Source organism: Phyllobates terribilis, unplaced genomic scaffold (assembly GCF_046119375.1).
Source record: "Phyllobates terribilis strain yellow unplaced genomic scaffold, ASM4611937v1 Scaffold_60__1_contigs__length_8166268, whole genome shotgun sequence".
NCBI lineage: Eukaryota > Metazoa > Chordata > Amphibia > Anura > Dendrobatidae > Phyllobates > Phyllobates terribilis.
The window spans coordinates 198,070-267,500 of NW_027362820.1; the positions used below are offsets into that span (position 1 = coordinate 198,070).

Sequence of the window (69,431 nt, forward strand, 5' to 3'; positions counted from 1 at the left end):
AGAGTCATCACCCAAAACATGCAACTAGAGGTGTACCTGTAGAGGAGATGATCCTGGCAAAATGTAATTGTAGCATGGAAACTGACTAAGAGAAGTAAGAAACATCAGAAATAGACAATCCAAGAGAGGTTATAGCAATTGGAGGCTAAATAGAGACGAAAAAATAGTTGTGGACAAAACCCGGTTCAAACATAAATCTAATCAATCAGATCATAAGGACGTCCCCCTACACTTGTCCTGCAATACAGCAGTCAGTTTCCTCAATTAAAACAATCGATTATAGTAATTTATCCATTTTGATAGAGGACCCAGATATAGCTAAAATAATCAAAGGTGGGTGTAGTAGTATCCAGAAAAGCACCATCTTTGGATCGAGCCTCTCCCCTAGATTTTTGACAACTACACAAGCTGCTTCCTCTAGTTTTCTACACTTAAAGGGTTTTTTCAAGTGTGGAACAACATCCGGCAAAACATGCAAATACTCCCACAAATGTCAGAATTTTACTGACTGAAGTAACAAAAACACCGATCAGATCAAAACGTCTCTTAATTATAACACGAGCAGTGTAATATACAAGATGGAGGCACGGCCGGCAATCTACAATATGTCGGCAGCACAAAACGCCGGTTACAGGCTGGAATCAGAGAACGTATTAATGATATCGAGAACAAAGGTGCAAATAGAAACATATCACAAATCTCCAAACATTTTATACAGGAACATCAAAGTCATCTCAGCACATTAATCATTTATGCAATTGATAAAACACATAAACCCCTTAGAGGTGGTGATACGGAGAAGATACTGAGAACCAGATAGGCTTGGTGGTCTGTCAGCGAAGCACCGGGGTACCGCATGGTGTAAATCTGAGAAGGGACATCATGCTTTTCTATTACATCTCCATCTCCACCCTGCTCTTCCTCTCACACTTCTTATCGGCATTTGCTGTTTCTCCATCTCTTGATCACCAGGATTAGAGCCTCCATTAGTCTCTCCATCTGCCTTGAAACACTGCGGCCTTGGATCTTTATATACGGAAAAACTCCGTTCTTTATGGGGGGCTGTATACAAGTTTACTGAAAAGACGGCCCGTAAATCCCCGCTGTGACTAGTCTGTCTCCCCCCGAATGATCTGTTCTCCTTCCGCAGCATATGGCTGACACGCCAGCTTGTCTCCACCTTAGATACCCAGCGATTGTTAGCGTGCGGCTTCCACACATGTTCTTCTAATAGGAGATTTTTCTTATCTCGCTAATTTTGAATCATTGTGTAAACCTGTTCTGTATGCATTGCAGTCTATTGTTAGATTACCGGTCTTGTGTATTTTGATGCCATATAGTGAGTAAATGTCGTCACTAAGAATTCTTATAAAACACAAAAAAAAACAGAAAATATATAAAAATGTACTATATTATCGTAATTGTGCTCCTCTTTATGCTTGTACACACAGTCACTGAGTATTTCAATCAAATTTATGTAGCATGCGTTAGAATAATAAATCAATACCAAATTTGGCATTTTATTTAGCTTAAGTTGAAATTATTTAAGCTAATGTATAATAATATGGAGTCACATATTGTACATAAGGGTTTATCATCTCTCCATAGCTAATATGAGATCACATATACTCACAATAGATTGGCAGCAGGTTTATACGTCTGTATTTATATACGATTAGTTCTATGTATAGCTGCCTCACTTAAAGCGCACTTGTCAGCAGGATTGTGCAAACTAAAGTACATACACAGTCAGGTGGGCGACATTACACTGATTGACATGATACCTTTGTTGATGAAATCCATCCAGTGGTTCTTGTGTAATCTTTATATTCATTTCTGAGATAATGATATGCTCGTGCTCTGGGGCGGGCATTTGGGGAGGGGCTTTATCTTGGTGCTCTACTTGTGTATTCCTTTGTCTGCTTTCTGATAGGTCACTGTGCGTTCAGTGACCTGCCCCCTATTTTAAATAATGCAAATGCAATTGCGTATATGAAAGTCTGACATTTATATGCATGAAAACGGTGCCCGCGCAATAGCATCTCCCATTTGCCGATAGATGCTACTGCGCAAACGCGGCCGGCGGTGCCATATTGTTGGAGGAAAAAAAGAATTGCCTGCAGCAATATGGCGCCCGCGCAGTATCACATACTAGAAGTAGATTAGAAAAACTCCAGCACCTTCTCCGTATCCATCACAAGAGATGTGAAGTTAAAACGTCCATTTTATTAGTTCCATTAAAAAAGCGCCATATGTAAGGCAGACCGTACGTGTTTCCAACCAAACAGGGGTTCTTAATCATAGGTTACATTGCTGTAGTTAAAAGACACATATATATATATATAAATATATATATATAAATATATACAGTATATGGACTGAAAACAAAAGAGAAAATAGGGTTGAGACCAATCTCTTCCCTTTCATTGGGAATAGGATGAAGACTGTTTAGTTTTCTGACCTTACTAGCCCCGCCTCTTTTGTAATCCGCTACCGGGTGCATCGCTCATTCTCCATCTCCTGTGTCACGCTCGGTGGGTGCGCATGCGCAGCCGGCGGCGCTCGTGGACTTCTGGTCAGGCGCACCTAGGAGGGCGAAGCGTTCCACGCTTGCGTTCCAAGAGCCGGAACCGGAAGTCTCTTCAGTAGTTACGAGATGCCAGACGGCGTTCATGCGCCCAATACACCGAGCGTCACATGTACATATCAGTGCGATTTGATAGGGCACGGGCTCTATTTAAGGAGCCAGTTAAGCTACAGTGGTTAACGCCCCCTGGAAGAAGCATGGTGAAATGCCGTCGTCGGGGAGCAGCACCAGGATCACTGGGTCACTTTCTCTCTCCTCTGGCTGTAAGTAATTGACATTATGACAACTGGGGATATAGTGGTTGGGTCTCAGCACAATATTATTATCTGAATGTCCCTTTGATATAGCTATATTGGGGCAATAAGCCCATGCTGCTGCACTGACACTTTATAGGACATTTGCACTTTATACACTCTGGTCATCATGTATCAAAAAACTGGATTGTTGATATCTGTATATCTATTAGGGTAACATGCCCATGCTGCTGGCACTGACACATTATAGGGCATTTGTACTTTATACCCTCTGGCCAGTAAGCAATAAAAGCTGGATTGCTGATATCTATATATTCATTGAGGGAATAAATATCTTAACCCTACCCTCAATCCTACAAGAGCCTTTGGATTGAGTCCCATATACATAATCCTGGACAGCTGAAAATGTTCCTGATTAACTTTTTAATCATTGTTTTGTTCTATGGAAAAAAACTTTTTTCTTTTAATATATGACTTAATAAAAACTGTAATTTTTTAAATTTCATTGTGTCTAGACTCCATTATACCCCTTAGTATTGCCTATAGGGGTGACGTGTGTTTTATGTGGGAATTGTTATTTATTAACTAATCTCTGATTTAAGGGCATGAAAATTCAAATTTCGCCAAATTTCTGATTTTTTCACAAAGTAACGCAAGTCACATCGAAGAAATTTTACCACTATCATGAAGTACAATATGTCACAAAAAACTCAGAATCAGTGAGATCCGTTGAAGCGTTCCAGAGTAATTACTTCATAAAGTGACAGTGGTCAGAATTGTAAAAATTGGCCTTCTCATTAACGTGCAAACCACATTCGGGGGTGAAGGGGTTAACACAACAAAAATAAAAATTGAACGAAGCGAATAATATATATCAAAACAAAGGAAAGTATCTACGTATCAGACAATTGTCTAGTACCAATAAGATGGTGACATATCTATGCTAGGATATGAATGGCAGACCATTTGGGAATAATCAGAAACACCAAACATGAGTTTGGTCAAAAACCTTTATTTCACCAGCAATTGGTTACATGGTGGCACTGCAGAAGCGGGTGCCCACACTACATAAAATACAGTGATTGTATAATACACAAACAGTTATATATGTACAGTAGGTGATATCCAGAAGTCTATTGATCCTATTCTGAACATTATTGGAGAGTTTGGTGAATGGTCAGGCCTGTCCATTAATTGGGATAAGTCGGTTATTCTACCATTTGATGATATCCCTAATTCAAGCATATTAGAACCTACACGAATACAAACGGTTGAGAAATTCTAATACCGAGTATAAGTATAATGATAAGATCTCAGGATTACATTGTACTGAATCTATATCTTCTTCTGGAGAAGTATAAAAAGAAGATAGATATGTGGTGGAGATTACCATTATCAGCTGTAGGAAGAGGGAACTTATTAAAAATGATATTGATGCCCCAACTCTTATACATTCTGCATAATGCCCCGATTTGGATCCATAATTCCCATTTTCAAAAAATTCATAGGAAGTTTCGTTCTCTTATATGGAAAAAGAAATCGGCTAGGATAAAATGTGAATATCTACAAAGTGACAAGGAATCTGGTGTTTTGGCGATTCCTAATGCACTAATATACAGTGGGGAAAAAAGTATTTAGTCAGCCACCAATTGTGCAAGTTCTCCCACTTAAAAAGATGAGAGAGGTCTGTAATTGACATCATAGTTAGACCTCAACTATGAGAGACAAAATGAGAAAAGAAATCCTGAAAATCACATTGTCTGATTTGGAAAGAATTGTTTTTCAAATTTTGGTGGAATATAAGTATTTGGTCAGTTACAAACCAGCAAGATTTCTGGCTCTCACAGACCTGTAACTTCTTCAAGAGGCTCCTCTGTCCTCCACTCATTACCTGTAGTACTGGCACCTGTTTGAACTTGTTATCAGTATAAAAAACACCTGTCCGCAACCTCAAACAGTCACACTCCAAACTCCACTATGGTGAAGACCAAAGAGCTGTCGAAGGACACCAGAAACAAAATTGTAGCCCTGCACCAGACTGGGAAGACTGAATCTTCAATAGGCAAGCAGCTTGATGTGAAGAAATCAACTGTGGGAGCAATAATTAGAAAATGGAAGACGTACAAGACCACTGATAATCTCCATCGATCTGGGGCTCCACACAAGATTTCACCCCGTTGGGTCAAAATGATCTCAAGAAAGGTGAGCAAAAATCCCAGAACCACACAGGGGGACCTAGTGAATGACCTGCAGAGAGCTGGGACCAACGTTACACAGGCTACCATCAGTAACACACTACGCCGCCAGGGACTCAGATCCTGCAGTGCCAGACGTGTCCTTCTGCTTAAGCTATTACATGTCCGGGCCCATCTGAAGTTTGCTAAAGAGCATTTGGATGATCCAGAAGAGTATCGGGAGAATGTCATATGGTCAGATGAAACCAAAGTAGAACTGTTTGGTAGAAACACAACTCGGCGTGTTTGAAGGAGAAAGAATGCTGAGTTGCATCCAAAGAACATACCTACTATGAAGCATGGGGGTGGCAACATCATGCTTTGGGGCTGTGTCTCTGCCAAGGGACCAGGACGACTGATCCGTGTACATGAAAGAATGAATGGGCTCATGTATCGTGAAATTTTGAGTGCAAACCTCCTTCCATCAGCAAGGGCATTGAAGATGAAACTTGACTGGGTCTTTCAGCATGACAATGATCCAAAGCACACCGCCAGGGCAATGAAGGAGTGGCTTCGTAAGAAGCATTTCAAGGTCCTGGAATTGTCTAGTGTCTCCAGATCTAAACACTATAAAAAACCTTTGGAGGGAGTTGAAAGTCTGTGTTGCCCAGCGACAGCCCCAAAACATCACTGCTCTAGAGGAGATCTGCATGGAGGAATGGGCCTACATACCAGCAACAGTGTGTGCCAACCTTGTGAAGACTTACAGAAAACATTTGACCTCTGGCATTGCCAACAAAGGATATATAACAAAGTATTGAGATGAACTTTTGTAATTGACCAAATACTTATTTTCCACCAAAATATGAAAAAAAAATTCTTTCCAAATCAGACAATGTGATTTTCAGGATTTGTTTTCTCATTTTGTCTCTCATAGCTGAGGTCGACCTATGATGTCAATTACAGGACTCTCTCATCTTTTTAAGTGGGAGAACCTGCACAATTGGTGGCTGACTAAATACTTTCTTGCCCCACTGTATTATATGGCAGCGCAATTGCAACATTTGGGTGGGTGGCATAGCGCTGCAAACCCAAATAGTATTAAGCGGTTAATTACCTCAGGAACACCGTGGAATATTCCTATTCATATAGTGGAACTGAATGACCTCGCACACAAGAAATCACTATACCCTACACTTGCTCTACTCTACAAGGTCTGGGATAGGGGTAAAGATATAATGGAAATAGGAGACTGCAATGAATCTACACCTATATGGTTTAATAATAAATATGCAGAGGTCTATAAATTAGAGGGATTCCGGAGTTGGGAGGATAAAGGAATATATACGATATAAAACATATATACGATATAAAACATATTATCTGAAGGAATACTTAAGTCCTTTGATCAATTAAAGGGGGAATTTGGGTTGACAAATAAACAATTCTATAAATCTCTACAGTTTCGGCATTCATTTAATGCACAATCAAGATGGACGCTCTTTTGGGTAGAAAATAATACTTTTGTTAATTTGCTTTTAGAGAAGGGAAATCCTAAGGGTCGTATTTCTGATATTTACTGAGTCCTTCTTGATAATTATTTAAAAATATTTCCTTCTCCAGCTAGACAAAAATGGATGGAGATAAAGGTCCAATTTCTGAGGATCAATGGGGAGCGGTATTAGAACTGGTTCCCCAATTATCTTTATATGAGGCGCAGAGATTTTCCCAGATCATATTAATACATAGGAAATATAAGACGTCTAGATTCCTATGTAACATAGGATACCGGACTGCCGCTGAATGTCCAAGATGTAACATGGATGCTGCGGGCCTATTACATACGCTATGGGAATGCCGGGAGTCAGGTAAATACTGGAAAGGAGTTCTGTCTATTATAAAGAGGGTATATAAAATAGATATTCAACCAGACCCCAAAGAATGCCTATTAGGTATATTAGAAGATGATATGGAATTTGACCCAATTTCAATAGGGATTTCACATATTTTATTTCAAGCTAGGAAACATATTGCATCCAAATGGATTAACCCCTCACCTCCAGAAATGAGTGAACTCAAAAATAGGATAAATAACATTATCACATTAGAAAAAGGGGTATATAAAAAACAAAACTGAATGAATAAATTAGAGAAAATATAGGGCTTATGGTTGGATACACCTGGAATGCCATCAAGGGGGTTATTGTTGGAGAGACAATGACTTATGGGGGAGGGGGGTATTGGCGAGGTCTAATGTTTCATTGTAATGTGTATTGGAATTCCTTAACATGTGGTATGGGTAATATAGCCCACCTATATGTGTATAGGATTATAATGTTTATTACAATATTATGGTTATATAAAAGATTTCAAGAATGTAGAATGTTAATTGTAAGATATAGTAACTGCAAGTTATCAGACGGTAATGGGCAAGCTGAAAGTATATATAGGAGAGATGCATGTATGTGATCCCTATGGTATGTTATTTTATTATTGTATGTACTGGTTTATTGTTTTGTAACAAAAAAACTAATGAAAAAATCTCAATAAAAATGTCTTAAAAAAAAAAAGAATAGGAAAAAGGCTTCTCACTTGTGTGAATTCTCTGGTGGTTATTAAGATGCGCTTTCTGGTTAAAACATTTCCCACATTCTGAACATGAAAAAGGCTTCTCCCCTGTGTGAGTTCTCTGGTGCTTAACCAAAGCTGATTTCTGGTTAAAACATTTCCCACATTCTGAACATGAAAAGGGCTTCTCCCCTGTGTGGGTTCTCTGGTGGTTATCAAGAATCACTTTACAATTAAAACATTTCCCACATTCTGAACATGAAAAAGGCTTCTCCCCTGTGTGGGTTCTCTGGTGGTTATTAAGATGCGCTTTCTGGTTAAAACATTTCCCACATTCTGAACATGAAAAAGGCTTTTCCCCTGTGTGAGTTCTCTTGTGGTTATCAAGAATCATTTTACAATTAAAACATTTTTCACATTCTGAACATGAAAAAGGCTTCTCCCCTGTGTGTGTTCTCTTGTGGTTATCAAGAATCATTTTACGATTAAAACATTTTCCACATTCTGAACATGAAAAAGGCTTCTCCCCTGTGTGAGTTCTCTGGTGATTAATCAAATCTGATTTCTGGTTAAAACATTTCCCACATTCTGAACATGAAAAGGGCTTCTCCCCTGTGTGGGTTCTCTTGTGTTTATCAAGAATCATTTTACGATTAAAACATTTTCCACATTCTGAACATGAAAAAGGCGATTAATCAAATCTGATTTCTGGTTAAAACATTTCCCACATTCTGAACATGAAAAAGGCTTCTCCCCTGTGTGAGTTCTCTTGTGGTTATCAAGAATCATTTTATGATTAAAACATTTTCCACATTCTGAACATGAAAAAGGCTTCTCCCCTGTGTGAGTTCTCTGGTGCTTAATCAAATCTGATTTCTGGTTAAAACATTTCCCACATTCTGAACAGGAAAAGGACTTCAACCCTGTGTGGGTTCTCTGGTGGCTATTAAGATGCGCTTTTTGGTTAAAACATTTTTCACATTCTGAACATGAAAAAGGCTTCTCCCCTATGTGAAGTCTCTGGTGCTTCACAAAATCTGATTTCTTGTTAAAACATCTCCCACATTTGGAACAAAAAAATCTATTGTCCACTGTGTGAATTTTTTGATGTTTAAGAATAGACTTTTCGAGGGTAAAACTATTTCCATTTTCTGAAAGTGAAAATGACTTCTTTCCTTTATGAGCAGTTCGTTTTTTAATGCTTATTTTTTTATTTTGACATTCCTTAGTAGTCAGTAATGAATCAGAAGACAGAACCTGTTTCAAAGGATCAGATGACAGATCTTTGCTGTGAAGGGATGATGGTATATCTGGAGTAATGGCATTCACTTCAATTGTATCCTGTGGGATCTCAAGATCATCCGATTTAAAAATCTCCTGTCCCTCTAATCTCCTGGTATAGTCATCTACCAAGAAAAAAACAATTATTAATTTTGAATAAAATATCCTTGAATTTATATTTTTGAACATTTCTACTTAAAATGTCTGTAGAAATGACAAGTTATTGACAGAATGACAGTTCACAGTCTAATTGAAAACCTCATAGAATAAACCAGTGGAGCATAGTGTTCAACTGTTTGTTCATTCAGCCTCCAAAATATGGAATAAGAAGCCATCAAAAAAGGTTATGTAGGTGAAAATTATACCAATAAAAGCTTCTACTCATCAATAAACCGATCCAGCAATCTCCGCTCTCCTAAAATCAAATCTCCCCTCCGCTACTGAGCCTTGCAGTGCGCCAAAACCACATTTAGCCTCCATGTATTTGGCATTACTATAGTGAGTGTAGCATCGGCGTCTCTGCCCCCTGCCAGGCAGAGACGCCGTCCCTCTCACCTCCTCGCTCCCTGCGCTCCCCGCCCGGCGTCCTCCAGCGCTCCTCTTCCTGCTGCTGCTGGCGCGCGCTGCTTCCCGGGCACTGTGCTTAGGGCGCGCGCTCCCTCTCTCTTAAAGGGGCCGCGCGCGCCGTCCTAAGGAGTTCCCGGCCAATAGCCGGAGGTCCTCCCATATATAAAAATGGAGGTGCCTGAGCAATAGTTGTTGCACAGTGTTCTTACCTCTGCTTCAGCCCTAAGGTCCCGCTGCAAGCCTGACTACTAGTCCTGCCCGCCAGCCTGACTCCCAGTCCTGTCCGCCAGCCTGACTACTCTCCAGCCCGACAGGCTGTCTTCCCTTCAGTCCGCCAGTCTGTCTATGGGCTCTGCCAGCCCACTTACCTGGAAGCACCTGCCTGTTACCTGCCGTGCCTGCCAGCCCGCTTACCTGGAAGCACCTGCCTGTTACCTGCCAGCCCGCTTACCTGGAAGCACCTGCCTGTTACCTGCCGTGCCTGCCAGCCCGCTTACCTGGAAGCACCTGCCTGTCACCTGCCTGTTACCTGCAGGCCTCCGCCGTCACTTGCCGTGACCACCTGACAGCCTACCTAGAGACTCCTGCCAGCACTTGCCGTGCCTACCTGACAGCCTACCTAGAGACTCCTGCCAGCACTTGCCGTGCCTACCTGACAGCCTACCTGGAGGTTTCTGCTTGTTATCTGCCGTACCTACCTGGAGGTTCCTGCTTGTCACCTGCCTTGTCTGCCAGTCCATCTACCTGGATCACTCGTCAGCCTGCCTGCTGCTCCCATCTGCAATACTCCCTACTATCTGTACCGTGGGAGTCACCAGCTCCCATACAAGGTCGTCCCCAGAGTAACACCTGGTCCCTCTGCTCGGACCCTTCCTGGTCACGGAGTCGATTGAGCCGCCGTACAACCATGGTCGCTTCGAGCTGATACCTAGTTACGCCCCTCTGGGTCCCTCCTTGTACCGCAGCACAGAGGTTCCACCTCCCGGACCCGTAACAGTTTGCTCGGGCCATAGAACCCAGTGGCCCCCAAGCCCCCTCGCTTACTGACCTGTACCAGGAGGTCTCTCGTCAGAGAGACCAACAGGAAACCATCCTGAACTATCTGCGGAATGTCAACTCCCATCTGGACACGCTGTCTGTCCCACCTGTGTCCGCCTCAAGTCGTGCGACTCCCGCTTCGGCAGCACCGCTGCTCACCAATACCACGGCATCCAGCCCAGGTCCCCGGCTTTCTGCGCCTCCTCGTTTTGGAGGTGACCTCGTCTCATGTCGGGGCTTTCTGAACCAGTGTACGCTGCACTTTGAACTTTTGGCACATCAATTTCCCTCCGACCGGGCCAAGCTGGCATTCATCATGTCTCACCTCACCGGGGAAGCACTGGCATGGCTCAACCCCCTATGGGAGAGAGGGGATTCCCTGGTGTCTGATCTTCTGGCTTTCCTCTCTGCCTTCCGGAAGGTCTTTGATGAGCCCGGACGAAAATTTCTACTGCCTCCTCATTGCTCCGTCTCCGCCAAGAGAGTCTCACCGTGGCCCAGTATGCCATACGCTTCCGTACCCTTGCTTCTGAGCTGACCTGGGGCAACGAAGCCCTGGTGTCCACCTTCTGGGAGGGTTTTTCCGGTCGGATTAAGGACGAGTTAGCCGGCCGGGACATTCCTACCACCTTGGATGATCTGGTGTCACTTGCTACTCGGATCGACATCCGTTTCCTGGAACGTGCTAAAGAGACTACCCGGGAGAGAAAATTTCCTCGCCTTGCTCCTACTTTCCAGAGACCTGCCTCTCAACCAGCTACTCCACGGGCACGCTCGCCCGAACCTATGCAGATCGACCCGACCAAGATGGTCAAATCTCACCAAGAGTCACGCCAAGCAGAGGGGAGCTGTTTCTATTGTGGCAGTAAGGAGCACTTCATCCGTTCCTGCCCGGAGAAGCTGGGAAATTCCAGTGTCTAGGACCGCTCGGAGAGGTCGTCCTAGGCAAAAGTAAACCCTCTCCGTCCATGACTTTGTCTGTCTCTATCTCCTGGGCAGAGAACCGTTACTTTGAAATTGCTCACCTGGATTCTGGAGCCGCTGGAAACCTCATTTCCCAGTCCTTGGTAGAGAGATATCGGATTCCCACCAAACCTCTGGCTGAACCATTGGCAGTCGCCTCCGTGGATGGAAGACTCCTTCCGGTGACCATCCTGCTTGTCACAGAACCTATAACCCTGCAGGTGGTAATGCTGCATTCTGAGAGGATCTCCTTCCATGTGCTCATGTGCTATCCGGACTCTCTCACTCCCTATTGCTAGGTCTACCCTGGCTTCAGAGACATGAACCCGTGCTGAACTGGCAATCCGGTGAAGTACTCTGGTGAGGGCAGGATTGCCATAGGACCTGCCTGGTTCCGGTTCGCCCGGCTCGTCCTCCACCTACCCCGGCTAATTTGCCCGGTCTACCGGCACCTTACTGGCCCTATGCAGATGTCTTCGATAAAAAGGAAGCAGAGACACTGCCACCTCATAGGCCATATGATTTCCCGATCGACCTGGTACCCGGTGCCACTCCACCCCGTGGGAGTATTTAACCGTTGTCGTCGGCCAAAACCTGGGCCATGTCGGAGTACATCGAGGAGAATCTGGCCAGGGGATTCATCCAGAAATCTACCTCCCCGGCTGGAGACGGATTCTTCTTCGTCAAGAAGAAAGATGGTTCATTATGCCCCTGTATTGACTATAGAGGACTCAACCAAATCACGGTCAAAAACAAATACCCCCTGCCGCTCATCTCCGAGTTGTTTGACCGTCTTAAGGGAGTTAGGATCTTTACCAAGCTAGATCTACGTGGGGCATATAACCTGGTCCGGATCCGTCAAGGAGACGAGTGGAAGACGGCATTCAATACCCGGGATGGTCACTATGAATACAGTGTGATGCCCTTCGATCTCTGCAATGCTCCCGCCGTCTTCCAAGAATTGGTCAACAACATCTGGACCTAGACGATATCTTGGTCTTCTCTCCGGATCTTCCCACACACTGGAGGGATGTTCGTCAGGTCCTGCTTAGGCTCAGGCAGAATCACCTCTATGCAAAATTTGAGAAGTGCCTCTTCGAGCAAACCTCTCTTCCATTCCTGGGCTATGTTATCTCCCAGACAGGCTTACGAATGGATCCCGAGAAACTCTGCTGTCCTAAAGTGGCCCCGTCCGGAGGTGTTGAAGGCAATTCAGCGATTCCTGGGCTTCGCCAACTATTATCGTCTCTTCATCCCGCACTTCTCTTCCCGGACTGCTCCCATCTCTGCGCTCACCTGTAAGGGAGCAAATCCCAAGGAATGGCCGCCCGAAGCTGAGGAGGCCTTCCTTTCCTTAAAACAAGCCTTCTCCTCTGCCCCAGTGCTGCACCATCCGGACTGCAACAAACAGTTCTTCCTGAAGGTTGATGCTTCCTCCTCCGGAGCCGGAGCGGTGCTCACCCAAAAATCTTTATCCGGGAGAATGGTAACCTGCGGCTTCTTCTCCAAACTCTTCTTCCTCGTCTGAGCGCAACTACTCCATAGGAGACCAAGAACTGTTGGCCGTTAAATTGGCGCTGGAGCAGTGGCGTTACCTGCTTGAAGGGGCTCTATACCCAGTGATCATCTATACGGATCACAAAAACCTGGCATATCTCCAGAATGCCCAAAGACTCAATCCGCGTCAGGCCCGGTGGTCTTTGTTCTTCGCCCGCTTCAACTTTATCCTACATTACCGCTCAGCGGGCAAGAATGTCAAAGCCGACGCCTTGTCCCGATCCTTCCTGTCCTCCAATCAAGAGGAGGAGCCTATGCACATCATCGACCCCTCCAAAGTGATGACTGTGGCCCCCTTGGATCTGACTCGTCTTCCACCCGGTAAGACGTTTGTAGCGGTTCCAGATCGTGAGAAGGTTCTTCACTGGGGTCATTCATCTAAACTAGCCTGCCATGCTAGCCAAAAGAAGACCTTCCTGCTTATTACCCGGCATTACTGGTGGCCTACCCTGCACAAGGATGTGGCAGACTTCGTCTCGGCCTGTTCGTCCTGTGCCCGCAACAAAGTTCCCAGACATCTTCCAGCCGGTCGCCTCCTGCCTTTTCCTGTACCTGCTGCCTCATGGCAGCACATTGCCATGGACTTTATTACCGATATCCCTGTTTCTGCCGGTTGTACAGTCATTTGGGTGGTCGCTGACCGCTTTTCTAAAATGGCCCACTTCAGCCCTCTGCCTGGTTTCCCGTCTGCATTAGAGCTGGCTAAGGATTTCATCCTTCATATCTTCTGTCTTTATGGCCTACCCCTCCACATTGTGTCGGATCGAGGGGTTCAGTTCACCTCACGCTTCTGGAGAGCTACGTGTAAGCTGCTGGATGTCACCCGGGATTTCTCCTCCGCCTACCATCCACAGTCCAATGGCCAAGTAGAGCGTATCAACCAAATCCTTACCAGCTACCTCCGGCACTTTGTTAATGCTCACCATACCGATTGGGTGGAGCTCCTACCATGGGCCGAGTTCTCCTACAACAACCATGAGAGCGAATCTACTTCTAAATCCCCGTTCTTTGTGGTCTACGGTCAACTTCCCCGGATTCCGTTTCCCATCTCCTCCTCGGTGGACAACCCTGCCGCGGAGTCTCTAGTCAGCAAATTCTCCACCATTTGGGAAAATACTAGATCCGCACTTCTTCAGAAACATGCTGACAAGAGACGTCTGGATCCTCCTCAATTCCGTCCAGGAGATAAAGTCTGGCTCTTCCAAACATGTCCGGCTCAAAACACCCTCCTATAAGTTGGGTCCTCGGTTCATCGGTCCATTTGAAGTCCTCAAACAAATCAACCCAGTGGCCTACAAGTTAAAACTCCCGGCCACCTTGCAGATTCCCAACTCCTTCCACGTATCTCTCCTCAAACCAGTTGTGTTTAATTCTTTTTCCAACAATCCAGGTACTCCCCCTGCTCCGGTTTCCGCTGAGGACGTTTTTGAGGTAGAGAACATTCTGGCCACCAAGAGGGTAAGAGGAAAAACCTTTTTTCTGGTGGATTGGAAGAGGTTTGGCCCAGAGGAGAGAACTTGGGAACCCAGGGAGAACATTCATGCCCCGCTTCTCCTTTAAAAATTTCTTTCTGGCCAAAAAAGAGGGGGCGTAAAGGGGGGGGGGGTACTGTAGCATCGGCGTCTCTGCCCCCTGCCAGGCAGAGAGGCCATCCCTCTCACCTCCTCGCTGTTACCTGCCGTGCCTGCCAGCCCGCTTACTTGGAAGCACCTGCCTGTTACCTGCCGTGCCTACCTGGAGGCCTCCGCCGTCACTTGCCGTGACCACCTGACAGCCTACCTAGAGACTACTGCCAGCACTTGCCGTGCCTACCTGACAGCCTACCTAGAGACTCCTGCCAGCACTTGCCGTGCCTACCTGACAGCCTACCTGGAGGCTTCTACTTGTTATCTGCCGTACCTACCTGGAGGTTCCTGCTTGTCGTCACCTGACTCGTCTGCCAGTCCATCTACCTGGAGCACTCGTCAGCCTGCCTGCTGCACCCATCTGCAATACTGGTCAGTCCCTACTATCTGTACCATGGGAGTCACCTGCTCCCATACAAGGTCGTCCCCAGAGTAGCACCTGGTCCCTCAGCTCGGACCCTTCCTGGTCACGGAGTCGATTGAGCCGCCGTATGACCTTGGTCGCTTCGAGCTGATACCTAGTTACGCCCCTCTGGGTCCCTTCTTGCACCGCAGCACAGAGGTTCCACCTCCCGGACCCGTAACAGTGAGAAGAACCCACTTAATTTACAGTGTGTGGGTCTCCTGGAGCACAATCTGGGCACTATGTGTTGGGTATTAAAATACTCTCCAACATCCATTGTATGCTAATTTCCAGAAGGGGCCCGTGGAGTCAAAATAATTGCTACTCCTATAGATTAATTCACTGAGGGTTATAATTTCCAAAATGGAGTCACTTTATGGTGATTTCTATTGCTCTGGTTTTCTGCCATTTTGTCATATTAAGGTTTCTGTAAATGGTGGGTCCCATCTCCCCGGAGATCTGCTCCTGTGACGTCTGCTTCTGTCACCAGTAGCAGCCTTATTCATTCTGCAAGCGGCGCTGGTGATGGAGGAGACGTCAGAACCATAAGCTCTGGGCGGTACAGGTTCTGTCCAGCCAGTAAGATTAGGGTGCCTGGGACCTGTAGATATGTTACATCCTCAATAAAAACGTATGTAAGAGGGGAGAGCTCCAACACTAAACCAGAGTTGCACTCATTTATGGTGGACCATTGGAGCTACTATGAGTCCTGAGCAGAAGAGTATAGAAAGTATTAGTGCCCCCATTTCAGGAGAGATTGTGCAGTAATCTGAATTCCTTAGGACTGAAAACATAATGGAATTTATGACGTGGAGTGAATCCATGAAACCAGGGCTCGATCCATGCCAACCCATCTCCTGCAGGCGGGAATAAATGTATATTACAGCCATCAGCCACGCACAGCTTAGAGATATATCATGGCACAGGTGTAATGTTTTTTTCTGTAGTTTATCACAATCCTGTTTGAAGTTGTTGGTTTTAAAAGAAATTGAAAAGTCAGGATAAAGGGAAACTCTGTTGTTATTGTACAGAAATTCACACTTGGCCTCACTGCACATTTAATGTTGTCGATCATAAAAGTGAAGTTTGGCCAGAAAGACTGGACCTGGTCTTGTAGGGACCATATGAGGACATTCAGCAGCACAGAAGGGAGAGAAGGTAGATTCATCCAATAAGATATCAGGGATCTAGGAAGCCAACAGCATCATTACCCTCCGCTTTCTCTTACAGCCCATCATAATATTTTTCTTCAAGTAATTTTCCAGCTTGTCAGCACATTCTACATACGCTGTCATTTGGCTTTGTAGTTTACAGATCTGAGCAGGTAATGGTCAGTGTCTTCTAATCCCAGGTGGTAGGTGGATCCTCCAGATTGTAAGTTCTACAGAAAAGGTCTTTCACAATTACAAAATGTAATGTGAACATTTTTGGATGGAGGAAAATGTTGTGGTCTAGAGGTAAAATTGTGATCACTAGTGTTGAGCGAGCATGCTCGACACTGCTTGGTACTCGCCCGAGCATCTCACTACTCGGGATGTTCGGTGAGCACCAAGTATTTCCGGGTTACTCGGGCGGGAGCTCGGGTCTCCGCCCTGCATGTTTGGCGCTCTTTACAGAGCCAATGAACATGCAGGGATCGCCAGCCAGTCACTGTAATGCCGCAGCCATGTTGGTTGTGGGCATTACATTGATTGGCTGGCCGCACAGCGTCACCTCGAGTATTTAAAACCAGGCGCCGCCATCTTGGACACAGACGGCCGGAATCAGCTAGTGTAGGGAAAGTGCTGCTGAGCTAGGGAGTGATTTATAGTGCGAAATAGGTAGTGTAGGGTCTCTAAAGCCTGCCAAATCAAACAAACAGTCCTTCTCAGGACTAATATCCATCCCAGATATCAGGCAGGCAGGCTGTATAGGAGACGCAGTGGTTATACCAGCAAACGCTGCACTACAGTCCTGTGTGCTGCTCCTGTTGCTGAAATTGCTGGACTTAGCTCCAGGTCTCGGGGGCCAGGAAAAATCCTTTTTTTTTCATTTAAATCCTCTTTTTTTTTTTTTCCTCCTTCACACTGTACAAATACCAGTCTTATTAACCCCCCCGCCCCCCCCATAAAAAAGTGTCTGTGTAGCATTGGCATCTCTGCTCCCTGCCAGGAAGAGACGCCGTCCCTCTCACCTCCCCGCGCGGCGTCCTCCTGCGCTCCTCTTCCTGCTGCTGCCGGCGCACGCAGCTTCCCGGGCACTGTGCTTAAAGCACGCACGCGCTCCCTCTCTCTTAGAGGGGCCGCGCGCGCTGCCTAAGGAGTCCCCGGTCAATAGCCGAGGGTCCTCCCATATATAAGGCACCTCCTCCAAAATGGAGGTGCCCGAGCAAAAGTTGATGCACAGCATACTTACCTCTGCTTCAGCCCTCAGGTCCAGTTGCCAGCCTGACTACTGTTCCAGTCCGCCAGTCTGACTACTCTCCAGCCCGACAGTCTGCCTTCCGTTCTACCCGCCAGTCTGTCTATGGGCAAGTCCGCCTGCTTACCAGGAAGCACCTGCCAGTTACCTGCCTGCTGCCTGCCAGCCCGCTCACCTGGGAGCACTCGTCTGTTACCTGCCTGTTACCTGATAGCCTACCTGGAGGCTCCTGCTGTCACTTGCCATGTCCACCCACCTGCTAACCTAGAGACTTCAGCCTGCTTGGCCATCACTTACCGTAGCCTACCTGGAGGCTCATGCTGTCACTTGCCGTGACCACGTGCCTGTTACCTAGAGACTTCTACCTGCCCTGCCGTCATGTGCCGTGACCACCTGTCAACTATTCAGAGACTTCTGCCTGCCTGTTGTGTTCATCCGCTATACCGGTCAGTCCCAGCCTGCTGACCCGTGGGAGCCACCTGCTCTCTTACAAGGTCGTCCCCAGAGTAGCACCTGGTCCCTCTGCTCGGTCCCTCCCTGGTCACGGAGTCGTTAGCCGCCGTACGACCAGGGGCGGTCTGAATTGATACTTAGTTACGCCCCTCTGGGTCCCTCCTTGCACCGCGGCACAGAGGTTCCACCACCCGGATCCGTAACAGTCTGTGACAGTTCAGACACAAATATATCTGTTTAAAAGAGTCTGGTGTAGGCCAGAGAAATAGAAGTGTGGTTTTGCAGTTCCACGGTTCAAACCTCTGTGTTATCCACTTTTGGGCCATTTTTACCTAAAAAAAACAGTTTGAGTGTATACACCAGTAAATTATAACTGTGGTTTTGCCGTTCCACGGTAAAAATCTCTATTATCCAGCTTTTGGTATTTTTTCCGTAAAGAAAAACAGTTATAGATTCTCCCTGATTGTTCAGACACAAATATATCTGTTTAAAATAGTCTGGTGTAGGCCAGAGAAATAGAAGTGTGGTTTTGCAGTTCCACGGGTCAGATCTCTTTATTATCCTGCTTTTGGCATTTTTTGCCATAAAGAAAAACAGTAATAGTGCTTCCTGATTGTTCAGACACAAATATATCTGTTTAAAAGAGTTTGGTATAGGCCTGAGAACTAGAAGTGTGGTTTTGCAGTTCCACGGGTAAAATCTCTGTATTATCCTGCTTTTGGCATTTTTTGCCGTAAAGAAAAACAGTAATAGTGTCTCCTGATTGTTCAGACACAAATATATCTGTTTAAAAGAGTCTGGTATACACCAGTAAATTATAACTGTGGTTTTGCCGTTCCAAGGTAAAAAATCTATATTATCCAGCTTTTGGTATTTTTTCCGTAAAGAAAAACAGTAATAGTGTCTCCTGATTGTTCAGACACAAATATATCTGTTTAAAAGAGTTTGGTGTAGGCCCGAGAAATAGAACTGTGGTTTTCCTCTTCCACGGTTCCAATCTACTTTTTATTACCCTTTTTCCATTCATAGTGCGAGTGTAAGCTATTTTACTTCATTTACAATGGACAAGGCGCGTGGCAAGGGACGTGGAACTGGACGTTCTGGTGATGGTGCGTGCAGAGGACGGGGCCGTGGCCAAGGTGAAAATGTGCCACAGCCAACAGCTACATCTTCTCACTCCCAGTTCTTGACCGAATTACTAGGGAAGCACAGAACAACACCAGTATTTCGACCTGATCAGTGTGAACAGGTTATTAATTGGATAGCAGATAATACTTCCAGTTACCTGGGCACCACCACCTCCGGTCTGTCTTCCACACAGTCAAATCTTAGTAGCCGTGACTCTCGACCCCATACTCCTCCTTACCCTGATGCTCCTTCCTCCCACCATGCCAAGTGTCATCACACAGCAACTGATCCTACACTTGGACACTCTGAAGAGCTGTTCACTGGTCCATTTCCAGATTTGTGGCCCTCGCCTGCTCCGCTTGAAGTGGTGGAAGAGGAGATCCCATGTAGCGATGCCCAAATATTTGAACAGCCACTGCCACAGGAAGTCGACGCTGGCAATTTGTCACAAGAGGTGGACGATGACGAGACACAATTGCCAGGAAGTGAGGAGGAGGATTGTGGTTCGCAAGTGGAAGAGGAGGAGGTGGTGTATGATCTAGTAACTGACCCAACGTGGCAGGAGGACATGCAGAGTGAGGCCAGCAGCACACAGGGTGAGGGAGGCAGAGTACCCCAACAGGCAGGAAGAAGCAGTGTGGTGGCCGCACACAGAGGGCAGGCAACAGTTCCCCGTAACACCAACACGAGGGACGTTGCCAGTACAACCTGTAGGTCTTCCAGAGTCTTGAATTTTTTTAAAGACTCTGCTGATAACCCCAAAAAGGCCATTTGTACCACCTGCCATGCCAGCATCAGCAGGGGTGACAAAACTACCAGCCTGACCACCACCAGCATGATCAGGCACATGGCAGCAAAGCACCCGACTTTGTGGGGCGAACCCCACAACCAATGTCAGCGGGTATCACCACTGCTTCTTCCACTGTTGTGCGTGCAATAGAACCCCCTGTTGTGTGTGCAAGGCAATCCCCTGTCCATACTGCATGCAAAGATGCCCCCTACTCTCAGTCTTCACTTGTTACGGCAGTTTCTCAAGAAACAGCATGTAATGCACACGCCCGGACTGACTGGCATGTGCGTGTTTAGTGATTCCACTGTGCCATGAACCGGAGAGTGCCTGGAGGGGCGTAACTAAGTATCTGCCCGATCCGACCAAGGTCGCACGACGGCATACGACGCCAGTGCACCAGGGAGGAAAAGAGCAGAGGGACCAGGTGCTACTCCAGGTCAGACTCCGGACACGGCTGTTGACCCACCCCGGGGAATACAGGAACAGGCAGACTAGAGCGCAGGCTGGGTAGGGTCCAGTACAGACTGGGAGACAAATTCGAAACCGCAGATGCGGTGGACAGGGCTGAGCAAAGCAAAACCACAGACGCGGTGGACAGGGCTGAGCAAAGCGAAACGGCAGACGCGGTGGACAGGGCTGAGCAAAGCGAAACCGCAGACGCGGTGGACAGGGCAGAGCAAAGCGAAACCGCAGACGCGGTGGACAGGGCAGAGCAAAGCGAAACCGCAGACGCGGTGGACAGAGCTGAGCAGGCAAGAACCGCCGAAGCGGCAAGCAAGGCAGAGCGGAGGGGACAGGGCTCTGTTCTCACGGAACAGACTGAAAGGGAAAGGCAGAACTAGGTACACACAGGATACTTGCAATGAAGTAGGGAGTGGACTCCAAACTCACAAACGAGAGTACAGAGACAACGAGTAGGAGATAGGTACGGGATCAGATTCTGCAAGAAAAGGGAAGGTACGGACATAGAGAAAAACAGATAACAGGCTAGGAGAGTATACAGACAAGAACAGGCAAGATACAGGAACAGGTCTAGGTATGCGGCCCCTAGAAGGCGGAAAGAACAGGCTAGGAGCGTGTTCACACTGGCCTGGAAATACTGTTATGTTCTGCTACCAGAGCTAAGGAAAGAGAGGAGATCTGTCCCTACGATTGAACTCAGCTGAATCCCTACGATGTAACAGGGGACCTGATCCTGCGATCAGACCTGCTAAAGTCCTAAGCTAGTCTGTACGGAGACCTATAGATGTGGGGAAGGAATCCCTACAAGTACTAAGGACTGGGAGGAATATGGGACACCTCCTAACAGAAATAGTAGCAGACAGACGAACAAACAAAATATATAGAACATAGAGGTCAGTAGACCAAGCAAACTAACAGAGCAAGACACAGAGCACAGGCTAGCTAGAAAGTAGATATACAATGAAGTCCAGCAAAGCCAGAAGGGCGGAGCAGGCTTAAATAGGCCAACAAGGTCATGTGACCAGCAAAGGAAAAAAAAGCTAAGAGCAAGGTTCTAACAGTACCCCCCCTTCTAAGAGGATCCTCCGGATCCCCTAGGACCAGGCTTATCAGGAAATCTCCTGTGAAACGCTCTGATAAGTCTGGACGCGGAAACATCATCCGACCTCACCCAAGAGTTATCCTCGGGTCCGAAACCTTTCCAGGCCACAAGATACTGCAAACTACCTCTATACAGTCTAGAGTTAAGGATGCGAGAAATTTCATATTCCCCGTCCTCCACCACCGGAGGAACAGAGGCAGAGGCGTCACAATCCGATACAACAGCTTTTTTCAACAGAGAGACATGAAATACCGGATTAATTCTCCAGGAGGTAGGAACCTCCAACCTAACAGCAGATTGGTTGACAACCTGAAGCACCTTAAAGGGCCCTACAAACTTGGGACCCAATTTCTTAGAAGGAATCCTCAACCGCAGATTCCTAGAGGACAACCAAACCATGTCACCAACAGCGAACAAAACCTCCTGTCGTTTCCTATCAAAGTAGTCCTTAGATTTTCTGTTGGCCTCCTGAAGATTACCACGCACATCCGTCCAAACTCTCTCCAAATCACCGGAAAAATTCTCCTCCTCAGGCACGGCAGATCCCAACTTGGAGAACGACCCAAACGACGGATGTCTCCCAGAACAACAAAAAAAAGGCGAACAACCAGCAGAAGAAGATGTATGATTGTTCAGAGCAAATTCAGCAAGTGGCAGAAACTCAGACCACCCCTCTTGATTGTCTGTCACAAAACAACGCAAGAACTGCTCAACATCCTGGTTTTTCCTTTCTGTCTGGCCATTAGATTCAGGATGATATCCGGACGAGAACGATAAATGAACTCCCAACCTGTCACAAAAGGCACGCCAAAAACGAGCCACAAACTGAGGACCCCTATCAGAAACAATGTCAGTAGGAATGCCATGAAGTCTGACAATTTCCTTGACAAAGGCCTTAGCGAGAGTTTTAGCGCAGGGCAGTTTGACAAAGGGAACCAAGTGACACATCTTGCTAAAACGGTCCACGACCACCCAGATGACAGTAAAACCCTCAGAGGGGGGAAGGTCAGTTATAAAGTCCATAGCCAAATGTGTCCAAGGAGCACTGGGAACCTCCAAAGGACAAAGCAACCCCCCAGCAGGAGTATGTGAGGACTTAGATCTAGCACATATAGTACATTGACGCACCCACTTAATAACTTCCTTCTGCCATCCAGGCCACCAAAAACTGCGACCCACCAGTCTCTTGGTCTCAGAGATTCCGGGATGACCTGCCAACCGAGATTCGTGACACTCAACAAACAAATCTCTCCTAAAGGTCCCAGGCACAAACAACCTCCCATGAGGAGTGTTAGAAGGGGCATTCTCCTGTGCTTTAAGAATCTCATTTTCCAAAACGGAGTCCAAAGCAGCTATCACAACACCTTCTTGTAAAATGTTCTCCTCTTTCTCAGAACCGACTATGGGAGAAAAACTGCGAGACAAGGCATCCGCCTTAACATTCTTAGTACCAGGGATGTAAGTAACGGAGAAATTAAACCGCGAGAAAAACAGTGCCCACCTAGCCTGACGGGCATTCAGGCGCTTGGCAGCATCAAGATATATCAGATTTTTATGATCCGTAAGAACCTGAACGGGAAATTCCGCACCTTCCAAGAAGTGGCGCCAGTGTTCAAATGCGAGTTTAATAGCCAATAATTCCCGATTACCAATATCGTAATTCAGTTCAGTCTCCGAAAATTTTTTTGAAAAAAAGGCACAGGGATGTAATCCATCCCCGTTATCCTGAGACAATACTGCGCCAACCCCCACAGAGGAAGCATCAACCTCAACCAAAAACGGCCTAGTAACATCAGGCTGCATAAGGATGGGAGCAGAGGTGAACCTCTCCTTTGTAGTGCCGGCGTCCCTGCCCTCTGCTAGGCAGGGACGCTGCTCCCCTCACCGCTCTGCTCCGTGCCCGGCATCCTCCCCCCGCTCTGCTGTCAGCGCGCGCTCCGTCCCGGCGTCCTCCTCCTGCTCTGCTCTCAGCGCGCGCTCCTTCCCGGCCCCTGTGCTTAGGGCGCGCGCGCGCGCACTCCCCTCCTCTTAAAGGGGCCGCGCGCGCCGCCCTAAAGAGTCCCCGGCCAATGGCCGGAGGACTTCATCATATATAAGGCACCTCCTCCAAAATGGAGGTGCCCGAGCAATGTTGTTTGCACCTGTGTCTCACCTGTGCTTCAGCCCTCAGGTCCCGTTGCCAGTTACCTGCCAGTTACCTGCCAGTTACCTGCCACTTACCTGCCTGATTCCTGCCTGAATACTTGTTACCTGTCTGCCAGTCTGAGGTCCGACGGTCTGCCTTACTACTCCTGTCAGTCTGTCTAAAGGACCAGCCTGCCCGCTCACCTGGGAGCGCATATCAGCTACCTGCCTGCTTGCCTGAGGTCCGACGGTCTGCCTTACTACTCCGGTCAGTCTGTCTATGGACCAGCTTGCCCGCTCACCTGGGAGCGCTTCTCCGTTACCTGCCTGCTTGCCAGCCCGGAGGCTCCGTTGTCACGTGCTGTGACCACCAGCTATCTCAGAGACTCTTGCCCGCTCACCTGGGAGCGCATCTCCGTTACCTGCCTGCTTGCCAGCCCGGAGGTCCCGTTGTCACGTGCGGTGACCACCAGCTATTCCAGAGACTCTTGCCCGCTCACCTGGGAGCGCTTCTCCGTTACCTGCCTGCCTGCCAGCCCGGAGGCTCCGCCGTCACGTGCCGTGACCACCTGCTATTCCAGAGACTCTCGCTTGCTCACCTGGGAGCACACATCTACCATCTGCCTGCTAGCCTACCCGGAGGCTCTGCCATCACAGGTCGTACCTACCCCTTACCCAGAGACTGCCCTGATCACTTGCCGTAACTCCCTGTCCGTTCACCCAGAGACTGCCACCCGCTCCCTTACAAGGGCCGCCCCCTTGTATAGTAGCTCAGAGGTTCCGCCTCCCGGACCCGTTACAGTTTGCTCGGGCCATGGAACCCGGTGGCACCCAAGCTCCCTCGCTCACGGACCTGTGTCATGAACTGTCCCGTCAAAGGTCCCAACAGGAGTCCATCCTGGGTCACCTGCGGAATGTCAATACTCGCCTGGACACTCTGACTGCACCACCTGCAACCACTGCCAGTACCATGACTCGCAACCCGGCAGCTCCGCTACCCACTAATACCATGGTAACCTATCCCGGTCCCCGGCTGTCTGCACCTCCTCGCTTCGGAGGCGACTCCGCCCAGGCTCGGGGCTTCATAAATCAGTGCACCCTGCACTTTGAACTTTTGTCCCATCAGTTTAATTCCGACCGGGCCAAAATTGCCTTTATCATGTCCCATCTCACCGGGGAGGCCCTGGCCTGGCTAAATCCTCTATGGGAGAGAGGAGACCCCCTGGTGTCCAACTTGCCTGCTTTTCTCTCGGCTTTCCGGAAAGTCTTCGACGAACCCGGACGGAAGACCTCATCCGCATCCTCTCTGCTACGCCTCCGTCAGGAGGGTCTCACCGTGGGCCAATATGCCATACGGTTCCGCACCCTTGCCTCGGAGCTGGCCTGGGATAACGACGCTCTGGTATCCGTCTTCTGGGAGGGTCTGTCCGGTCGTATTAAAGATGAACTTGCTGGTCGGGACATTCCTACCTCTCTCGATGATCTAATAACCCTTGCCACCCGGATTGACCTACGGTTCCAGGAGCGTGCCAAAGAGGTCACCCGTGAGAGAAGGATTCCACGTTTAGCTCCTACTTTCCAGAAACCCGTCATTCCCTCCGTCTCTCCCCAGGTACACTCTCCTGAGCCTATGCAGGTCGACCAGACCAAGATGGTCAAAACCCGTCAGGACTCACGCCGTGCCGAGGGGAGCTGCTTCTACTGTGGCAGTAAGGAGCACCGGATCCGTGCCTGCCCGGAGAGGTCGGGAAACGCCTGTGTCTAGGTTCGCTCAGAGAGGTCCACCTAGACAAGAATAAATCCTCTCCATCCCTGCTGTTGTCAGTTTCGATCATCTACGGGGAGAACCGTTATTTCGAACTAGCCCAACTTGACTCTGGAGCAGCCGGGAACCTTATTTCACAGTCCCTGGTTGAGAAATACCGCATCCCCACCAAACCTCTGGCTGTACCCTTGTCTGTCGCTGCCGTGGATGGGGGCCTCTTACCTCGCCCCATTCAACTCATCACCGAATCCATTACCCTGCAGGTGGGAATGCTGCATTCTGAAAGTATCTCCTTTCATGTTCTGCCTGGACTCTCTCACGCCCTCTTGCTAGGTCTGCCCTGGCTCCAGAGACATGCACCCGTGCTAGACTGGCAAACCGGAGAGGTCCTTCGCTGGGGACAAGACTGTCATAAAACCTGCCTGGTTCCCGTCCATCCCGTCCGTCCCTCTCCTACCCCAGCTAATCTACCTGGACTTCCGATTCCTTATTGGTCTTATGCAGATGTCTTTAATAAAAAGGAGGCAGAGACATTACCACCACATAGACCATACGACTGTCCCATCGATCTGCTACCCGGTACTACTCCTCCCCGTGGGCGTATCTATCCTTTATCCGCTGCTGAGACCCGGTCAATGTCCGAATATATTGAGGAGAATCTGGCCAGAGGATTCATCCGGAAATCTACCTCCCCGGCGGGAGCAGGCTTCTTTTTCGTCAAAAAGAAGGACGGCTCTCTCCGTCCCTGTATAGACTATAGAGGCCTAAACCTGATCACGGTGAAGAATAAGTACCCCCTTCCGCTCATTCCAGAATTATTTGATCGTCTGAGGGGGGCTAGGATCTTCACCAAACTGGACCTTCGTGGGGCGTACAACCTGGTTCGTATTCGTCAGGGGGATGAATGGAAGACGGCATTCAACACCCGGGACGGCCACTATGAATACCTGGTAATGCCCTTTGGTCTCTGTAACGCTCCTGCCGTCTTTGAAGAGTTGGTCAATGACATCTTCCGGGACCTTCTCTACTCCTGCGTAGTGGTGTACCTGGACGACATCTTGGTCTTCTCTCCGGATCTCCAGACTCACCGGAGGGACGTTCGTCAGGTCCTGCTCAGGCTAAGGCAGAACCATCTCTACGCTAAATTTGAGAAGTGCCTCTTTGAGCAGACCTCGCTTCCGTTTCTGGGCTACATTATCTCTCAGACCGGCCTACAAATGGATCCTGAGAAACTGTCTGCCATCGAGAAATGGCCCCGACCGGAGGGGTTGAAGGCCATTCAGCGATTCCTGGGCTTCGCCAACTACTACCGCCTCTTCATACCACACTTCTCTTCCCGGACGGTCCCAATTTCTGCGCTCACCCGTAAAGGTACTAGTCCCAAAGAATGGCCACCCGAAGCAGAGGAGGCCTTTCTTTCCCTTAAACAGGCCTTCTCTTCCGCCCCGGTGCTGCATCGCCCAGATGGCAACAAGCAGTTCTTCCTGGAAGTTGACGCCTCCTCCTCTGGAGCCGGAGCGGTACTTACTCAAAAATCATCTTCCGGGAGGATGATAACTTGTGGCTTCTTCTCAAAACTCTTCTCCTCCTCTGAGCGCAACTATTCCATAGGAGACCTAGAGTTATTGGCCATCAAACTGGCATTGGAGGAGTGGCGTTACCTGCTCGAGGGGGCTCTTCACCCGGTAATAATTTACACTGACCACAAGAACTTGGCTTACCTCCAGCATGCCCAGAGACTTAACCCGCGCCAAGCCCGGTGGTCCTTGTTTTTTCCTCGTTTTGATTTTGTCCTTCATTTTCGCCCAGCTGACAAAAACGTCAAGGCGGACGCCTTGTCTCGATCCTTTCTGGTGTCTGATCTCGAGGAGGATCCGAAACACATCATCGATCCCGCCAGAGTAATGCAGGTGGCTCCCGTGAGTCTAAATCGTCTCCCTCCCGGTAAGACGTTCGTACCAGTACCTGATCGGGAGAAGATCCTACACTGGGGTCATTCGTCTAAACTAGCTGGCCACGCCGGTCAGAAAAAGACCCTCCAGCTTATTTCCCGGCACTACTGGTGGCCTAACCTGCACAAGGATGTAATAGACTTTGTTTCTGCCTGTGTGTCCTGCGCCCGCAACAAAGTTCCGAGACACCTGCCGGCCGGCCGCCTCCTACCTCTGCCAGTACCTGCTGCCCCCTGGCAGCATATAGCGATGGACTTCATAACTGATCTGCCCGTCTCTGCCGGTTGTACGGTCATTTGGGTGGTCGCTGACCGCTTTTCCAAGATGGCTCACTTCATTCCACTGCCAGGTCTTCCGTCTGCACCCGAGCTAGCTAAAGACTTTATCCGCCACATCTTCCGTCTTCATGGCCTGCCCCGTCACATCGTGTCGGATCGAGGAGTACAGTTCACTTCCCGTTTCTGGAGAGCCACTTGTAAATTGCTGGACGTCACCCTGGACTTCTCCTCCGCTTACCACCCACAGTCTAATGGTCAAGTGGAGCGGATCAATCAGAACCTGACCAGTTACCTCCGGCACTTCGTTAATGCCCACCATTCTGACTGGGTGGATCTCCTGCCATGGGCCGAATTCTCGTACAACAATCACGAGAGCGAGTCTTCCTCCAAATCCCCGTTTTTTGTAGTCTACGGTCAGCATCCTCGGATCCCGTTTCCCGTCTCCACCTCAGTGGACAATCCGGCTGCGGAATCTCTTGTTAACAAATTTTCCTCCATATGGGAGAGTACCCGCTCCGCACTCCTTCTGTCATCCGAGCGTATGAAAAGACACGCTGACAAAAAACGTCTGGACCCTCCTCAATTCCGCCCTGGGGATAAAGTCTGGCTCTCGTCCAAATATGTCCGGCTCAAGATCCCTTCCTATAAGTTAGGGCCTCGGTTCATCGGCCCACTGGAGGTCATCAGTCAGATCAACCCGGTGGCCTATAAATTGAAACTCCCGGCCAACTTACGGATCCCTAACTCCTTCCATGTGTCTCTCCTCAAACCTGTGGTGCTTAACTCTTTTTCCAAGTCTACAGGTACGCCTCCTGCTCCGGTTTCTGCTGAGGACGAGTTTGAGGTAGAGAACATTCTTGCCACCAAAAGGGTAAGAGGAAAGACCTTTTTCCTGGTAGATTGGAAGGGGTTTGGTCCTGAGGAGAGAACGTGGGAGCCCCGGGAGAACATCCATGCCCCTCTCATCCTAGCTAAATTTCTGTCTGGCCTAAAAAAGGGGGGGCCTAAAGGGGGGGGTACTGTAGTGCCGGCGTCCCTGCCCTCTGCTAGGCAGGGACGCTGCTCCCCTCACCGCTCTGCTCCGTGCCCGGCATCCTCCCCCCGCTCTGCTGTCAGCGCGCGCTCCGTCCCGGCGTCCTCCTCCTGCTCTGCTCTCAGCGCGCGCTCCTTCCCGGCCCCTGTGCTTAGGGCGCGCGCGCGCGCACTCCCCTCCTCTTAAAGGGGCCGCGCGCGCCGCCCTAAAGAGTCCCCGGCCAATGGCCGGAGGACTTCATCATATATAAGGCACCTCCTCCAAAATGGAGGTGCCCGAGCAATGTTGTTTGCACCTGTGTCTCACCTGTGCTTCAGCCCTCAGGTCCCGTTGCCAGTTACCTGCCAGTTACCTGCCAGTTACCTGCCACTTACCTGCCTGATTCCTGCCTGAATACTTGTTACCTGTCTGCCAGTCTGAGGTCCGACGGTCTGCCTTACTACTCCTGTCAGTCTGTCTAAAGGACCAGCCTGCCCGCTCACCTGGGAGCGCATATCAGCTACCTGCCTGCTTGCCTGAGGTCCGACGGTCTGCCTTACTACTCCGGTCAGTCTGTCTATGGACCAGCTTGCCCGCTCACCTGGGAGCGCTTCTCCGTTACCTGCCTGCTTGCCAGCCCGGAGGCTCCGTTGTCACGTGCTGTGACCACCAGCTATCTCAGAGACTCTTGCCCGCTCACCTGGGAGCGCATCTCCATTACCTGCCTGCTTGCCAGCCCGGAGGTCCCGTTGTCACGTGCGGTGACCACCAGCTATTCCAGAGAGTCTTGCCCGCTCACCTGGGAGCGCTTCTCCGTTACCTGCCTGCCTGCCAGCCCGGAGGCTCCGCCGTCACGTGCCGTGACCACCTGCTATTCCAGAGACTCTCGCTTGCTCACCTGGGAGCACCCATCTACCATCTGCCTGCTAGCCTACCCGGAGGCTCTGCCATCACAGGTCGTACCTACCCCTTACCCAGAGACTGCCCTGATCACTTGCCGTAACTCCCTGTCCGTTCACCCAGAGACTGCCACCCGCTCCCTTACAAGGGCCGCCCCCTTGTATAGTAGCTCAGAGGTTCCGCCTCCCGGACCCGTTACATCCTTGAGATACACAAAAGCTTCAATGGCCTCAGAAGACCACTGAACAGCATCAGCACCTTTCCTGGTGAGATCAGTCAGAGGTTTGACAATACTAGAAATTTTTTTTATGAATTTTCTGTAGTAATTGGCGAAACCCAAAAACCTCTGTATCGATTTCAAACCAATAGGCCTAGGCCATTCCTGCACAGCCTGAACCTTAACCGGATCCATCTCAAAACCTTTGCTGGAGATAATGTAGCCCAAAAAACTAATTCTCTGTACAGCGAACTCACATTTCTCCAGCTTAGCAAAAAGCGAATTGTCCATTAATAACTGTAATACCTCACGCACGCTCCGCCAATGAGACTCCAGATCCGGCGAATAAATCAAAATGTCATCCAAATACACAACCACATTTTTGCCGATCAAAGGTCTAAGGATGTCATTAATCAGATTCTGAAAAAATGCAGGAGCATTAGTAAGACCAAAAGGCATAACCAGATTCTCAAAATGACCCACAGGAGTGTTAAAAGCAGTCTTCCATTCGTCACCCTCCTTCATGCGCAACAGATTGTATGCCCCCTTAAGGTCAATTTTAGAGAACCACTTGGCCCACATTAACTGGTTAAACAGATCAGGAATCAATGGCAGTGGGTAAGGATTGCGTACAGTAATTTTGTTAATCTCACGAAAATCCAGACAAGGACGTAAACCGCCGTCCTTTTTTTTTACAAAAAAAAATCCAACCGCCACAGGAGACTTAGAGGGCCTAATGTGACCGGCGGCCAAACTTGTCTGTATGTATTCCTCCAAAGCCTTCCTCTCAGGAATAGTAAGGTTAAATAAACGACTTTTAGGAAGAGTCGCTCCAGGGACAAATTCAATAGAACAATCATAGTCTCTATGGGGAGGCAAAACCTGCGATTCCTTCTCAGAAAAAACTCTCCAAAAATCCTGAATAGGAACAGGCAATTCTCCCCTATCCAAAGCTGCAATACGCCCGTTACAACACTTGTCATAACATTTATGGCTCCAGGATTTAATTTCACTGGTAGACCAATCCAGTACAGGATTGTGAAATTTTAACCAGGGCAATCCCAATATTACTGGAGAAGGCAAGTTATTCAACACTACCAAATCCAATTTCTCATGGTGAACACCATTAATAGTGAGAGGAAATTCACAGACCTTGAGAGTAATATTCTTCAAAGGGGAACCATCCACAGAAACCACAGCAATGGGGGATGATAAAGGTTCAGGTTTTAAATTGAGTCTTTCCACGAATCCCCCATCAATTACATTCAGAGTAGACCCGCAATCAACAAATACCCGAAATTCCATTAATTTTTTCTGAGCAATCGTGGAAGCAGCTAAAAATATACCCTTGGAATTTAAACAGGCAATACGGGCGTGACTGACCATTTTTTTTTCTTTCTTCAAACGAAGCTCACAGCCTTTAATCAAATGACCAGATTTTCCGCAATAGAAACACAAGCCTTCAGAAAATCGACGGTCTTTTTCTTGAGAGCGAGGTGTCACCGATCCAATCTCCATCGGTTCACCACTGTTAGTACACACATTCTCATAACCAGAAACTGACATAGCAGAGGATTTGCTCTCATTAACCCTTGCACGCAGTCTTCTATCCACCCGTATAGCTAATTGCATAGCCTGTTGCAAATCTTCAGGTGTAGGATAAGCAATTAGCAGGTCTTTAACCCTTTCACTGAGCCCAGCAAGAAATAGACTTTTCAGAGCAGAATCGTTCCACCCTGTTTGAGTGGACCAACGACGGAAATGAGTGCAATATTTTTCCACATTACCTGATCCTTGTTTTAAACGTCTCAACTCAGTCTCAGCTGATGCGACACGGTCAGGATCATCATATAATAGTCCCAAAGCAGAAAAAAAACTATCCACTGATCTGAAGCATGTATCACTAGGTTGCAAAGAAAAGGCCCACTCCTGAGGCTTTTTGCGCAAAAGTGACATTATGAACCCTATGCGCTGGGATTCATCCCCAGAGGACTTAGGTCTCAAACGAAAATACAATAAACAAGCATTTTTAAATGAAAAAAATTCTCGGTGTTCACCAAAAAATAAATCCGGCAAACATACCTTAGGCTCCAAGAAATGTGCTCCAGGACAGTTACTCACGTGCTGACGGAGCTCGGCCACCTCCAGAGAGAGTCCCTGCAGGCGATGAACCAAATCCTGAACCGACACCATGATGGAACAGAAAAATCTTTCCTTAGAGAATTTGCAGGCTGGACTTACTGTTATGTTCTGCTACCAGAGCTAAGGAAAGAGAGGAGATCTGTCCCTACGATTGAACTCAGCTGAATCCCTACGATGTAACAGGGGACCTGATCCTGCGATCAGACCTGCTAAAGTCCTAAGCTAGTCTGTACGGAGACCTATAGATGTGGGGAAGGAATCCCTACAAGTACTAAGGACTGGGAGGAATATGGGACACCTCCTAACAGAAATAGTAGCAGACAGACGAACAAACAAAATATATAGAACATAGAGGTCAGTAGACCAAGCAAACTAACAGAGCAAGACACAGAGCACAGGCTAGCTAGAAAGTAGATATACAATGAAGTCCAGCAAAGCCAGAAGGCGGAGCAGGCTTAAATAGGCCAACAAGGTCATGTGACCAGCAAAGGAAAAAAAAGCTAAGAGCAAGGTTCTAACAAATACAGCCTCCAGGATAGGCAGAAGACAACAGGCTAGAGAGCGTGTACAGACTGCAGGTTAGAGTACACAAGTAGGACACAGTACAGACACGGGAACAGATACTGCAAGACAGGTAACATACACAGGACCTGGCATGTCAGAGACAAAAAGCCAACTGACAGGGCAAGATGCTCAGGCATGGGTTAATTGGAGCAGCTGGTTTAAATACCAGGTGACAAACAGCAATAGGCTGAGGACGCACAAGGGGTGTGCCTGCAGCAGGTACAAAAAGCAGGAAGTGATCAGGCGCCGCCCTTAAGCAGCAGAAGCAGAGGCAAACAGACAGCATGGAGGGAAGCCAGGCTAGCAGACTGGACTGGAGATCAAGTGCGCGCTCTTGCACAGTGGGAGATGGACCACTATGCAAGGACGCCGCCAGGTATGTTACACAGCATCAACGTCCACGTCCCACCGCAGCGTTCAATTGTCCATATCCCAGACCTTTGAACGAAAGCGGAAATTCGCAGCCAACGCCCCACAGGCCACAGTCCTAAATTCACACATTTCACGACTGCTTGCGTGGGAAATGCTGCCTTTTAGGCTGGTGGAGACGGAATCCTGACAACGGACACGTGGACAAGTGCTTGTGGCCAGGGACGGTACATCTCCCTGACGGCACACTGGGTAAACATAGTGGAAACCGGGACCCAGTCGGACCTTGGGACGGAACACATCCTCCCCACACCGAGGATTGCGGGCCCTATGTCAGTCAGAGTTGCCCCCACAGTGTACAGCTCCTGCGCATCATCCTCTTCCTCATGTTCAGCCTCCATCTCAGATATCACCACATCAGTTACAAGCTGGAAGCACTGCAGTACTGCCTCCGCCAAGCGGCAACAGGCTGTGCTGAAACTCATAAGCTTAGGTGATAAACCTCACACTGCTTGAGAGTTGTGGACAGCAGTGAAAGAGCAGGCAGATCTGTGGCTGAGACCGCTGAACCTACATCCAGGCATGGTCGTGTGTGATAATGGCCGTAACCTGGTGGCGGCTCTGAGGCGAGGCGAGATCACACACGTACCATGCCTGGCTCATGTGCATAACCTCGTGGTTCAGCGGTTTCTTAAATCGTACCCCGAGTTGCCAGATCTGCTCATCAAAGTACGCCGCCTGTCAGCTCATTTTCGCAAGTTGGCTACAGCTTCCGCCACCCTTGCTGTGTTGCAGCAGCGTTTGCAGCTTCCGTCACACCGACTGGTGTGTGATGTCCCCACACGTTGGAACTCTACCCTCCACATGTTGCAAAGGATTTGTGAGCAGAAGAGAGCAGTTGTGGAGTACCAGCTGCAACAAGGCCGTCGATATTCAGGTCAGACTCCACACATAAGACCTCAGGAGTGGACCTGGATGTCTGACATATGTACCATCTTGACAAACTTTGAGGAGTCCACCAAGATGGTGAGTGGCGATGACGCCATCATTAGCGTCAGCATTCCACTTGTCTGTCTTTTGCAACGCTCTCTGCAGAGAATTAAAGAGGAAGCATTGCAGCCAGAGTATGATGAGATGGATCAAGAAGCCGTAGCAGTCGATTACACACAGCCCAGCCTCATCTCATCCCAAAGTGCATTGGGGGACAATGAGGGAGAGGAGGAGGAGGAGGAAGAACAGGAGCTGGTATCATGCGCTGTAGACGGTAGTACCTGTACAACTGTCATACCGTCGGTTCAGCGTGGGTGGCCTGAGGACAGGGGGGAAGAGGAGGAGGAGAGCATGGTCAGTCGACATCTTGGTGAGGACACGGAAGTCTTGCCCATTGCCAGTCTGGCAAGCATGGCTGACTTTATGTTACGCTGCCTTAACCATGACCCTCGCGTTGTCAAAATGTTGGGTGACAGTCATTACTGGTTGGTGACACTTTTAGACCCCCGCTACAAGGAGAACTTTCACTCTCTTATTCCTGAGGTGGAGAGGTCTACAAAAATGGGGCAGTACCAGAAGGCCCTTGCTGCAGAACTGTTAAAAAAATTCTCATCTGAACACGCTAGTGGCAAAGGTAACAGTTCGTTGCCCAACCAAGGTGTACAGGCGAGAGAGACGCAACTTGAATCCAGCAGAGGCAGGGGAACACTGTCAACGTTCTGGGACAGTTTTCTGAGACCCACCCAGCTTACAGGCCCTGAGGCGCGGGGTACTCTCACAAGGAGTGGAAAGTTTCAAAAGATGGTGAGGGAGTACCTTGCCGACCATACCAGCGTCCTCCGTGATTCCTCTGTGCCTTTTAATTTTTGGGTATCCAAGCTGAACACTTGGAATGAACTCGCTCTGTACGCCTTGGAGGTCCTGGCCTGCCCTGCCGCTAGCGTGTTATCGCAGCGTGTTTTTAGTGCCGCTGGGGGAATTATAACTGATAAGCGCACTCGCCTCTCAACAATGCTGACAAGCTGACCCTTATCAAAATGAACAAGGGCTGGATTGGGCCAGACTTCTCATCACCACCAAATGACAGCAGAGTAACAAAGTCAAATCCACTGTGTTATTTCGGGAGGAGTATTCACATGCTCCACTTCACACCCACACATGGGTATACGCTTCCTCATTTCGGCTGTTTTATGCTCTTCTCCTTATCCTCAGCCTCCACCACCACTATACCACCAGGGTGACCGTGGTCCGTGTTGCCATTATTGTAAGTTCCTCCGTCCTTATTTTTGGCAGCTTTTGCTTGGAAGGCATAAGCAAAGACTATGGGAGACCCACTCCCCAATAATGGGAATAATGTTTTTAAGATGCTGCACTGTATGGCTCTTGTAAGAGGCATTAAAACCATCTTGTTAAGCTACTGTGACCTCCACCACTTTTCCAAGGGGCATTAAAACCATCTTGTTAAGCTACTGCGACCTCCACCACTTTTCCAAGGGGCATTAAAACCATCTTGTTAAGCTACTGTGACCTCCACGTCTCTTCCAAGGGGCATTAAAACCGTCTTATTAAGCTACTGTGACCTCCACGTCTCTTCCAAGGGGCATTAAAACCGTCTTGTTAAGCTACTGCGACCTCCACCACTTTTCCATGGGGCATTAAAACCGTCTTGTTAAGCTACTGTGACCTCCACGTCTCTTCAAAGGGGCAATAAAATCGTCTTGTTAAACCACTCTGAACTCCACAGCTCTTCCAAGGGGCATTGAAATTTTATTTTTAATTACTTCTAACCTCCACAACTCCTCCAACGGGCATTGCATTTCCTCCTAATTTTAGTCAGCTTTTGCTTTTCAATGCAAAGGCGAAAACTAAGGGAGACCCACTCCCCAATAATGGGTAGAAGGTTTTTAGTATGCTGTAATCCACGTCTGTTTCAAGGGGTATTGCAGTTCCTCATAATTTTTGGAAAGCCTTCCATTCACTGCTTAGGCCAACAGTGTACAGGAGACCCAGTTGCTATAAATGGAAAAAACGGTTTAGTTAAGGCCCTCTGACCTCCATGTCACTTCCAAGGAGCATTGGGGTGCCTCAAAATTTTTGGTAGGCATTGCACTCACTGTATGCCCTATAACTGTGTAGCCGAACCGCTCCTTTTGGTACAGAAACATATCCTACAAGACATGTGTGGTTGACTGGCCTGATATTGATGTGAATGGTCCCTGTTCCTCCTGCTTTCTCCTTTGCCACCACCTCATCCATCATTTATCACCTGAAGCTTTGTTTTAACGGGAGTCATAGAACTGGGATAGTAGCAGGAAAACATCCAGCAATCCTCGGAGGAGGTAGGCAATGCGCCAAAACGCTGACCACCTCAGACCTAGCCGCTACTACATACATGCTCTTGCATTCCAAGAAAACAAAGCAGATGCTAACTTCTATCATCATCTTCATGCTCCTCACCTTGGCACTCTCAACTCCCCTGATGGAGAAGCCAGGGCCCACCGGAGGAGTCTGGTTCTCTGGTGGGCTCATCCAATGCTGCCCTAAAGCAGGCCAGGCTAAGAAAAGTGTGGGGGAAGTTCCCAGGAGAAATAGGGGCGGCTGGGGACCGTGTGTGGACACCCGCCCGCGGGGCGGCTGGGGCCGAGTATGGACACCCGGTCGCCCCCTGGCGGCTGGGGACCGAGTGTGGACACCCGGACGCCGGGGACTGAGTATGGATTCCAGGCCGCCGACGCAGCCATGACGTGGTGGCCAGATTCTGCCTCCACATGCCTAAAAGGCCCAATTTTAAGTGCAAGCAAGCAGTATGGTATTGCAGCCTGGGGGTGGGTGGCTGGCAGGCTGCATACTTGCGCTTGCATTGCAAGGAATGGGAGAGTTACAATTGAACACTGCCCTGGGACAAGGACTTAAACGGGGATAGCTGCAAGTCTGCAACGACAGGTGCAGGGTGGGAGGCATCTTCACATGTGACATGAACAGGGGGCTGGCATGCATACACTACAGCGGAATAGGCTGTCCTTCCCACTAAATGCACTGGGGAGGGAACAGGTAATGTTTTGGTATGCGCGCTTAATCTTAAGTATAAAGCGCACCGGGACAAATAGGGGTGGTTGGGGACCGAGTATGGACACCCGGCCACCCCCTGGCGGCTGGGGACCGAGTGTGGACACCCGGCCGCGGGGCGGCTGGGGACCGAGTATGGACACCCGGCCGCGGGGCGGCTGGGGACTGAGTATGGATACCTCGCTACCGAAGCAGCCATGAGGTAGTGGCCAGCTTCAGCTTCCTCCAAACTAAAAGGCCCCATTTCAAGTGCAAGCTAGCAGTATGGCATTGCAGCCTGGGGGTGGGTGGGTGGGTGGCAGGCTGCACACTTAAGCTTGCATTCCAAGAAAACAAAGCAGATGCTAACTTCTATCATCATCATCATGCTCCTCACCTTGGCACTCTCAACTCCCCTGATGGAGAAGCCAGGGCCCACCAGAGGAGTCTGGTTCTCTGGTGGGCTTGTCCAATGCTGCCTAAAGCAGGCCGGGCTAAGAAAAGTGTGGGGGAAGGTCACAGGAGAAATAGGGGCGGCTGGGGACCGAGTATGGACACCCGGCCACCCCCTGGTGGCTGGGAACTGAGCGTGGACACCCGGCCGCCGGGCGGCTAGGGACTGAGTATGGATACCTAGCTGCCAAAGCAGCCATGAGGTAGTGGCCAGCTTCGGCATCCTCCAAACTAAAAGGCCCCATTTCAAGTGCAAGCTAGCAGTATGGTATTGCAGCCTGCGGGTGGGTGGGTGGGTGGTCGGCTGCATATTTGCATTTGCATTGTAAGGAATGGGGGAGGTACAAGGACAAGGACTTGCACGGGGATAGTTGCAAGTCTGCATCTTCTGATGCGGCAAGGATCACTTCTAATGGGCACACTTTTAGGCAGTGACCTGGGAGTCAGAGATGCTTCCAGGGGTCTTCCCCATGCCGTTCCCATGTATTTTCAGCACTGTATGCATGTGTCACACAGCACATGGCCAGATAAGGTTGTAAAATGTTAAAATGACATTTCCCGGTGAATGTATTTGTCACAGTTGAAAGCAATACAAAAGTGCAAAAATGCATAAAAAATGCTACTTGTGAACATAGCCAAAGGTGTGGAGGAGTATTTTTGTTTTTGGTTATTTATTTTACCTTATACACAAGTCTTTACCCTGGAAAGGAAATTCCGTAACATATTTCACAGGAAAACCGTTTCAGTTTCGTTTTTGAATGTTTTATTGTGAGCCCGTAAAAGTGGCTTAATACCTCTGATCACGTTGTTGACAGCAGTGACCTGGGGGTCAGAAATGCTTCCTGGGGCGATCCCCATGCTGTCCCCATATCTTTTGAGCACTGTCACTATCGTTTTGGGCACTTTTTAGGCTTTCTACAGACTGCCGGGGGTGCCATCGCAAAAATGCTCGGGTCTCCCATAGACTAACATTGGGCTCGTTGCTCGGGTCGAGCACCCGAGTATCACGGTGAGCTCGGCCCGAGCTTCGAGCAACCGAGCATTTTAGTGCTCGCTCAACACTAGTGATCACACAATTGTGACACAACCGGACTACACCACTGATAAAGCAGCCACAGCCGATACTTGAGAAGAATCTGTGACTTCTTTGCATTTAGTGGTTACTACTCACCTGGGTAGTCATATGTAGGAATCTCCTCTTTACACCACTCATCACCCCTCACATATGTCTCTGTGATATTAATATGGGTCAAATCTTCACCCTGAAAAAAAATACTGTAAAAGTCACAGACAGATGGAGAAGTCCCATCCATGATCAGCTCTAATCCTGCCATCTCCACCGTTCTCATTACACAAGTATAAAACACAGAATACTGGTGGATAAAACGAGACAGAACACAAGACCTTCACAGCTATCTACACATCATAGGGGAGATCTCATGACACCTTCTCTCATTCTACCTGATGATCCTGAGGAACATTGGGATCTTCTTGTTTACAGTCCTGTGGAAGAAGAGGACGGGGACATCTCTGCGGTGTTGACCTCTTACTGGATAGATCTGGAGGAAACACATACAGGGACTGAATTCATTCTTTACATACAGATAATTATAGGCCGTGTGTATTTAGTCCTGTCTATTACCTGGTGATGTGAGGGGCTGGGGAACCTCCATCGTGACGTTCTTGTATAGATCTTTGTGTTCTTCTAAATACTCCCACTCCTCCATGGAGAAATAGACGGAAACATCCTGACACCTTATAGGAACCTGACACATACAATGATACCGTCATCCCCCCGATCCCTCCATAACGTTATTGTATAATGTCCCAGCATTCCCAGCAGTGTCACCTCTCCAGTCAGCAGCACAATCATCTTGTAGGCGAGTTCTAGGATCTTCTGGTCATTGATGTCCTCATGTATCAGCGGGTGAGGTGGAGGCCCCGTGATTGGGCTTAGGGGTCTTCCCCATCCCTCAGACACAGGGTCCTGACAGCGCTCACTAGAGGTCTTCTTTACTACTGTGTAATCCTGGTTATGGAGAGACACATTAATAAATCTCCCTCCAGACATTTCCAGAGTCCTCACCTCCAGTTCTGTCCATCTGTTATTCCCATAGATAAGAATGATGTAATGTGACGTCATCAGAATCTCTCACCTTTCCAGTAAGCCGGAAGAGGATCTCTAGGGTGAGGTGTAATATCCTCTCCGCCATCTTCTTTCTGTCTCTATCCATTCTTCTACAGGAAAATTATATAGATAAATTATTAGTATCTCATATTGTGGGAATCTGAGTGGATTGAAGATGAGTTGGTGTAAAATATATACAATTCTGTGTAATAAAAAAAATTAATAGCATTGTGATGCCGGTATAAAGCAATAATGCGGTAGAGCACTTCATATATATCTTCAGGTCACACAGAGATATCTATGTGCTATCAGTTGGGATTACGGAAGTTATAAAATAATTCAGGTAATTTAGCAATATAAAGAAACAGCAGTCTTTGTACAGCAAATAAAATATGTTAATGGTTTATATGTATACATCTCACCACTCCACGATAAGTTCTAGAAAGAAGACGTCTTCTAACTCCACCACCTTCTCTACACTGTGTGCACGATTATTAGGCAATTTGTATTTTTGATGATTACTTTCACATCTCCAGTGCTGATGGTCAATCCAAAGGGTAATAAACCTGAAACCTGAATATTTAACAAAGTAAAAGTGAGGTGTTGTCTTAGCAGAATATCTCTGTGTCCAGAATTATTATGCAACTAAATGAAAATTTTCCATCTTAATTGTTTATTTTCATCTGTTATAGTATACATCTGACATTTAATAAATATATATCACTGACCAATATAGCCACCATTCTTCTCAACACCAGTGATAAGCCATCCATCCATGGAGTCCATTAGTTTCTTACTCTGTTGACGTTCATCTTTGTGGGCAGCACCAACCATAGTCCCAGACACTGATCAGAGAGGGGACTGTTCTCCTTCACCATAAATCTCGAGTTTAAGAAAAGCTCGAAAGTTCTCGGTAAGGTTTAGGTCCAGTGAGGAAAAGGTCATGTCATTATTCTCTCATCTTTAAGACCTTTCCGGGCACTGAGCAGTGAAGACTTCGATGCTGCGATTGAGCATTGTCCTGCAGAACAATCCTGTTTTTTTAAAGATGTAGATTTTTTCTGAACCTCTGTTGAAAGAAAGTATCAGCTAAAAATTGGCAGAAGGTTTGGGAGTTGATTTTGCATCTATCTTCAACTTGAAAAGGTCCAACTAGCTCATGTGTAATAATACCAGCCCATAGCAGTGCCCATCTCCACCTCGGTAGCATCGGAGTCAAAGTTGAGGTCTGTGTCCATTACTGATCCAGCCACGGGCCCATCCATCTGGTCCGTCAAGAGTCACTCTCATCAGTCCATAAAACCTTTGAAAAATCTGTCTTCCGATATTTCTTGGCCAAGTCTTTTCTTTTGTCTTATTCAGTGGTGGTCAGTATTCAGCCTCGGCCTCGTCTCTGAGCACTGAACATCTTGTACTTCTGGGCCTCCAGGGAGGCTGCAGTTCTGGAATAGGACAGCACTGGAGGATAATATCTTCCTGGTTACTTCACATTTGAGTCTTCTGAAATCTTTTGCAGTTAATGCTATTATTTTTTTTCTTTTGTAACCATATACACTTTTGAAGGTTCTGTGATCACACCCAATATCTGAGCAATTTAAGGAGTGCTGCATTCCTCTGTAAGACTTGTAGCGTCGGCGTCCCTGCCCTCTGCTAGGCAGGGACGCTGTTCCCCTCACCTCTCCACTCCGAGCCCGGCGTCCTCCTCCCGCTCTGCTGGCAGCGCGCGCTCCTTCCCGGCCACGGTGCTTAGGGCGCGCGCGCGCTCCCCCCCTCTTAAAGGGGCTGCGCGCGCCGTCCTAAGGAGTCCCCGGCCAATGGCCGGAGGACTTCACCATATATAAGGCACCTCCTCCAAAATGGAGGTGCCCGAGCAATGTTGTTGCACTGTTCACTACTCTGCTTCAGCCCTCAGGTCCCGTTTCCTGTTACCTGCCAGTTTCCTGTCTGATTCCTGCCTGTTATCCGCTTACCTGCTTGCTAGCCTGAGGTCCGACGGTCTGCCTTCCGACACCTGTCAGTCTGTCTATGGACCAGCTTGCCCGCTCACCTGGGAGCGCTCACCTGCTACCTGCCTGTTAGCCTACCTGGAGGCTCCGCCGTCACATGCTGTGACCACCTGCTTATCCAGAGACTCTCGCCTGCTCACCTGGGAGCACACATCTACTACCTGCCTGTTAGCCTACCTGGAGGCTCCGCCGTCACATGCTGTGACCACCTGCTTATCCTGAGACTCTCGCCTGCTCACCTGGGAGCACACATCTGCCATCTGCCTGTTAGCCTACCTGGAGGCTCCGCCGTCACATGCTGTGACCACCTGCTTATCCAGAGACTCTCGCCTGCTCACCTGGGAGCACACATCTGCCATCTGACTGCTAGCCTACCTGGAGGCTCAGCCGTCACAGGTCGTACCTACCCTTTACCCAGAGACTGTCCCGGTCACTTGCCGTGACCTTCTACCCGTTCACCCAGAGACTGCCCCGGTCACTTGCTGTGACCCCCTGCCCGTTTACCCAGAGACTGTCCCGGTCACTTGCCGTGACCTCCTGCCCGTTTACCCAGAGACTGTCCCGGTCACCTGCTGTGACTACCTGCCTGTCTTCCCTGGTCGCCACCCGCTTCCTTACAAGGACCGCCCCCTTGTATAAGTTGCTCAGAGGTTCCGCCTCCCAGACCCGTTACAGTTTGCTCGGGCCATGGAACCCGGTGGCACCCAAGCTCCCTCGCTCTCGGACCTTTGTCATGAACTGTCCCGTCAGAGGTTCCAACAGGAGTCCATCCTGAGTCACCTGCGGAATGTCAATTCTCGCCTGGACACTCTGACTGCTCCACCAGCAACCACCGCTAGTGTCATGACTCACAACCCGGCAGCTCCGCTGCCCACCAATACCATGGTATCCTGCTCCGGACCCCGGCTTTCTGCACCTCCTCGCTTCGGAGGCGACTCCGCTCAGGCTCGGGGCTTCATAAACCAGTGCACCCTGCACTTTGAACTCCTGTCCCACCAGTTTAACTCCGACCGGGCCAAAGTAGCCTTCATCATGTCCCATCTCACGGGGGAGGCACTGGCTTGGCTAAATCCTCTATGGGAGAGAGGAGTTCCCATGGTGTCCGACTTGCCTGCCTTTCTCACGACTTTCCGGAAAGTCTTCGACGAACCCGGACGGAAGACCTCATCCGCATCGTCTCTGCTACGCCTCCGTCAGGGAAGTCTCACTGTGGGCCAATATGCCATACAGTTCCGTACCCTTGCCTCGGAGCTGGCCTGGGACAACGACGCTCTGGTATCTGTCTTCTGGGAGGGTCTGTCCGGCCGTATTAAAGATGAACTCGCCACCCGGATTGACTTACGGTTCCAGGAGCGTGCCAAAGAAGTCACCCGTGAGAGGAGGTTTCCATGTCTAGCTCCTACCTTCCTGAAACCCGTCACTCCCTCCGTTTCTCCCCAGGTACTCTCTCCTGAGCCTATGCAGGTCGACCAGACCAAGATGGTCAAAACCCGTCAGGACTTACGCCGTGCCGAGGGGAGCTGCTTCTACTGTGGCAGTAAGGAGCACCGGATCCGTACCTGCCCGGAGAGGTCGGGAAACGCCTGTGTCTAGGTTCGCTCAGAGAGGTCAACCTAGACAAGAATAAATCCTCTCCATCTCTGCTGCTGTCAGTCTCAATTATCTGCGGGGAGAACCGTTATTTCGAACTTGCCCAACTTGACTCTGGAGCAGCCGGGAATCTTATTTCACAGTCCCTGGTAGAGAAATACCGCATCCCCACCAAACCTCTGGCTGTACCCTTATCTGTCGCTGCCGTGGATGGGGGCCTCTTACCACGTCCCATTCAACTCATCACCGAATCCATTACTCTGCAGGTGGGAATGCTGCATTCTGAGAGCATCTCTTTTCATGTTCTGCCTGGACTCTCTCACACCCTCTTACTAGGCCTACCTTGGCTCCAGAAACATGCACCCGTGCTTGACTGGCAGACCGGAGAAGTCCTTCGCTGAGGACAGGACTGCCATAAGACTTGTTTGATTCCCGTTCATCCCGTCCGTCCTTCTCCTACCCCAACTAATCTACCTGGACTTCCGATTCCTTATTGGTCATTTGCTGATGTCTTTAATAAAAAGGAGGCAGAGATATTACCCCCTCATAGACCATACGACTGTCCTATCGACCTGATGCCCGGCGCTACTCCTCCCCGTGGGCGCATTTACCCTTTGTCCGCTGCTGAGACCCGGTCGATGTCCGAATATATTGAGGAGAATCTGGCCCGGGGATTCATCCGGAAATCTACCTCTCCGGCGGGAGCAGGCTTCTTTTTCGTTAAAAAGAAGGACGGCTCTCTCCGTCCCTGTATAGACTATAGAGGCCTTAACCAGATCACGGTGAAGAATAAGTACCCCCTTCCGCTCATTCCGGAATTATTTGATCGTCTGAGGGGGGCTAGAATCTTCACTAAACTGGACCTCCGTGGGGCGTACAACCTGGTCCGTATCCGTCAGGGGGATGAATGGAAGACTGCATTCAACACCCGGGACGGCCACTATGAATATCTGGTAATGCCCTTTGGTCTCTGTAACGCTCCTGCCGTCTTTCAAGAGTTGGTCAATGACATCTTCCGGGACCTTCTCTACTCCTGCGTAGTGGTGTACCTGGACGACATCTTGGTCTTCTCTCCGGATCTCCAGACTCACCGGAGGGATGTTCGTCAGGTCCTGCTCAGGCTCAGGCAGAATCACCTCTTCGCCAAATATGAGAAGTGCCTCTTTGAGCAGACCTCGCTTCCGTTTTTGGGCTACATTATTTCTCAGACCGGCCTCCGAATGGATCCAGAGAAACTGTCTGCCATCGAGAAATGGCCTCGACCGGAGGGGTTGAAGGCTATTCAGCGGTTCCTGGGCTTCGCCAACTACTACCGCCTCTTCATACCACACTTCTCTTCCCGGACTGCCCCAATTTCCGCGCTCACCCGTAAGGGCACTAATCCCAGAGAGTGGCCGCCCGAAGCAGAGGAGGCCTTTCTTTCCTTAAAACAGGCCTTCTCTTCCGCCCCGATGCTGCATCGCCCGGACGGCAACAAGCAGTTCTTCCTGGAAGTTGACGCCTCCTCCTCTGGAGCCGGAGCGGTATTTACCCAAAAATCGTCTTCCTGGAGAATGGTAACTTGTGGCTTCTTCTCCAAACTCTTCTCCTCTTCTGAGCGCAACTACTCCATAGGAGACCGAGAGTTATTGGCCATCAAGCTGGCATTGGAGGAGTGGCGTTACCTACTCGAGGGGGCTCTTCACCCGGTAATTATTTACACTGACCACAAGAACTTTGCTTACCTCCAGCATGCCCAGAGACTTAACCCGCGCCAAGCCCGGTGGTCCTTGTTTTTTGCTCGCTTTGATTTTGTTCTTCATTTTCGCCCGGCTGACAAAAACATCAAAGCGGATGCCTTGTCCCGATCCTTTCTGGTGTCTGATCTTGAGGAAGAACCTAAACATATCATCGATCCCGCCAGAGTAATGCAGGTGGCTCCCGTGAGTCTAAATCGTCTCCCTCCCGGTAAGACGTTCGTATCGGTACCTGATCGGGAGAAGATCCTACACTGGGGTCATTCGTCTAAACTAGCTGGCCACGCCGGTCAGAAAAAGACCCTCCAGCTTATTACCCGGCACTACTGGTGGCCTACCCTGCACAAGGACGTAATAGACTTTGTTTCTGCCTGTGTGTCCTGCGCCCGCAACAAAGTCCCGAGACACCTGCCAGCCGGTCGCCTCCTTCCGCTTCCTGTACCTACTGCTCCCTGGCAGCATATAGCTATGGACTTCATAACTGATCTCCCCGTCTCTGCCGGTTGTACGGTCATTTGGGTGGTCGCTGACCGCTTTTCCAAGATGGCTCACTTTATTCCCCTGCCATGCCTCCCGTCTGCACCCAAGCTGGCCAAAGACTTTATCCGCCACATCTTCCGTCTTCATGGCCTGCCCCTCCACATCGTGTCTGATCGTGGGGTACAGTTCACCTCACGTTTCTGGAGAGCCACTTGTAAATTGCTGGACGTCACCCTGGACTTCTCCTCCGCTTACCACCCACAGTCTAATGGTCAAGTGGAGCGGATCAATCAGATCCTGACCAGTTACCTCCGGCACTTCGTTAATGCCCACCATTCTGACTGGGTGGATCTCCTGCCATGGGCCGAATTCTCTTACAACAATCACGAGAGCGAATCTTCCTCCAAATCCCCGTTTTTTGTAGTCTTCGGTCAGCATCCTCGGATCCCATTTCCCGTCTCCACCTCGGTGGATAATCCAGCTGCGGAATCTCTTGTTAACAAATTTTCCTCCATGTGGGAAAGTACCCGGTCCGCACTCCTTCAGTCGTCCGAGCGTATGAAAAGACATGCAGACAAAAAACGTCTGGATCCTCCTCAATTCCGTCCAGGGGATAAGGTCTGGCTCTTGTCCAAGTATGTCCGGCTCAAGATTCCTTCCTATAAGTTAGGGCCTCGGTTCATCGGTCCTCTGGAGGTCATCAGTCAGATCAACCCGGTGGCCTATAAATTGAAACTCCCGGCCAACTTGCGGATCCCTAACTCCTTCCATGTATCTCTCCTCAAACCCGTGGTACTTAACTCTTTTTCCAAGTCTACAGGTACGCCTCCTGCTCCGGTTTCCGCTGAAAACGAGTTTGAGGTAGAGAACATTCTGGCCACAAAAAGGGTAAGAGGAAAGACCTTTTTTCTAGTAGATTGGAAGGGGTTTGGTCCTGAAGAGAGAACGTGGGAGCCCCGGGAGAACATCCATGCCCCTCTCATCCTTGCTAAATTTCTGTCTGGCCTAAAAAAGGGGGGGCCTAAAGGGGGGGGTACTGTAGCGTCGGCGTCCCTGACCTCTGCTAGGCAGGGACGCTGTTCCCCTCACCTCTCCACTCCGAGCCCGGCGTCCTCCTCCCGCTCTGCTGGCAGCGCGCGCTTCTTCCCGGCCACGGTGCTTAGGGCGCGCGCGCTCCCCCCTCTTAAAGGGGCCGCGCGCGCCGTCCTAAGGAGTCCCCGGCCAATGGCCGGAGGACTTCACCATATATAAGGCACCTCCTCCAAAATGGAGGTGCCCGAGCAATGTTGTTGCACTGTTCACTACTCTGCTTCAGCCCTCAGGTCCCGTTTCCTGTTACCTGCCAGTTTCCTGCCAGTTTGCTGTCTGATTCCTGCCTGTTATCCGCTTACCTGCTTGCTAGCCTGAGGTCCGACGGTCTGCCTTCCGACACCTGTCAGTCTGTCTATGGACCAGCTTGCCCGCTCACCTGGGAGCGCTCACCTGCTACCTGCCTGTTAGCCTACCTGGAGGCTCCGCCGTCACATGCTGTGACCACCTGCTTATCCAGAGACTCTCGCCTGCTCACCTGGGAGCACACATCTACTACCTGCCTGTTAGCCTACCTGGAGGCTCCGCCGTCACATGCTGTGACCACCTGCTTATCCTGAGACTCTCGCCTGCTCACCTGGGAGCACACATCTGCCATCTGCCTGTTAGCCTACCTGGAGGCTCCGCCGTCACATGCTGTGACCACCTGCTTATCCAAAGACTCTCGCCTGCTCACCTGGGAGCACACATCTGCCATCTGCCTGCTAGCCTACCTGGAGGCTCAGCCGTCACAGGTCGTACCTACCCTTTACCCAGAGACTGTCCCAGTCACTTGCCGTGACCTTCTGCCCGTTCACCCAGAGACTGCCCCGGTCACTTGCTGTGACCCCCTGCCCGTTTACCCAGAGACTGTCCCGGTCACTTGCCGTGACCTCCTGCCCGTTTACCCAGAGACTGTCCCGGTCACCTGCTGTGACTACCTGCCTGTCTTGCCTGGTCGCCACCCGCTTCCTTACAAGGACCACCCCTTGTATAAGTTGCTCAGAGGTTCCGCCTCCCAGACCCGTTACAGACTTAACCATTTTTGAGTTTTTATAGTCAGTTAAAACTCTTTTTGGCCCATTTTGCCTGAGAAAAATAAGCTGCCTAATAATTGTACCCCCCTGATAAAGGGTTTCAATATTCATAGGCCACACACCCCTCATTACAAAATACACATCACCTGATCTACTTCATTCACTAAACAGTTACGTTTATACAGCTTGTATTTGGAAAATCTGTATAAAAATGATGACATAGTCAAAATATTCACTAGCCTAATAATTGCGCACACAGTGTATGTTTCAAAGTGATCAAGAAAACTATTTTTTATTCTCACCTGCTATAAGCTATGGGTGCAATGTTCAGGAATCATCCATCAATCCATAGAACGTGGATTCCACATCTCACCCCTGACAAGCCAAAAAGTGAAAATAGTTGGGTAATATTCTGACGCTTGTCTCCATTGTGATTATGATATGTTATAAGCAAGTTTAAATCTCTCAGTTCTTTCAATGTGTCTTAGGGGTGCACTGTTTTTTTATGGTAATACAAAAAGAAACACTGGTATGGTGGCACCTAGCAGGGTGAAGTGCATGCTCAGGTGTTACAAAAAATAAATGATTACAACCATATCCTGTAGATTACAGCAAAAGAGGAGAAGAAACCTATTAGTGGTGTGGGGCACTAAAACTATGGGGGTAACAAAGATGAGGATCATTACTGTATATGGCAATGAGGGGAGGGGGTAATACTTTATAGGGCACTATAGATGGTTATAGCACTATGTGGTAGTGGGGAAAATAGGCAGGACACCTAAGGAGAGTAATGAAAAAAAAAAAAATAAAATATATATTTATTTATTCTGAGGGGTCAGCTCTGTGGTAGGCGTTGGTTCACACAGGGATGCAGTCTGTAGGTTCAAACAAACAGGTGGTTTATTAAATGCCCATAAACCAGGCAGGAAACAAAAATATCACAGCCTCTTTCAGGTTCCGAAAAGGTATAACAGAACAAAACATAAAATAGCAGGTCCATATAGAGCACGGCCTCAGCCGTTTAAATGCAGATGCCTTTCTCTGCCTCCGGCAGACTCTGAGCAGCACATGCAAGGCTTGCATAACACACAGACAGACTGAGACAGGCACAGCTGTCTTAAATCAGGCCTTCCAAAACGTGGACTGGAGGTAAGTGAGCAGCTGATCCCCCCAGCTCTTTCAGCTGCTCCTAAAACCCATCCCTTTAATCTGGGCCCATTAACTACCTCTCAGCACTATATGTGCTGGAGCCTGCTTCTAGGGGTCCTACATCACCGAAGCTTGGCACCTCGGGGACACATACCTCCCATCCACAACGTGTCCAGCTGCAAACTTACCTACCCCCCAACTTCCTCAGCCTAATTATATTATATATATATATATATACACATATACACAGTGGTGGCCAAAATTATTGGCACCCCTGCAATTCTGTCAGATAATACTCAGTTTCTTCCTGAAAATGATTGCAATCACAAATTCTTTGGAATTATTATCTTCATTTAATTTGTCTTCAATGAAAAAACACAAAAAGAATTGTCCTAAAGCCAAATTGGATATAATTCCACACCAAACCTAAAAAAGGGGGTGGACAAAAGTATTGGCACTGTTTGAAAAATCATGTGATGCTTCTCTAATTCGTGTAATTAACAGCACCTGTAACTTACCTGTGGCACCTAACAGGTGTTGGCAATAACTAAATCACACTTGCAGCCAGTTAACATGGATTAAAGTTGACTCAACCTCTGTCCTGTGTCCTTGTGTGTACCACATTGAGCATGGAGAAAAGAAAGAAGACCAAAGAACTGTCTGAGGACTTGAGAAACCAAATTGTGAGGAAGCATGAGCATTCTCAAGGCTACAAGTCCATCTCCAAAGACCTGAAGGTTCCTGTGTCTTCCGTGCGCAGTGTCATCAAGAAGTTTAAAGCCCATGGCACTGTGGCTAACCTCCCTAGATGTGGACGGAAAAGAAAAATTGACGAGAGATTTCAACGCAAAATTATCCACCATCCGCACAAAGAACCTCGACTAACATCCAAACAAGTTCAAGCTGCCCTGCAGTCCGAGTCTGCTTTTTTCTTGCCATAATACAAATTCTAACAGTCTATTCAGTAGGACTATCAGCTGTGTATCCACCTGACTTCTGCACAACACAACTGGTCCCAACCCCATTTATAAGGCAAGAAATCCAACTTATTAAACCTGACAGGGCACATCTGTGAAGTGAAAACCATTTCCGGTGACTACCTCTTGAAGCTAATCAAAAGAATGCCAACAGTGTGCAAAGCAGTCATCAAAGCAAAAGGTAGCTACTTTGAAGAAATTAGACTATAAGACATATTTTCAGTTGTTTCACACTTTTTTGTTAAGTATATAATTCCACATGTGTTAATTCATAGTTTTGATGCCTTCAGTGTGAATGTACAATTTTCATAGTCATGAAAATACAGAAAAATCTTTAAATGAGAAGGTGTGTCCAAACTTTTGGTCTGTACTGTATGTGGCGCCCTGCTGCGCACTGGTGCCACAGATCCCAGATGGGTGCATGGATGGAATTCTCCCCAGTGGCCTCAATACATGCAGACACCTCCACCCAAGTCCACTAGATGGAGCCCTGTCAGGTATATAAATACTGGGGGGTGGAGTTCAGGAAGTCAGTCAGTGGGAAGCAGACAGTGTGTCACAATGCTGCAGCTCCAGACAAGCTGAAATCTGTGTGGCTGAAGGCCAGGCTAGGCCCAAGCTGCGGGCTAGTCTGGCCAGTGAGAGCCTGGAGCGGGCTAGAAGGCAAGTGAGAGTTCCTGTCAGGCACAGACAGGGACAGAGCTCAGAGAGTCTGCTCATGGAGTCTGCATGAGGAAGTCTGCTGACTGAGGAGAGAAGGAGAAACGCATAGGGGGCAGAGGAGCATAACAGGCTCACCCCGAATCATATACCGGACACTGGGTCCGCGCCTACAGGGATCTTTATGACCAGTAGGAACAACTGGAACCCCTGGAGAACTACAAGTCCCAGGTCTAACCAACCGCTGACTACAGCAACGGGGTTAGGTACCACACAGGCTCCAGTGACTAGGGAGCGTGGAGACCAAGAGAAAACCCCACCATCAGGTCAGTTGGTAGAAGAAGGAAGCAGTAACCAAGCCAGGCCTAGCTCCAGGCAGGCCCGAAGCATAGAGAGACACAGATCAGGAGGCCCTACACCCGCTCACTGGGGAGAGTCCAGAAATGTACCCTTCGCCCTGAGTACTCTGGACCGTACCTGCATCACCACCAGTAAAGGTATTGAAGTTTACCCCTGTGTGTGTGCCCGTACTTCCTCCGGGACCGTCCTGCCGTCTCTATCCTGCTTCCATCATCCCCTATATCAACACTGCCCTGAGGCCTGCTCCACCTGCGGGGAGCCGTCCCATCCGAGCTGCCCCCAACATCTGCCTCAGTGGACTGTCGCAGCTCTGGTGATCCTTACCAGATACCGCAGGTGGCGTCACGAACATTTCTTAAGAAAACCTTTAATCCCAATATAAATATCCCCCTTTTCAGTTGACCGCCCTGGGCCACGGACCGGGCCAGCCAAAGTGATATTCCCCCACCAGTATCTGAGGGCCCGGCTGCCGAGTACCCCACGGACCCGGGGGCGCGTCATATATACACACACACTGCTCAAAAAAAATAAACTGAAACACTTATATTCTGTTGTTTAACTCCAAGTAAATCAAACTTCTGTGAAATCAAAATGTCCACTTAGGAAGCAACACTGATTGACAATCAATTTCACATGCTGTTGTGCAAATGGAATAGACAATAGATGGAAATTATTGGCAATTATCAAGACACCCTCAATAAAGGAGTGGTTCTGCAGGTGGGGACCACAGACAACATCTCAGTACCAATGCTTTCTGGCTGATGTTTTCGTCACTTTTGAATGTTGGTTGTGCTTTCACACTCGTGGTAGCATGAGACAGACTCTACAACCCACAGAAGTTGCTCAGGTAGTGCAGCTCATCCAGGATGGCACATCAATGCGAGCTGTAGCAAGAAGGTTTTCTGTGTCTGTCAGCGTAGTGTCCAGAGGCTGGAGACGCTACCAGGAGGCAGGCCAGTACACCAGGAGAAGTGGAGGGGGCCGTAGGAGGGCAACAACCCAGCAGCAGGACCACTACCTCCACCTTTGTGCAAGGAGGAACAGGAGGAGCACTGCCAGAGCCCTGCAAAATGAACTCCAGCAGGCTACAAATGTACATGTGTCTGCACAAACGGTTAGAAACCGACTCCATGAGGGTGGTATGAGGGCCCGACGTCCACAGATGGGGGTTGTGCTCACAGCCCAACACCGTGCAGGACCCTTGGCATTTTTGCACAGAACACCAGGATTGGCAAAGTTGCCACTGGCGCCCTGTGCTCTTCACAGATGAAAGCAGGTTCACACTGAGCACATGTGACAGACGTGACAGAGTCTGGAGACGCAGTGGAGAGCGATCTGCTGCCTACAACATCCTTCAGCATGACTGGTTTGGCAGTGGGTCAGTAATGGTGTGGGGTGGCATTTCTTTGGAGGGCCACACAGCTCTCCATGTGCTCGCCAGAGGCAGCCTGACTGCCATTAGGTACCGGGGATGAGATCCTCAGACCCATTGTGAGACCATATGCTGGTGCGGTTGGCCCTGGGTTCCTCCTAATGCAGAACAATGCCAGACCTCATGTGGCTGGGGTGTGTCAGCAGTTCCTGCAAGATGAAGGCATTAAAGCTATGGACTGGCCCGCCCGTTCCCAAGACCTGAATCCGATTGAGCACATCTGGGACATCATGTCTCGCTCCATCCACCAACGTCACGTTGCACCACAGACTGTCCAGGAGTTGGCGGATGCTTTAGTCCAGCTCTGGGAGGAGATCCCACAGGAGACCATCCGCAACCTCATCGGGAGTATGCCCAGTGGTTGTAGGGAGGTCATACAGGCACGTGGAGGCCACACACAATACTCAGCCTCATTTTGACTTGTTTTAAGGACATTACATCAAAGTTGGATCAGCCTGTAGTGTGTTTTTCCACTTTAATTTTGGGGGTGACTCCAAATCCAGGCCTGCATTGGTTAATAAATTTGATCTCCATTGATGATTTTTGTGTGATTTTGCTGTCAGCACGTTCAACTTTGTACAGAACAAAGTATTCAATGAGAATATTTCATTCATTCAGATCTAGGATGTGTTATTTGAGTGTTCCCTTTATTTTTTTTGAGCAGTGTAAAGACAAAATATAAACCACCACAAACAATAAATGTTTATATGATTCCGCTTCCCCCCCCAAAGTAAATAGCAAAATGTAATACATAAAAATAATCTTTATTTTTATATAGCGCTAACATATTCCGCTGCGCTTTACATACATAATTATTGCTGTCACCATCAGGGCTCACAATCTCAATTCCCTATCAGTTTGTCTTTGGAGTGTGGGAGGAAACCGGAGAACCCAGAGGAAACCCACACAAACACGGAGAGAAATACAAACTCCTTGCAGATGTTGTCCTTGGTGGGATTTGAACCCAGGACCCCAGCACTGCAAGGCTGCAGTGCTAACCACTGAGCCACCGTGCTGCCCAGTACATTAAAAAAAATATTCGGTATTGCCATGTACATAACTTCCTGAATTAATAACATTTTGAAAAATTTTTCGCATATGGTATAAATCGAAAAACTAGGAATAATGTTTTTGGCCACCACAATTCCACATAAAAATGTAATAAAAAGCTACTAAAATGTCATATTTCCTCCAAAATTGTATCAACAAAAATGAAGAAAACAAGAAATAATCATTGAAACCGGTCTATCGATGGAAGAATGAAAATAGTTACAGGTCTCAGAAAATGGCGACACGGAAAAATTGTTAGATACTAAATTTTCAGCCCTGGTGACATCACAACTGTAGCGCATTAGACCGCTGCAGTCAACCACTGATCTCAGAACTGATGCCAATTTATTCGGTATGAAGAGTTGAGCTCAGTGATTGGCTGCGGTTGTCACACACGCTAAAGACATGACATCACGACTGCAACCTATAAAGAAGACCCGAGCAGCAGCAGAGAGCCGACACTGGAGCAGGGGAAGGCGAGTAATGCTGATTATAGTATTTGTTACACAGACTCGTAGATTGTGTACAGAAGATTGAAAGGGGAAACCTCTTCTATACTTTCTGCTGTTGGTTCAGGGCACATTGTGATGTTCAAAGTTGTAATGAGCCTTAGCCTGAGGACAGACAGGAATAATGATGAGATGGCCTGAGAGCAGAGAGGAACGCTGAGGACATGGTCCGAGGAAAGAGAGGAATGCTGAAGAGACAGCCTGAGTGAAGAAAGGAGCGCTGAGGAGACAGTCTGAAAGTGGAGAAGAGTGTTGAGGGGATGGCCTGAGGTTAGATATGAGCACCAGTGAGTTATCCAGAGAGCAGAGAAGAAAGGAGAAGGCCCGAATACAGAGAGGAGCGCTGAGGAGACGGCCTGAGAGCAGAGCACTGAGTAGAGGTTCTGAAAGCAGAGAGGAGCGCTGAAGAGACAACCTGAGGGTAGAAAGGAGCACTGAGGAGACAGCCTGAAGGAAGAGATGAGTGCAAAGGAGGCAGCCTGAGAGCAGAGAGGAACACTGAGGAGACAGCCTATGTGTAGAGAGAAGCACTGAGGAGACTGCCTGGGAGCATAGAAAAGCGATGAGGAGACAGACTGAGGGCAGAGTGGAGCGCTGAGGAGATGGCCTGAGAGTAAAGAGGAGCGCTGAGGAGATGGCCTGGGAGTAAAGAGGAGCACTGAGGAGATGGCCTGAGAGTAAAGAGGAGCGCTGAGAAGATGGCCTGAGAGTAAAGAGGAGCGCTGAGGAGATGGCCTGAGAGTAAAGAGGAGCGCTGAGGAGATGGCCTGAGAGTAAAGAGGAGCGCTGAGGAGATGGCCTGAGAGTAAAGAGGAGCGCTGAGAAGATGGCCTGAGAGTAAAGAGGAGCGCTGAGGAGATTGCCTGAGAGTAAAGAGGAGCGCTGAGGAGATGGCCTGAGAGTAAAGAGGAGCGCTGAGGAGATGGCCTGAGAGTAAAGAGGAGCGCTGAGGAGATGGCCTGAGAGTAAAGAGGAGCGCTGAGGAGATGGCCTGAGAGTAAAGAGGAGCGCTGAGGAGATGGCCTGAGAGTAAAGAGGAGCGCTGAGGAGATGGCCTGAGAGTAAAGAGGAGCGCTGAGGAGATGGCCTGAGAGTAAAGAGGAGCGCTGAGGAGATGGCCTGAGAGTAAAGAGGAGCGCTGAGGAGATGGCCTGAGAGTAAAGAGGAGCGTTGAGGAGATGGCCTGAGAGTAAAGAGGAGCGTTGAGGAGATGGCCTGAGAGTAAAGAAGAGCGTTGAGGAGATGGCCTGAGAGTAAAGAGGAGCGCTGAGGGGATGTCCTGAGAGTGAAGAGGAGCGCTGAGGAGATGGCCTGAGAGTAAAGAGGAGCGCTGAGGAGATGGCCTGAGAGTAAAGAGGAGCGCTGAGGAGATGGCCTGAGAGTAAAGAAGAGCGTTGAGGAGATGGCCTGAGAGTAAAGAGGAGCACTGAGGGGATGTCCTGAGAGTGAAGAGGAGCACTGAGGAGATGGCCTGAGAGTAAAGAGGAGCGCTGAGGAGATGGCCTGAGAGTAAAGAGGAGCGCTGAGGAGATGGCCTGAGAGTAAAGAGGAGCGCTGAGGAGATGGCCTGAGAGTAAAGAGGAGCGCTGAGGAGATGGCCTGAGAGTAAAGAGGAGCGCTGAGGAGATGGCCTGAGAGTAAAGAGGAGCGCTGAGGAGATGGCCTGAGAGTAAAGAGGAGCACTGAGGAGATGTCCTGAGAGTGAAGAGGAGCACTGAGGAGATGGCCTGAGAGTAAAGAGGAGCGCTGAGGAGATGGCCTGAGAGTAAAGAGGAGCACTGAGGAGATGGCCTGAGAGTAAAGAGGTGCGCTGAGGAGACGGCCTGAGAGTAAAGAGGTGCGCTGAGGAGACGGCCCGAGAGTAAAGAGGAGCCCTGAGAAGACAACCTGAGAGTAAAGAGGAGCACTGAGAAGACAGCCTGAGAGTAAAGAGCAGCACTGTAGAGATGGCCTGAGAGTAAAGAGGAGCGAAGAGGAGATGGCCTGAGAGTAAAGAGGAGCGCTGAGGAGATGGCCTGAGAGTAAAGAGGAGCACTGAGGAGATGGCCTGAGAGTAAAGAAGAGCACTGAGGAGATGGCCTGAGAGTAAAGAGGAGCGCTGAGGAGATGGCCTGAGAGTAAAGAGGAGCGCTGAGGAGATGGCCTGAGAGTAAAGAGGAACGCTGAGGAGATGGCCTGAGAGTAAAGAGGAGCGCTGAGGAGATGGCCTGAGAGTAAAGAGGAGCGCTGAGGAGATGGCCTGAGAGTAAAGAGGAGCGCTGAGAAGACCGACAAGAAATGCAGAGATGGTCTGAGGATAGAGAGGAACACCGAGGAGACAGCCTAAGTGTAAAGGGGTCATCCATTTACTTTATGTGTTCAGGGTAGAATTAAGTGGTAATGGGTGGTGTTAGGGGTTAGAGGAATGGTTATGGACGTGGCCTAAGATGTCATGATGTACAATCTATCCCTCTTTATATTCTCTAACAGTTGGGAGATCACACAAATGTAGAAATCTAATTGTTTTTGTAGCTGCAAAATGCAATTGCAATGTGTGAATAAAGTCTATAGAGAGTGTCAGCCCCAATGGGGACGGTGATAATGATGTATGTGTAGCGCTGCGGAGTATGGTGGTGATATAGAGAATAATGGGGAATCTCCACATACCTCCACCTGCAGAGTCGCCACCACATACATGGCTGCTCTGTGCGCACAGGAGCTGTGATGAGGTCACAGGAGGGAGGAGTCAGGGGTCACATGATCAGGGGCCTCAGTGGATGCAGGACTCTGCTGTACCCTGCAGGATGGAGCGCGTACAAGTGTTTGGTAAATATTTTTAGATCCGAGAGTCCTCAGTGGTTGATACCTTTTAATGGCTAACTGAAAAGATGGTAACAAATTTACAGTGTGTTCTTAAACCACTGGTAAAGAGTACACCCAGCTACATTCAGGACACGACAGACCTACTGAATAAACTAGCAGCAATAGGTCCTCTACCAGAAGGAACCATCCTGGCCACCATGGATGTGGAATCTATGTATTCTAATATCCCACACCAGGATGGATTAAATGCCTGCAAAATCTTCATAGAAAATACAGGAATTGTTGCTGATTCTGTGGTCAAACTTACAGAATTCATCCTCACTCACAATTACTTTGAATTTGATAACAACATATATCTACAGGAGACTGGTACAGCGATGGGAAGTAATATGGCTCCACAGTATGCAAATCTTTTCATGGCCAAGCTTGAAAGTGACTTTTTGTCCTCATGTCCCATCAGGCCTCTGGCCTACTATCGTTTCATTGACGATATTTTAATCATCTGGACAGAGTCTGAGCAACAGCTGAAGACGTTCCATGAACACTTTAATCAATTTCACCCCATCATCAAGCTAACACTCAACTACTCCTGTACTGAAATTAACTTTTTGGACACCATCATCAAGCTACAGAACAATGAAATAGAGACATCCTTGTACCGGAAACCAATCGACCGTCCTACATAGCTTAAATGGGACAGTTTCCATCCAAAACACATAAAAAACTCAAGCCATCAGATACAATCGGATATGTTCCAACCAGATGGATAGAGACAAACACCTTGATGGCCTCAGAAAGACCTTTTTGAATCAGGGCTACCATCCAAGAACAGTTGAGAACCAGATTACAAGAGCCACCAGAATATCTAGGAATCATCTCCTACATTACAAAACCAAACAAGAAAACAACTGGGTGCCTCAAGTAGTCACCTACAATCCAAATCTGGAGGCGCTAAGAAGAGCTGCACGGAAACTACAACCTTTACTCCAAAAAGATGCCCGATTACAATCCATATTTCCAGACCCCCCACTTCTGTGTTTCAGGCAGCCCCCAAATCTAAGAAGCATCATTGCCAGAAGCTCCCTGTCATCTCCTCCAGCTACAGGAACCTTTCCTTGCAACCAGAAAAAATGTAAAACCTGTCCATGTATAACAACCACAGACAAGATAAAGATCCCCAATTCACATCAGGTCTATAAGATCCCAGGTACGTTCAGCTGTATCACATCTAACGTAGTGTACTTAATTATATGTACCAAATGTCTAGCTGGGGGTCCTTATGTAGGGGAGACAGGGCAAAAACAAGGATGAATCATCATCGCCACACAATAAAAGAAAACCGAATAGATCTGCCTGTAGCCAAGCATTTTTGTTCCCCTGATCACAGCATAAAAGACATGAATTTACTGGTAGTAAAAGGTAACTTCAAATCTCAGAGAGAAAGGAGAGTCTCAGAATATAAACTGATGATGACCTTTAACACTTTCAGAGCAGGAATGAATGTGTCGCATGGATTTATGTCATTCTACATCAACTAAGGAATGTGCTTCTAAGACTTCTGAGGCCATCACAAACTGGACCTAGTCACAGGACAATAACACCTTCACACTCCTTATCTATTAACTGCTAAAATATTTATAGCCAGAACTGTTTATCTCTTCCATAATAACTCTGCTTTTCATCACCTGTCTTACCTATTGCATTTTTTATGTGTCTTATGTGCCTGATGAAGAGACCTGAGTAGTCTCGAAAGCTTGCAATTTGTTACCATCTTTTCAGTTAGCCATTAAAAGGTATCAACCACTGAGGACTCTCGGATCTAAAAATATTTTTCTATATACTGGCTAACACGGTACAAGAATATATATTTTCCCTATATCAAAATAAGTGTTTAGTGTGTGGTGAGGGTCTCTATTAGGTTATAGGCCAGACACTATGTACCACCCTTACCTTTGTGACTGGCGCCCTATACTGGCCTTATCCATGTGCATTTATAATACTACTCAGCCGCCCCTCCACGAACCGTCGGTGTGAGTGGTTGTTTCATCTATTTTGCACCTGTGCTGCCTCTGCATTTATCATGGGCCTGTTGTGTCCTGCAGTGTAGTTGATAGGCTATGTGCCCACGATGCAGAAATGAAGCAGAAAATTTCTGCAGCATTTCTGCATCTCCCTGGCAGAAAAAAACGCATGCAGATTGTGCATGCAGATTGTGCATGCTTTTTTCCTGCAGAATACATGCGGATCCACATGCGGGTTCACATGCGTTTCCGCATGCAGATTGACAAGCACTTTCCAGGCGATAGCATCACTTGGAAAGTGCTTGACAACTAGGTCACACTGTATAAATCCATGGAAACAGCATGGATTTATACAGTGTGAACCATAAAAATTAAAACAAATAAAGCTATACTCACCCCCGATGCCCCGGCGTGGCTGCAGCGCTGCTTCCTGGCTTGTTCCCGGCTGCCGGCATATCGCGAGACAGAGCGGTGAAGGGCCTGCGGTCACATGACTGTGACGTCACCGAAGGTCCTTCAGCGCTGCTGGCATTCAGAGAGAAGCCGCCGGACAGGTGAGTATAAACTTTATTTGTTATTTTATTCTTTTTTTACAGGTACAATGGTACCCAGGTCTGGATGAGAGTCTCCTCTCCTCCAGAACTGGGTACCATCCGCACATAGAGACGCATAGAAGCCGCTTGTACAAATGTACAGTCGCGGTTTCTATGCGTCTCAATGCAAGTCAATGGCGGGAGTTCCGCTGCGCTTCCGCAAAATTAAATGACATGCTGCGGATTTTTGGACGTAGCATAAACGCTGCGGAAAAATCCGCAGCATGTGCATAGAACATGCGGAATCCCATTGGGGACCATGGGGTGCGGATCTACATGCGTTTTTCAAGCGTTTACGCTGCGGAAATTCCGCAGCATATACGCTTGAAAAATGCTACGTGGGCACACAGCCATATTGTGTCTGTCACGATTCCACCGCTCAGTGTGTCTTGGACGCAGTGACAGACAGCTCAGTCATCCAATCTAGTGCAGGGATGTGCTGAGAAGTCGGTATTTTGATTGACAGCTCAGCCGTCCAATCAGAAACTGGGAGGTGCTGAGTTTCCTTCAGGTGTTCCCTGTTCCTAGTGATTATCCAGCTACTTAGCTGAGTTCTAAGTCCCTGATAGCAGCCGGTCGTAGCTTTCAGCTCAATGTGGTCTGTTCCCTCTGCACTTTATGCTCTGAATTCAGACATTCTGATCTTCTGTTGCCGGACCCTGGCTTTCCCTATTGACTACCCGTTTGTATTACCCCTTTTGCCTTGACACACGCTGACCTTGGAATTATGACTCTGGACTGTGACCTGACTAGGCCTTTGTCTCTTCCCTCTTTTTATAATGTACTCTCCTGGCTATTGACCTCAAACTCCTTGACTATCCTGACTCACGGCTTGTCCGTGAGAAGTGAGTCAGTGTAACAGCATCTTGGTTTTGGTAAATATGGCCACCTTTTTTCCGTGATGTTTTTTGAATATGTGGTGGGAGAAAAAATAAATATTTCTAATACGGTGAGCTAATGTGTAGAGCGTCTCTGCTCTATAAGGACTGACGAAAGTTCAGTCTGAACTGTGTCCTATAGATTACAGCAAAGAGGATAAAAACAACCTTGTTACAGCTCATTCAAATGTCCAAGTACAGACTATAATGCATGGACTGGCCGCGAGTCTCCTGACCGGAGCGTGGCAGCCTCATATATTTCTATAATTGTGAGGTAAAAAATTAGAAAAGAAGCTTTATGGCAGGCGCTGTCATGCTGAAGACAAAGATGAGAAGGTGTAGAAAAACAAAAAACATATTAAAAGATAGCAATGTGTTTCAAAATCGATCTGACATCTTCCTAGGACCATCATAAAGCTTTTTTCCTCATTTTTTGCCTCCTTCTGTTGACTTCCAACAGTGGAGAAGCAGTCTATACGAGGAATACCATTGTGCTACTTCTCTCATCACAGTTGAGCCTGACCGGCTCAACTCCACCAGGTCGTGGGAACATTGCATCGACCCTTCCCTGTTTCTTATCACCAGGACTTCATCATGGAGCTGCATATACTTCTATGAAGCCGTCATGCTCAGGTCAGGAGACCCACGGCCAGTCCATACATTGCACAGACGTCTAAATGAGCCCTTAGTATTGTTGAGCACAATAACTGTGGATGGGAACAAAATTTGTGCATTATTATTGTCTATGGCAATTGGGGGAGGGGGGTGTATTACAATTACCGCAGGGCTGGCCTGGGTAGGGGGGCATCTTTCTTGGCTCCCTCACAAGTGCTGACCCTCTGTGTGGTTACATATACTGTAAGCCTGTCTATATGTGGGTGTATGTATGATAAGATCTGCACATACAGTATACATGCGTTTTACATATTTATGTCTACTACAAAAAAGATACAACTTTGTCAATTACGTGCTGTTTATATGGAATATTTTTTTAAAAGAAAAAAACCAATGATGTGGATATACGTATTGTGTCTTATGATGTAAGAAATCACAGGTTATGCAGACATGATGTTTTCATATGTTTGTCATTAAACTCATCTCCTCTCGATCATGTCAGGTTCCCCAGACTTCCCAAATTATCACCATTATGATTCAGAGACTTATGTACACATAACCTATCAGTTTTTTTAGGTGAATTAAAAAAACAATTGGTGTGTGGGGACTTTACTGTATGACCGTCATGTAATGTTCACTATTGTTATCACAATGCGCCTTGAATGCAGCACAATTATGAGAACAGCAGTTTCCAAGCCACATGCTTTATTCTATAATTGTTGTTGTATCAATGTAGCAAGCTTGATTGTGTTACTCTATCTACATAGTGAGTATGGATCTGTTATTATTTCTATGCAGTAAGTTTTCTCTGATCCAATATATACAGTGAGTACGGAAAGTATTCAGACCCCTTTACATTTTTCACTCTTTGCTTCATTGCAGCCATTTGGTAAATTCTAAAAAGTCCATTTTTTTCTCATTAAAGTACACTCTGCACCCCATCTTGACTGAAAAAAAACAGAGATGTAGAAGTTTTTGCAAATTATAAAAGAAAAACTGAAATATCACATGGTCATAAGTATTCAGACCCTTTGCTCAGACACTCATATTTAAGTCACATGCTGTCCATTTCCTTCTGATCCCCCTTGAGATGGTTCTACTCCTTCATTGGAGTCCAGCTGCGTTTAATTAAACTGATAGGACTTGATTTAGAAAGGCACACACCGGTCTATATAAGACCTCACTGATCACAGTGCATTTCAGACCAAATGAGAATCATGAGCTCAAAGGAACTGCCCAAGGAGCTCAGAGACAGAATTGTGACAAGGCACAGATCTGGCCAAGGTTACAAAAGAATTTCTGCATTACTCAAGGTTACTAGGAGCACAGTGGCCTCCATAATCCTTAAATGGAAGAAGTTTGGGACCACCAAAAGTCTTCCTAGACCTGGCCGTCCATCGAAACTGAGCAATTGTGGGAGAAGAGCCAGCTCCAGAGATGCAGTATGGAGATAGGAGAAAGTTCCACAAAGTCAACTATCACTGAAGCCCTCTACCAGTCGGGCCTTTATGGCAGAGTGGCCCAACGGAAGCCTCTCCTCAGTGCAAGACTTATGAAAGCCCGCATAGAGTTTGCTCAAAAACATATGATGGACTCCCAAACTATGAGAAATAAGATTCTCTGGTCTGGTGAGACGAAGATAGAACTTTTTAGTGATAATTCTAAGCGGTATGTGTGGAGAAAACCAGGCACTGCTCATCACTGCCCAATACAATCCCAACAGTGAAAAATGGTGGTGGCGGCATCATGCTATGAGGGTGTTTTTCAGCTGCAGGAACAGGGCGACTGGTTGCAATTGAAAGAAACATGAATGCGGCCAAGTACAGCGATATCCTGGATGAAAACCTCTTCCAGAGTGCTCTGGACCTCAGACTTGGCCGAAGGTTCACCTTCCAACAAGACAATGACCCTAAGCACACAGCTAAAATAACAAAGCAGTCGCTTCAGAACAACTCTGTGACCATTCTTGACTGGCCCAGCCGGAGACCTGAGCTAAACCCAATTGAGCATCTCTGGAGAGACCTGAAAATAGCTGCCCACCAACGTTCACCATCCAACCTGACGAAACTGGAGAGGATCTGCAAGGAAGAATGGCAGAGGATCCCCAAATCCAGGTGTGAAAAACTTGTTGCATCATTCCCAAGAAGACTTATGGCTGTACTAGCTCAAAAGGGTGCTTCTACTCAATACTGAGCAAAGGGTCTGATTACTTATGACCTTGTGATATTTCAGTTTTTCTTTTTTAATAAATTTGCAAAAATTTCTACATTTCTGTTTTTCTTCAGTCAAGATTGGATTAATTTATTTTTTATCTTGATATGATTTTTACGAACGTAGCGATACCAACCAAATAGGTGTTGTTTTTTTTAATTTCCTAATTTTTAATTAGGCAAAAAGGGGTGTGATTTGAACACACACACATAAATATATTTATTTATTTTTTGCATATTTTTAAAAATATTTTATTCCCCCGAGATCATCTGATCGCTTCTGCTATATACAGCAATGCCACAGTATTGCTGTGTATAGCAAAAATCATAAATGATAAGTCTCCTATCAATGGCAGGCACAGGTCACAGGTTGGCTTTCACAAGAGTACTGTCATGACAGGCACAGGGTCTTCAGCTGACACTTGGCTGTCACTACGACCCATCGGTGTCACACGATCGCATTGAGGGAGGGCCGATGAGCAGTTAGAACATCGCGCCCCCTTGTTGACGCGCTGTAAATGCCGCTGTCACAGATTAACAGCGGCATTTAACAGTGGGTCAGATGATGGCTGATTATCACAGTCATCATCTGCCAGCAGAGACGCGGGGTTGTCTTACGAGCCTGCATGAATGTCAGGAAAATAGATAAAGGCCCAATACACATTAGATACATCCAAAATCTATCTCCCTTGACTCCTCCATACACTAGAACATTGGTCTCTACTCCGAGATTCTGTGTTCTCTATGAGAGAGCTGCTCCGGCATTCGCTCATCTCCCTGAGAACAAAAGAATCGGCCTCCGGAAATCCAAAGCTTCGGATCATTTTCTCTCCAACATCATCTTCTTCATCAGAATAGGAAAGCGCCCATACACATTAGACTGCTGGTGGATCCCATCAAATCACCTAACTATAGTCCTATGTGGATGGTGGCTATTAGGGACGGGCTGCTTCTCATGGGCTAGGGCTTGTAACCCTGGGATATAATGTGCCAGCTAGCCCCTGAATCTAGGCCCCCATGGATTGTTATAGCACTATGGAGGTGGGGGGGGGGGAGATGCGCAGGGGCCGAAAGGAGATAATTGAAAATCTATAAAAATATAAAATATACAGTACAGATCAAAAGTTTGGACACACCTTCTCATTTAAAGATTTTTCTGCATTTTCATGACTTTGAAAATTGTACATTCACACTGAAGGCATCAAAACTATGAATTAACACATGTGGAATTATATACTTAACAAAAAAGTGTGAAACAACTGAAAATATGTCTTATATTCTAGGTTCTTCAAAGTAGCCACCTTTTGCTTTGATGACTGCTTTGCACACTCTTGGCATTCTCTTGATGAGCTTCAAGAGGTAGTTACCGAAAATGGTTTTCACTTCACAGGTGTGCCCTGTCAGGTTTAATAAGTGGGATTTCTTGCCTTATAAATGGGGTTGGGACCATCACTTGTGTTGTGCAGAAGTCTGGTGGATACACAGCTGATAGTCCTACTGAATAGACTGTTAGAATTTGTATTATGGCAAGAAAAAAGCAGCTAAGTAAAGAAAAACAGGTGGCCATCATTACTTTAAGAAATGAGGGTCAGTCAGTCCGAAAAATTGGGAAAACTTTGAAAGTGTCCCCAAGTGCAGTTGCAAAAACCATGAAGCGCTACAAAGAAACTGGGTCACATGAGGACCGCCCCAGAAATAGAAGACCAAGAGTCACCTCTGCTTCTGAGGATAAGTTTATCCGAGTCACCAACCTCAGAAATCGCAGGTTAACAGCAGCTCAGATTCGAGACCAGGTCAATGACACACAGCGTTCTAGCAGCAGACACATCTCTACAACAACTGTTAAGAGGAGACTTTGTTCAGCAGGCCTTCATGTTAAAATAGCTGCTAGGAAACCACTGCTAAGGACAGGCAACAAGCAGAAGAGACTTGTTTGGGCAAAAGAACACAAGGAATGGACATTAGACCAGTGGAAATCTGTGCTTTGGTCTGATAAGTCAAAATTTGAGATGTTTGGTTCCAACCACCGTGTCTTTGTGCGACGCAGAAAAGGTGAATGAATGGACTCTACATGCCTGGTTCCCACCGTGAAACATGGAGGAGGAGGTGTGATGGTGTGGGGGTGCTTTGCTGGTGACACTGTTGCGGATTTATTCAAAATTGAAGGCATACTGAACCAGCATGGCTACCACAGCATCTTGCAGCAGCATGCTATTCCATCCGGTTTGCGTTTAGTTGCACCATAATTTATTTTTCAACAGGACAATGACCCCAAACACACCTCCAGGCTGTGTAATGGCTATTTGACCAAGAAGGAGAGTGATGGGGTGCTACGCCACATGACCTGGCCTCCACAGTCACCAGACCTGAACCCAATCGAGATGGTTTGGGGTGAGCTGGACCGCAGAGTGAAGGCAAAAGGGCCAACAAGTGCTAAGCATCTCTGGGAACTCCTTCAAGATTGTTGGAAGACCATTTCCGGTGACTACCTCTTGAAGCTCATCAAGAGAATGCCAAGAGTGTGCAAAGCAGTCATCAAAGCAAAAGGTGGCTACTTTGAAGAACCTAGAATATAAGACATATTTTCAGTTGTTTCACATATTTTTGTTAAGTATATAATTCCACATGTGTTAATTCATAGTTTTGATGCCTTCAGGGTGAATGTACAATTTTCATAGTCATGAAAATACAGAAAAATCTTTAAATGAGAAGGTGTGTCCAAACTTTTGGTCTGTACTGTATATAAAAACAATAAACATTATAAATCCTTCCCCTTCTTCCCCAAATTCAGAATTTTATTTTAACCAATAAATAATAATAAATTCTTCTTTATTTTGGTATCGCACCGACCGGGAGGATCACATCGCCGCTCATTCACACCGGACATTTCATGAAGGGTTTTCTCTTTTTTTTCAGTGCATTTTAAAGTCAATTTACTTCTAAAGCACAAAAACTTTAAATCGCCCGATGCCAAGGGGTTAAATATTCCTAAAAATGGCTGAAAACCATCATTACACAGATGGAGAAGGCGGCAAATGTGAACAGGTGTGAAGAAAGAGGAGAGAGTGAGGCCCGATGGGGACGGTGATAATAATGTGTGTACAGCGCTGTGGAGTATGGAGGCGACATAGAAGGGAGAGGAAGAAATAATAGAGAATAGTGGGGAATCTCCACATACCTCCACCTGCAGAGCCGCCACCACATATATGGCTGCTCTGTGCGCACAGGAGCTGTGATGAGGTCACAGGAGGGGAGGAGTCAGGCATCACATGATCCGGGGCCTCAGTGGATGCAGGACTCTGCTGTGCTGGTTGTCATGGTGCTGGATGAGCTGAAGTTTATGTGTGGGGTCAGGAGGGGTTTACAGTGTGGATGTAGCAGAGCCGTGTGTGTACGAGGTGTACGGAGCGGAGCCGCGTGTGTACGAGGTGTACGGAGCGGAGCCGTGTGTGTACGAGGTGTACGGAGCGGAGCCGCGTGTGTACGAGGTGTACGGAGCAGAGCCGCGTGTGTACGAGGTGTACGGAGCGGAGCCGCGTGTGTACGAGGTGTACGGAGCAGAGCCGCGTGTGTACGAGGTGTACGGAGCAGAGCCGCGTGTGTACGAGGTGTACGGAGCGGAGCCGTGTGTGTACGAGGTGTACGGAGCAGAGCCGCGTGTGTACGAGGTGTACGGAGCAGAGCCGTGTGTGTACGAGGTGTACGGAGCAGAGCCGCGTGTGTACGAGGTGTACGGAGCAGAGCCGTGTGTGTACGAGGTGTACGGAGCAGAGCCGCGTGTGTACGAGGTGTACGGAGCAGAGCCGCGTGTGTACGAGGTGTACGGAGCAGAGCCGCGTGTGTACGAGGTGTACGGAGCAGAGCCGTGTGTGTACGAGGTGTACGGAGCGGAGCCGCGTGTGTACGAGGTGTACGGAGCGGAGCCGCGTGTGTACGAGGTGTACGGAGCGGAGCCGCGTGTGTACGAGGTGTACGGAGCGGAGCCGCGTGTGTACGAGGTGTACGGAGCGGAGCCGCGTGTGTACGAGGTGTACGGAGCGGAGCCGCGTGTGTACGAGGTGTACGGAGCGGAGCCGCGTGTGTACGAGGAGTACGGAGCGGAGCCGTGTGTGTACGAGGTATACGGAGCGGAGCCGCGTGTGTACGAGGTGTATGGAGCGGAGCCGCGCGTGTACGAGGCGTACGGAGCGGAGCCTTGTGTGTGCGAGTTGTACGGAGCGGAGCCGCGCGCGTGCGAGGTGTACGGAGCGGAGCCGCGTGTGTACGAGGTGTACGGAGCGGAGCCGCGTGTGTACGAGGTGTACGGAGCGGAGCCGCGTGTGTACGAGGTGTACGGAGCGGAGCCGTGTGTGTACGAGGTGTACGGAGCGGAGCCGCGTGTGTACGAGGTGTATGGAGCGGAGCCGCATGTGTACGAGGCGTACGGAGCGGAGCCGCGTGTGTACGAGGAGTACGGAGCGGAGCCGCGTGTGTACGAGGTGTACGGAGCGGAGCCGCGTGTGTACGAGGTGTATGGAGCGGAGCCGCATGTGTACGAGGCGTACGGAGCGGAGCCTTGTGTGTGCGAGTTGTACGGAGCGGAGCCGCGTGTGTACGAGGTGTACGGAGCGGAGCCGCGTGTGTACGGAGCGGAGCCGCGTGTGTACGAGGTGTACGGAGCGGAGCCGTGCGTGTACGAGATGTACGGAGCGGAGCCGCGCGTGTACGAGGCGTACGGAGCAGAGCCGCGTGTGTACGAGGCGTACGGAGCGGAGCCGTGTGTGTACGAGGTGTACGGAGCGGAGCCGCGTGTGTACGAGGTGTATGGAGCGGAGCCGCATGTGTACGAGGCGTACGGAGCGGAGCCGCGTGTGTACGAGGAGTACGGAGCGGAGCCGCGTGTGTACGAGGTGTACGGAGCGGAGCCGCGTGTGTACGAGGTGTATGGAGCGGAGCCGCATGTGTACGAGGCGTACGGAGCGGAGCCTTGTGTGTGCGAGTTGTACGGAGCGGAGCCGCGTGTGTACGAGGTGTACGGAGCGGAGCCGCGTGTGTACGGAGCGGAGCCGCGTGTGTACGAGGTGTACGGAGCGGAGCCGTGCGTGTACGAGATGTAGGGAGCGGAGCCGCGCGTGTACGAGGCGTACGGAGCAGAGCCGCGTGTGTACGAGGCGTGCGGAGCGGAGCCGCGCGTGTACGAGGTGTACGGAGCAGAGCCGCGCGTGTACGAGGCGTACGGAGCAGAGTCACGTGTGTACGGAGCAGAGCCGCGTGTGTACGAGGTGTACGGAGCAGAGCCGCGTGTGTACGAGGTGTACGGAGCAGAGCCGCGCGTGTACGAGGCGTACGGAGCAGAGCCGCGCGTGTACGAGGCGCACGGAGCAGAGCCGCGCGTGTACGAGGCGTACGGAGCAGAGCCGCGCGTGTACGAGGCATACGGAGCAGAGCCGCGCGTGTACGAGGCGTACGGAGCAGAGCCGCGCGTGTACGAGGCGTACGGAGCGGAGCCGCGCGTGTACGAGGCGTACGGAGCGGAGCCGCGCGTGTACGAGGTGTACGGAGCGGAGCCGTGTGTGTACGAGGTGTACGGAGCAGAGCCGCGTTTGTACGAGGTGTACGGAGCGGAGCCGCGTGTGTACGAGGTGTACAGAGCGGAGCCGCGTGTGTTCGAGGTGTACGGAACGGAGCCGCGTGTGTACGAGGTGTACGGAGCAGAGCCGCGCGTGTACGAGGCGTACGGAGCAGAGTCGCGTGTGTACGGAGCAGAGCCGCGTGTGTACGAGGTGTACGGAGCAGAGCCGCGTGTGTACGAGGTGTACGGAGCGGAGCCGTGTGTGTACGAGGTGTACGGAGCAGAGTCGCGTGTGTACGAGGTGTACGGAGCGGAACTGCGTGTGTACGAGGTATACGGAGCGGAGCCGCGTGTGTACGAGGTGTACGGAGCAGAGCCGTGTGTGTACGAGGTATACGGAGCAGAGCCGCGTGTGTACGAGGTGTACGGAGCGGAACTGCGTGTATACGAGGTGTACGGAGCAGAGCCGCGTGTGTACGAGGCGTACGGAGCAGAGCCGCGCGTGTACGAGGCGTACTTAGCGGAGCCGCGCGTGTACGAGGCGTACTTAGCGGAGCCGCGCGTGTACGAGGAGTACGGAGCGGAGCCGCGCGTGTACGAGGCGTACGGAGCGGAGCCTCGGGGGTACGAGGCGTACGGAGCGGAGCCTGGCGTGTACGAGGCGTACGGAGCGGAGCCGCGCGTGTACGAGGCGTACGGAGCGGAGCCGCGCGTGTACGAGGCGTACGGAGCGGAGCCGCGCGTGTACGAAGCGTACGGAGCGGAGCCGCGCGTGTACGAGGCGTACTTAGCGGAGCCGCGCGTGTACGAGGAGTACGGAGCGGAGCCGCGCGTGTACGAGGCGTACGGAGCGGAGCCTCGGGGGTACGAGGCGTACGGAGCGGAGCCGCGCGTGCACGAGGCGTACGGAGCGGAGCCGCGCGTGTACGAGGCGTACGGAGTGGAGCCGCGCGTGTACGAGGCGTACGGAGCGGAGCCGCGCGTGTACGAGGCGTATGGAGCGGAGCCACGCGTGTACGAGGCGTACGAAGCCGAGCATGTACGAAGCGTACGGAGCGGAGCCGCACGTGTACGAGGCGTACGGAGCGGAGTCGTGCGTGTACGAGGCGTACGGAGCGGAGCCGCTCGTGTACGAGGCGTACGGAGCGGAGCCGCGCGTGTACGAGGCGTACGGAGCGGAGCCGCGCGTGTACGAGGCGTACGGAGCGAAGCCGCGCGTGTACGAGGCTTACGAAGCCGAGCGTGTACGAAGCGTACGGAGCGGAGCCGCACGTGTACGAGGCGTACGGAGCGGAGTCGCGCGTGTACGAGGCGTACGGAGCGGAGCCGCGCGTGTACGAAGCGTACGGAGCGGAGCCGCGCGTGTACGAGGCGTACGGAGCGGAGCCGCGCGTGTACGAGGCGTACGGAGCGGAG

The 69,431-nt window shown here is 49.0% G+C and overlaps 1 pseudogene; it reads right to left on the reverse strand.

Annotated features, from left to right (window-relative positions):
- Window positions 1-7,393: 7,393 nt before the first annotated feature.
- Window positions 7,394-47,585, reverse strand: LOC141192322 (uncharacterized; annotated as a pseudogene).
- Between the last annotated feature and the right edge of the window lie 21,846 nt (window positions 47,586-69,431).